Source organism: Alosa sapidissima, chromosome 16 (assembly GCF_018492685.1).
Source record: "Alosa sapidissima isolate fAloSap1 chromosome 16, fAloSap1.pri, whole genome shotgun sequence".
In the NCBI taxonomy this organism is placed as follows: Eukaryota; Metazoa; Chordata; class Actinopteri; order Clupeiformes; family Clupeidae; genus Alosa; species Alosa sapidissima.
The window spans coordinates 19,756,108-19,828,196 of NC_055972.1; the positions used below are offsets into that span (position 1 = coordinate 19,756,108).

A 72,089-nucleotide genomic window follows, 5' to 3' on the forward strand; every position below is an offset into this window, starting at 1 on the left:
ACATATTTTCCAGAGCAGACTGATGACAGGTGATTATTGCTCATCGGCGGCAGGCAAGACAAACAGAGTACTGAGGCTAATAGTTTACTGGAGGCGAACAGCAATGTTTCGGGACACACAAATCTCTCATTCTTTCTCTCTCTCTCTCTCTTTCAACGTCTCATTCTTACTCTCTCTCTCTTCTTTCAACTCACAAACACATTTAAACACACACACATACACACATCCGTGGGACAACAGAAGTTGTTTTTGAACTAATAAAAGGCTCTTGTGTGTATTACTGGAGGTTGCAGTCTCAGGTTAGATCTTCAACCATGTGTTCAGAGATGGAGTGATTTCTTCTTACCCTTGGGTTCATTTATTAAACCAAAACTGAATAAAAAAAAAAAAAAAAAAAAAAAAAGAAAAGAATCACTGCAACACCAGACTCAATCATTGCAGGCTCTTTCGAAGGCAGACATGTTTTCACAAACTCTCTGGCACACACACACACATACACGCAGACACACACACACACACACACACACAAGGAGTGGGTGAGGGAGTCGAGCCTGTCGTAGCACGCAGAGGGGCTGGGCTTTGTTTCAGCGCAGGAATGCAGAGTTGAGAAAGCGCTCCACCGCAAAAAAACCTCCCAGCCATTGCTCGCTGTAATCAGAGCCAGTCTGACAACCCCCACCCTGCTCTCTCTGAAACACACACACGTACATGCACACATACACACAGACGCAAACACACACACAATTAATGGATACACATGAACACACATATGCATACTCAATCAAATACATACATGTATGCACTCATTTATGGACCCCCCCCCCCCCCCCCCACCCCGCACACACACACACACACACACACACACATTTACATTTCTTCATAGATCTAGTATCAACACACACATGCACGCATGCTGGTATAGCACACGCAGATGTTTATACTTAACAATACACATACACAGTAAGACACATGTACAGTAACTTGTATATAAAGACACCTCATTATACACCCACAATAGTATGTTGTTCTACTAATGACAAGTCAACTGTATTTTCAGGTGTGTGTGTGTTTATGTGTGAGTATCTGTGTGGGTAGATCGGTGCATTTGTGTGTGTTTGTGTGTGTGTGTACGTGCGCATTCGTGCGTGGGCATCAGGTACACACACACACACACACACACACAGGAGTTCTGTGGGTTTAACCCGTGGCTTGTGCATGGTTGATCCACATGTCTGCTCTGTGCCCCTGTGTGCCAGCATGATTCAAACAGCTTTCCCATGTTCCCTCCCCTCTCCCTAATGTCCTGCACACCACCCCACCCCACCCCACACCACACCACACCACACCAACACACCCCACCCCACCCCACACCAACACACCACCCCACACCACACCACCCCACACCAACACACCACCCCACACCACACCACCCCACACCAACACACACCACACCACACCACCCCACCCCACACCACCCCACACCACACCAGATCAGCCAGTCTCACACACTCAGCAGGAACAAGGGATTCATGAAGGCTGCACAGACAGAAAGCAGAGTTTCTCATTCTTTTGCTCTCTCCTCTCTACTTGGTGTCCCTTTTTTGTTTTTCTTTGTTCTTCTTTCACTCCCCTCACTCCTTCTCAGTCTCTTTTTTCCACATGAAGGGAGGTCACTCTGGCAAAGACCCTCAGATGTAATAAGCAATTTCCTACATTTCCATACACGCTCTCTCGGTTGGGAAGGGTTCATCTGGCCATTCTTTCAAGGACGGTTCTGTGTTTTCTCTCGCTTTCACTCTTTCTCTTGGAGTCTCTTCCCTCTAATCCTGCATCACGGAGAGAAATAATATTATTAGTCTTGCGCCTCCATGTCACAAGATCTCCTTCATGCTATCCCTCTTCATCCCTCGTTCCCTTCCTATCTCCTTCCTCCCTTCAACTCTGCTCGAGGAGAGACCAGGAGAAAGTGTGTGTCTGAGTGTGTGTGTGTGTGTGTGTGTGTGCGTGCATGCGTGGGTGGGTGCATGTGTTGGTCGGTGGGTGGGTGAATGTTTCTTTAAACTGTCCACTTGGGAAGGTCTGACTGAGTGCAGATTTCTGCTTGTTTTCAATAAGGTCTTGGATCCCCTTGCCTGGAGATGTAACCTCAGCAGCATGCATTATATAAAACAAGTCTTTGAGCCCCGCGATCAGGCAAAAGGTGTTTTTAATAATTACATCTGTCAAATCACGCACATCTGCCGAATATTAAACAAGGGAAAAACATTGCTAAAATAGGAATGACTCACGCATGGAATGCCACACTGTTCCTTTGTAGGTAGGCTTCTATTTGCGGTTGTTTTTTTAGCTGGCCACAGTTGCGGAAATGAATATCAAATGTGGTTCGCTTCGCATAAATCAAAACCGGCCAGTGCGCCCATGTAACTTTACTCAGGCTGGGTTGTTTGGTGCAAGAGTGCGTGGGACTTGGTGTGTGTGTGTGTGTGTGTATGTGTGTGTGTCTTGAATAACTTTAGAACAATTCACATACTAACATCAGAGTCAGTTTTAACGCTCTATTCTCTGGAAGGAACTTTTCAGACAATAATTGCTAGTAAATGTTAGTAGTTAGTACTTTGAATGTGGGAGTATGTGAATGTGATGGAAATTATAGTGTGTTTGTGTGTGTTTGAACCATCACGCTAATTAAGCAATCTTAGATAAATAAATAAAGATTGGTCTGGACCTGAATGCTAACAAGCTATTTTTTAGATTTGGAGCTAGTATGGGAGTTTCTTATATGGATTTATACTCACACGTTGACATAGGGTAACCGTATGATGGGGGATTGTTAAAGTGGACAAGGAGCTTTATCATACCTTAAGCTTTATGCATATCGAACATGTTGTGGCCATTGAAATATGTGAGTTCTATGAGACTTGCTTTTGGCTCCAATCACAATCACACTATTTGTTTGTGCAACACTGCTACCTATCCGAGTGGCAGTGCTAGGTGAGAGGGTTCAACTGCTTCGCCTGCACCTGGATCCTGAGGAATGGGACTGGCATTAGCAGTGTACCAGTGGGGTCAAGGGGAAACCGTCGAGGCTGGACAAGCCATCAGCTAGAGCCGAGTCAGAACGTGACCTGGATGTGGGTCAGATCCTTTGGAAGCAGAGCCCAGTGTGGCCTAAGGCCAGAGTTTGGGTTAAAGGCTGACCCGGGGTCAGTCACAAGGGTTGGACTCTGAACTGCAGCTGCAAGGACGGGCCTGAGGAGTTATGGTGGAGAGTCAAGGGGCCTGGAGGCTTGGACCTGGGAGGGAGGGAGAGGCCTCACATCTGGAAGCCGAAGCCTGAAGCAGAGCAGAAGCCGCGGCCGCCTTAGATGAGAAGCAGACTCCACGGCAACCAGCACCATGGCAACCTGAAAGGAGAATGGGGAGGGTTGCAAGATGGCTCCCATGAGAAAACAAACTGTGCTCTTGAGGCATGGTTCTCATAAAGTGCACTAAACGTACTCTGGGCTGTCTCCAAATTGGACTGCCTAAGAAAGTTGATATACTGTTTGCTGAAATAGGCTTCTTTTTTAAGAAACAATCTAATAAAATGTAACTACAAAACTACACAATCTATCTCTCAGCTTTAAGAACCAATTCTTCAAATGTCCTGAAATGCTCCAGAATGAGGATTTACTGCACGGCAACATAAGACGAACCATCTAGCATACAGCAGCATTAACACACAGCTACAACAATTTCTCACCGAACACAGCAGTCACAGTCTGTCCAGGGTTGTCTTTGAGAAGAATGTGGAGGCAGAATAAAAGCAGAAAGGAGCTAGCCTGGATCAATCTGTATGGCTATATTTACATAGCTAATATGTGCAAGTGGGAACTCGTGTGCGAGGGAGCTTATGTGTATATATTCTAAGGCGGGCGTGTTTACATGTTCAAGAGTGTTCATGTGTAAATGTGTGAGTATGAGTGTGTGTGTGTGTGTGTGATGTTGGGGGGGATGGGCAGTTTGTTGCAGGTGTAAAGCCGAGTGTCCTCGGGAACACTGCTGAGGTCCGGCCTGTGTTTCGCTCGTTGGGATTAAGTTGGATCAGATGCTGTCCAAACGGACCTGCGGCGCCAAACCAACAACCCAGCCCATGCCTCTGCGGAGGGACAATGGCCATGGACACGTGTTGGTTTAACAGCTAGGGGAGATGAGTCGAGTGTGTGAGTGTGTGTGTGTGTGTGTGTGTGTGTGAGAGGGGGCTAGAGGCCCTCTCCTTCACAGGCTCTGGGACATGGGTTATCTGAGTTATGCATACCCTCAGGGATTGTGTACGAGTGTATGTGTGTGTGTGTAGATCTGGCTGAAAAGTGCACCGTTTGCTTTTGGCCCTGCGTGTTTGTTTTGACTGTCAGGCTGACTCATGATATGTGGTGAGGAGAGGAGAAGCGAGTGGCTTCACTCAGAGATGTCAGGAGCACATTCACGCTCCTCAGACAATGACCCAGGACAAGCAAAACAAGGGCCCTTCACTCTCTCTGGGATCAGCTTTAGTCTCTGAACTCCAGCAATCTGAAGGAAGTCTACATTTCAATGTGTCCATCTTCCAACATTTCATCATGAATAAGCAATAAGACTGTAGGAAATGGAAAGTTGGACACAGCCAGTTGTAATTCTACTCTGACTTTTGACTTTAGAGAGTCTTTTCATAGCTCCTATGACCTTTGCTAAATCCCCCATTTAACAAGCATGGAACACACACACACACACACAGGACCTCTCCATTTGCTTGTGAGTTGAGGCGGGCGTGCTTGGCAGATACACCGGCGACATCAGACAGTGTCTCCTACTTGCCCTCTGTGCCTAGCGGCATGGGTGTCGTTTGCCTGGCATACCTGGCAGCAGCGAGAGCGTCAGTTTTGGCAGCTCGTAAAAAACAGCCTTTAGTCACGCAGAGACGGCCCAATGTCCAGCAGCCAGCCGGCCAGCGAGCCAGCCGCGAGTGACACGGGACGCTTGGATTGTGTGTGTGTGTGTGAGTATGTGTGTGTCTGCGTATTTGTGTGTGCGAACAGTCTCCTTCCATTGCAGCCAGCACAGGCAGCCAGAACACCCCTTTACACACACACACACACACACTGAACCTCTCACACACCATACACATAGTCACATACACACGCACACACACACACACACACACACACACAAATCCAACCCCCCAGTATGGAAGGAGTGATGTCAGTCCCCTGGATCAGAGGTTGGCATGCTGACGCGGTGTGTGTGTGTGGGGTTGGTGGACGGGTGGAATGGGGGGGGGGGCAAGGAAGAGAAGGAGAGAGAAAGACAGATGGAGAGAGACAGAGAGGGCCATGTGGAGAGAAACAGATGAGAAAGATGGAAAGAGTGATGGATAGAGAGAGCAGTACAGAGAGATGAAGAGGTAGATACAGTATGAAAAGAAGCAAAGGAGGCAATGAGAATGAAACATGGACTGTGAAAGACAGAATGAGAGGAGAAAGAGAGAAAGAAAAGAGAGGTGTAGATAGAGTGACAGAGAGGTGGGACGGTTGAGCTGTGCTGGGCCAGCTTGGCAGGGCCAGGGTGAGAGTGAATGGACCATTCATTCAGCTCTCTTTTTCCCTGCTCCTCCGCGCCCTCCAGCCCACTGTAATTAATAATGCACATGGTGGATGGCCCACATTTGAACAGATGAACTCCGATGGAAAGACTCCACTGCAGGAGCGGAAGAGAGCGATGGCCAGCACTAACACACGAGCACCGCGCTTCTGATTGGACTAAAGGCCACCCTTTGTTCTGGGTTCGCTCGGGGCGTTCTGCTGGAGAGGGACAAAGCCCTCAGTCCAGCCACCGTAGCCATGGTCCGGCATGAGCAGAGGTCAAGACTCAGAATGGTCCCTAATCGAAGCTCTCGTGTGGCCCAGACCCGGCATGGTTCTGGGCCAGACCCCTAGAACTTCAGGGCACACGATGCTAAAATGCATTGCAGTGTGGTTCCTGTGGTTCTAATGTGGCTCTACTGGTCTGGTCGGCCTACAAGAACCCACAAGCTATGAGATTCAGTTCCCATGGAATTCAGACCCTAATAGCACACATGCCTTTTCTGAACAGGAAATCTTATTAGAACACAGGGTCTGTTATTTCTGTTACCATGTATTCATTTGGCATGGCACAGGCTGTGTAATTAAGAGAGAGAGATAATTATTCTTAATGAGCTGAGCAGCAGCCCACTTTGGGACAGCTCCAGCCATGATCACACACACACACACACACACACACACACACACAGACACACACACATACACACACACACACACACACACACACACACACACACACACACACAAGGGAATGAGAGAAAGATGAAGAGAAGTGCAGATGGAGAGTGAAACACCTGTCTATGATTTCATTTTTCATTAGAGAATGGTTGTGTGTTTGTGTGTGTGTGTATGCGCACATGTGCATGTGTGTGTGTGTGTGTGTGTGATGCGTGATGCTTTCCCAGTGCAGGACTCTGAAAAGGGAGCCTGTTCTCTGAACTCAGCCGAACTCCACCTCTGCCAGGATCAGCTGCCTCATCTCTTTGAACTGTAACCTCCTTCAGCACGCACACACACACACACACACTCACACATGCACAGGCACACACATGCACAGACAAACACACACACACACACACATGTGCACTGCACATGGACACACAATAATTTGTAAATGCACACCCCTATGTACACACACACATCTAAAGATATTTAGACACATAAACTGAAATAAAGGCACATCCTGTTCACACAAATACATATCCATACAAACAGACACACTCACACAGGGCACACAGCATTCCAGCCTTGATGTAGCAGCAGGGGAGCGATAGTCCTGGCGCCTACAGACCAGTCCACCTCAAAACCTTTCCACACCTTCACTCCTCACACTAGTCACCCCCACTGCCTCCACACACACACACACGCATGCACACACACACACACACGCACGCGCACTTCTTTGAATGCGGTACGTAGAACAGGGACTCTCAGAAGGGGTCCGGGGAAGCGAATGTCCGGTAGAGACACCCCCAACTCCAGCACACACACACATCCCTACACCCTCAAGTTCATACGAGGATCTTTTGAGGGCTTTTCATATCTAGCAGGGAGATATTTACACTTCATATTCATGGAAACCTAGTAAATATAATCCAAATAGAGAGAAGTGTAGGCGACAGACAGATGAGGGCAGAAAAGGGGGGATAGTGAAGACAGAAAGGAAGTTGGAGTATGGGGAGGTGTGGGGGGGGGCAGGAAGCAGTAAAAGAGAGAGTGATGAAGAGAAATGTTTGCTCTCCAAACTGCCCCAGCATCACTGGACTGCCCCAACATCACTAGAGTTACAACATTTGTATTCCACAGAAGTCTTCTTCTGCTACACATGAGTTCCAAGTTAGAGGGTCAGAGAAGCAGCTCAAGCAGAGTACAGACTTTCTCTGTGTGTGTGTGTGTGCTTGCATGTATATCTTTAATCTCTGATTGCAACTCTCAGAACTGTGTAGATCACTTGATCCATTCCTGTGTGAGTGTGTCTGTAATATGACATGTGTCTCTATGTGTGTTTTCTCTCCCAATGTAGACATGTATAGTGTGTGTGTGTGTGTGTGTGTGTGTGTGTGTGTGTGTGTGTGTGTGTGTGTGTGTGTGTGTGTGTGTGCGTATGTGTGTGTGTGCGTGCATGTGCAGGCACATCACTGTATCCATCCATGTATGTATGTGTGTGTGTGTGTGTGTGTGTGTGTGTGTGTGTGCGCGCATGGGCTTACACACAGGGCAGGCCCCCTCCTCCTGCCCAGACAGGCCGTTCGGTCAGGCCGTAAATCACAGCGGGGGCCCAGCAGTCTCATCTCTCGACCGTCTTCCCCTCTCATGTGCAGCATCGGGGAGGCCTGGCCGGCCCAGAGGATGTGGCTCAGGGTCCCCCAGCGAGGGGAGAGGGGCAGACGGCGGAGGATACTGTATCTCCTCCAAGGACGGCTAACTGGGCCACGGGTCTGGCCCAGCTTTGGCACAGGTCCACCGCAGCAGCCGCTGGGTCTGGGCTGACTGATAAAACGGCAGGATAAAGTTAGAGGCTTTCACTTCATTGGGGAAAAGGGTGAAATGAGTGGATAGTGGATGAAAGTAGGCATTTATGTGTGTGCGTGTGTGTGTGTGTGTGTGTGTGTGTGTGTGTGTGTGTGTGTGTTATCTGTCTGGTGTGTTTGCCTGCATTCTTGTGTGTAGAAATATGTGTTTCTGTATGAGTGTTTCTAGTGTGTGTGTGTGTTTGAGTGTGTGTGTGTGTGTGTGTGTACACTTCTATTTCTATTTAAAAAGTTCCTCCATGGGCCATGAAAGAGGAAAAGAGATACTGAGCTTGGGAGACATTAGCGTGTGATTTGTGACGGCCCTGTTACACGATTCCCCACAGATAACTATGGGACATTTTAATGTTTTTTTTTTTCTCTCCTCTGCAACTGCAAATCCCCTCCCCTCCCCAGTCCTCCTATGCAGGCGGTGAAAATCACGTGTGACGCCACGGGGAAAGCTTAAAGTGGAGCGGAGCTCATTTTTAAAGATTGACTCAAATCGTCAGGAGAGCGGAACAGTGTGCCTTGAGCCAGGGCTTGGCGGAGAACGTCGCCGTTGAGGTGCTGTTAAACAACTTTATGGAGACGCAAGGGGAGATGTTACCCCCGCCCCATTCCTCTCCTTCCCCACCTCCTCCTCCTCTTCATCCCTCATCTCAGCTCTCTCTTCCTCTTTCTTTCTCTTGGCTTCGCTGTCTTTACAGAATGTTCAGTTGTGAAGGAGTTCGTGGAGTGCTCCGGAACGCCCACGTTATCCGGCGCACACCCCCCCCACCCTCAGCTGTGGTCACGGCCAGCGGGGCCCGAGTGAAATGGCCTTCCCAGTCACCCCTCGACTCCTGGAGGCTGCTGAGGCCTGAGGCTGCTCGGTCCCATGCTCTGAGTTTCATGCGGCTGAGGTGCTCAGCGTTTCCCGTCCTGAAGGGGAGACATTGGCTGGAAGTGAGTTTTTCAGAAAAAGAGGCAGAATTGTACATTATGACTCCTGCTTCTGAATCACACACACACATTCACAAGAGTTTGAGTCTGGGACTGCATCCATTTCCATTGGAGAGGCATAAGAAAGATGACTGTAAAACACTTTGCGTGTGTGTGTGTGTATGTGTGTGTGCGTGTGTGCTTTGGAAAAGTAATTTCCAATGTGGTTGTCTTCAGAGCTTTCGAGTCATTATCAAGGCCTGACGAATATTATTGGAGGATACAAGCATAGAGGATAAAGCAGCACTAATTTGTTTCAAGAACAAACAGGATTTAATTGCTTTGTTTTTTTCATCCAGAGTCAGTTGGTCCTTTTTTTCCCTTGCAAAATAAAAGCACACTCTGACCTCTCACTCCTGATTGGCTGTCCTGTTGTCAAAGCAATGACATCACTTCCCCTTGGCAGACACACAGCCTTTCCATCATCATTCTGCCCAGAGCAGGACGGTCAAAAAAGAGAGAAAGAAAGAAAAAAGCAAAAGACACAAAGAGGGAAAGAGTTAGCGAGCAACGCGTGTTTGAAAAAAAAAAAAAAAAAAAACAAGACCGAAAGGAGAAAAAAAAACACAACTCGATAATTACATTAATTATCCCTTTGCACATAATGAGAACAGCCCCAGGGTTTCTAAAACACGTTGGCGTGCCAACAGGCTTGTCACTGCTCCTAAGCTCTGCCGTCGACTCACAGGCCTGCAATCAGCGTAAACCAGAGACACGTGGGAATAGTAGGCTTCTCGCACATCTCTGTCTGTTTAGTCAGTGCAGGGTCACAGTTTTAAACATGCCACTCAAGAATTCCGAATTGCTTAACTCCGTCTTGGCCTCTCAAAACACATGATTTGCGATTACAGGCCTCTGTACAAATGAGCAGTAATGGAGGCAGCCATGATGACACTGGGGATAATGATACCATTTGAGCTGATCAGGGTGATTCAGGAACCTTACGTAAGAGTGACATTCACTCTAATTTTACAGAGCTTTTTAGATGTTGTCATAGATGTTGTCATAGTCAGATAAATCACAGCAAACTATGGATGCAAGTAGAACCATCCAGCCCTAGTTTGGTAGAGATCCTAAAACCTGTGTTGCTCAATCCAGATCAGGGTCAGATTCCTACCATGATAAATGTCTGGCCCTGAGACTATCATACTGACCTGACGTGGTGCATAAGACTGTGAACTCAGAAGTCCAAAATATTTGACCTGGATGCTTCAGATACATCTGAAATGTCCTGTTATTCCCCTAGTCAGTTTGCCTCCTAACTAGTCCAAAAATATGGTCTGTTTCTCATCATGACAGCATGAGTACTTCTAATGTCTTTCAGTTTTCCTGGAAACGCCTGACATGTTTACAAGTTGACAGCATGTGCCACTGCACTGCCGAAAACCCCTCTCTCTACGGCCTAGCCTTCCCATCAGGACCTGTTTCCAGTTTACAGGCAAAGCCCCGGTGCACGCCATGCCAGACGGAGAGCGGAGACCTTGAGACGTCTCTTTCTTCAAACAGGAAATACACATGGGCATGGACTGGAGGACATGCAAAGGAAGGCTAGGAAAGACGGAGACAAAGAGGTAGCAAAATGGGAGGGACAGAACGAGAGAGAGAGAGAGGGAGGAAAATGAAAGAGAAAAGGGAGCACAGAGGGAGAGAAAGCCAGAGAGAAATAAGAGGAAGATAGAAAGACAGAGAACAGCAGAAAGAGAGAAAGAAAGAGTGCAGTAAAAGACTATGATTCATTCATTTTTCCACCGAGCGACAGTCCAGGGCCCCTGCAGCGCAGATGTGGTTGCGAAGATAAAAGCACAGAGCTGGACTGCAAAAGGGCACGCTCTGTTTAAATGGGTCCCCTCCGGCCAAGCGCTCCCCCACACACCCACCTCGCCCCGCCCTGCCTCACCTTGTCGTGAAAATGTCCTCTTTCACCGAATGTGGGTCAGTTAAGAGCCTGGCCATTTAACTCGCACTCAGACGTCATTCAAACCCCATTCAAATGCCACCTCATCAGCGAGACCTGCTCCCAGCACGCCCTCCATGAGCGCTGACATGATAAAACGCAGGTGTTAATTGCGCAAGGCATCCCAATTCCAGCCAAGAAAGCAGGTCAATGTCAAACGGTTCTTTTCCACATAAGCGTACGTGTATTGCAAGTGACATGGACCGTGGTCTAGTCAGGTGGTGATTTAACTAGGACTGGGTTATTGTTCAGCTGTGTGAGAGCTGTTGAGGAAGTGTTTAATCGTTATTTCATAAAATGATTCAAAGAGTATTAGCAATGCATAGCAATCCTGTTTGTCTTCGTATAACTGAAAGACAGCTACGGACCTTGTTGGAGCTAATGGACGTTATTCATCAAGGAACTGTTCAAGAGTACTTTTCCTGTCAGGCAGTTTGTTTTCTATCTCTCTCTCTCTCTCTTCCTTGTTGACAAGGGGGAAATGTGTGACATATTCTGTGGGGGCTGAAATCTGTTGCATCTTAAAAAAAAAAACATTCCTGAAAATGTTTGGACAGACAAGTGCGTTGTGGCAGTGGCTGTGTGTTTGGCCACGCTCCACCTCGTCTTGTCTGCGTTTGAAAGGCTGGCAATCGCTCCCACGCCACACCGCAAGTACAGACAGCACACAGGGATGATGGATTGCATCGGCTCTCCCATTCATACAGGGCATGTATGGGCAGCATCCAGATTTCACACCGACACACCATCAGGGAGTGTGTGTGTGCTTGTATTATGTATGCATGTGTGTGTGTGAGTGAGTGTGAGTGAGTCAGTGTGTGAGAGTGTGACCTTAAAGACAGCGGTTTTGCATGTAACTGCCCGAAGTGAACCTGAAGTTTTCAATGTCACTGTAATAATCATTGTAAAATAAACCTTCCAACACCTCCTTGCATTGCCACATAACAAAACACAACACTCCAGCATAACACTGTACCAACAAAACCTGTCACAGCCTGTGAAACATTCCAGAACTCTCTCCGTCTGGAACCTTCCATCCCCAACGCAAGCTCTGTTTCCACAGCTGACAGTGAAGGCAGGAGAGAGAGGTTGTGGCTCTGCTGTCCTCATTTTGCCCCCCACCCCCAACTCCCCTACCACCACACCTTCCCCTGGAGCGCAAAAGGGGGGGGGGGGGGGTGTAGTTACCCCCAGAGGAGGCATATCTTGGGAGGAGTCTTCGTGTGGGTCACTGGAAGGAGCGCTAACGCACCACAGCCCAGTACGAGACTAGCATGACCTCTCTTTCCTCTCGACTCACACTAGCTGGATCTTGCCTGGAGAGCTCCTGAGAGAGGGGTGAGAGGTTGTGTGTGTGCGTGTGTGAGAGGAGGTGGAGGGCTGTTCAAGGTTGGGGGAGGAGGAGGAGGAGGAGGAGGAAGAGGAGGAGGGGGGTTGTATAGGGGATTACAGGGAAGGGTTCCAATCCCCAAGTGCCACCAGGCCATGTTTTTCGAATCAGCTCTTGTGCGCTCTCCCCGTAACAGTCAATTATGTGAATTTCAGTCATTTAATTTGCAGTGATGTCAAAACCCCAGGTTTGCGTGTTTGGAAAGCCGAGCGAGGGGGAGGTGGGTGGGTGGGATTCAGGGTATGCTTAGGGAGATGGGGAGGGGGGGGGGGGGGAGGAGGGAGCGCTGGTGGGATGGTGTTTGCCGGCAGGCCTGAACTCCTTAACCCAGTTTCTCTCGCTTGCTCATTCACTCACTCGCACTTGCTTGCTTACGGCTTGTCTTCGCAGACTAATAATGGACTCATTCATGTCGCGGCACCGCTGAGGAGATGGGACATTCTTCTTCCACTCCACGTAAACACTATGAGAGGCAACCTCTCCACACAGACTACTGTGCCCACTTAAGAACTGACCAGGTTAATTTCAATGAAAATAGGGCCTAGGCAGAATGCAACAGGAGTGCTTCACATTCAGTAAAACAGAGTTAAACTCAAGAAAGAGGTAGAACAGACATTGTATGACTAGATACAATCTGTGCCTATTCATACACTGTTGCTTTAAAGGCGGTTTAAAACCACAAGCAGTCTCTGCCAATGACAGCTTTTTTCAAAACAACAAACTATAAAGCAGTAAAGCAGTACCGAAATCAGAATGCAGACTTATAATTGATGCATCTAGTATACAATCATGATATTGAATCTTGGGTTGGGAGATAATCTTAGAGAAAGTCTTTACACATATCCCTCAAATATAACACAGTGAACTATTATTTTTCTGTGTTGATAAAAACTGTGAGCGTGACTATTATGCTACAGAGAAGGCACTGCACTGCCTTGCCTTCATGAGCTCCTCTAACAAAGTTTGGTAAAGTACTCAGTCGTCCACTAAACTGGATATTCCAACCGTGCCTGTGCCAAGACTGGGTTCAGGCCGTAGCCAGTGTCCCCTGCATACAGATACTCTATCATTATTTGCAGTTCCCATAGCGGGGCACCCGTAGTGGCTACCCGTCGCACTCTCTCCCCTCTAATAGCAGCTGATTGAACTGGCTCCGCTCCTGGCCAGAACAAAACGCTGTGTATTGGCCTTGGCCATGACTTAGCTTATGCAAAGGCAGGATGCGAAGGCCCGGTCCAAAGTACTCATTAGGCCTGTCAAAGGATCAGTCCCAGGGAGAAGGCAATCTGACACGTTCAATGTCCTATGACGGAACACGGCCTGCCCCAACACATCCAAGGGGTGGGGGGGTGGTAGTGGGGGTATGGTGGAACGGTGTCATGGACTAGTGTTGTGTTCCCTGATTGGTGGAGAGGGGAGGTTGATCTGTCATTGGACTGGACGGGGGGGGGGGTGGTAGAGCTGAGGTCACTGGTTTTGATTGGCACAGCGCTGTAGAGGCTCGGTAGCCTGTGAAGGATGGAGAAGTCTGAGTGTGTGTGTGTGTGGTGTGTGTGTTGTATGTGTGTGTATGTGTGGTTGGGTATGGGGGTACTGACACACTGTGTGCCTTTACCACACGCATGAGAGGCCTGCAGGAATTTATCCCGAGTTCTAAAATAGAATCACCCTCCGTGGAACACACGGAAAAATCTGTGTGCTCGGAACATTCATGACACAGCCTTCGCACATGGGTAAGTATAAACATTCTACACACATGGCAGCTCCAGCCATACCCCAGCAAAATAAGCCAATGCCTTTTGCTTTTGATTTGCACTGGGATAATGAGTCCAAATGCGTCAAGACTTCTAAATAGTTCTGCTTGTACTAAAGCCAAAACAGATCAGTAAGGCCACACATTAAAATGTGCGTAGGCTAGAACCTGTATCAGATGGAGCTGGCCTGGTATATTGCCTCACTTCTCTGAGTAAACGTGAAGTCTGGATTCATTTTTGTGCACCTACACATGGTTTTCAGTCACAGTGCAATTTCCAATAAGCTCAGGATTGGTTGTTGTCTTGTTTTAGTTGAAGCAGTGCACATGTTGTTTACATTCACTGTAAACACAACAAAATGTTTTGTAACATAAAAACCAGTTGTGTTGGGTGATTCTCCGTCTTGAGAGAGCTGTTGGCTGCAAGCATGTGACTGTAGGCTGAGTCAGAGGCCTCAGACATGTGTGTGTGTGTGTGTGTGTGTGTGTGTGTGTGTGTGTATGGATGTGTAGCACAAGAGATAGAGAGAGCGTTGTTGTGTGAGTGTGTGTGTAAGCAAGTTTGCGTGTGTGTACTCTAGGAGCTGCTCAGCCCTGTGAAGGCTGAGGAGGGCGTTTAGAGTGTAACTGCATACAGTGTGAGGAGTGAGATCCCTCAGGCATCCCTCTCTCGCCCTTGTTTCTGAAGGACTGCCAGGGGCTGTGGCAAAACCAGCTAACGTTTATGTGCACAAAGTGCATGTGTGCCTGTGTGTTAAAAATGAGCAGCAACAATAACAAATGCATTGTGAGCTATTTTCAATTACAGTCATTCAATTTATTTTAATTACAATGAATTGCAGCCATATGGGCTGTTTAGTTATTACTGGGAGGATAAATACATTTAACTGAGAAGTGAAGTGATAAGCAGGCTGAGTCCTCCTTAGACAAATATGTCTTCCAGACTAGAAAGTCAAAAGGCTTGTTGACATAAGACAAGTGTCCTAGATTAACAAGATGAGGGCCAACTGGACTCATTAGCATTAACTCTGTGGAGATGATCAAATAATGACACTGCCTCAAGAGTTTTCATCAATCTGACATTATGTGTATTGTTCCACTCAATTTTCTCATTTTCATTTGGAGATGAAACGGCAATCTGACCATAATGGAGGACACAGAGACTCTTTGGTGAGATTTCAGTATGGAAAATTATCTCTATTCATCACTGTCTATTACTGATCACTTTTGAGTTACAAATCAAAATACAACATAGGCCTAGGCCAACACAGCTTGCCCTTAAGGCTGGGAACTAGCGTACACTAAAAATATCCAAAGACATACAATGTGAGAAGACAGAAAGCACATCCAAACTGCTTTCATTCAAAAATCAGTCAACCACTCACAGTCCACAGCACTGCTTGCCTCATTCAGAAAACGATCATCATAAAACGAATCAGGGACAATACTGCCACCGTAAGGCACAACATAGATAGACCATTCATAACATGACTAGAATGACTAACAGTAAGAAGATGGTCTTATAGTGACACCTATAGGCTACACAACCATCTTAAACTACGCCTGCTATTGAAAACTCCTTTTGTAGTCATTATAAGATGACAGTAAAAAATACAATTCTCCAGGATATGGGTCTAGAGATTGTTTTAACGTTCAGTATACTACCCTACATTCTAAACGTTAGGCTACACTAACTTTCAGTGTGCTGCTAACAGAATATGACCATGTAGGTCTATGCTCTTTATTATTTCATTAGATGGACTTGTCACATTTATATCTAATTTCTCAACGAGTATATTCATGACAATTCTACACTAGTGGTTTCAACTGCACATTATGTGGCACTATTTTCACGTCAGCATGTGATCCCCACTAAAATATACTGCTCCAGGTGAGGCTCGAACTCACAACCTCGGCATTGCTCTGCATTGTACTGCTGTATAAGTACCGCGCGCTAACCGATTGCGCCACTGGAGCTCTGTCCTCACCGGCCAGCAACACAGAATATAACTGCTAATTCAGTTGCTATAACTTGGCGTTTGTATCAAATATTAACGAACCTGATATTATTCATCGTTTATATTGAGATGGTTTTATGTTCTGCTTGAACAATGCACATAGCCTTTATAACAGAGCTTTTCGTCTGACTACTGCCTTAAGTTACCTCGTTGGCTATGTAACGTTAGCATAATGTTAGCCATTTGCTAAGAAGCTCCATTCTAGTTCTTAAACTAAGCATTTGCTTCGTTCAAAGATGAAAAGTTTAGATTTATCAAACGTCTCAGAACTATGAGTGTTTGATCAGCGAAATATAATGATGGCTATATGCCAATAAATCGTTTGGTTGGGCCAGCCCTATACCAAAGACAGTTGATAAAGCAATCTTTGCCTATACTACACTGGCAGGTTCTGCTAGTAGGCTACGGGGTTATGCTAACCTGCGTAAGGTCCATCCTTCCTCTGGAAAAGAAAAAATAGGCATACTTTATGTTGTGTTGATACTGTAAGCGAAGTAGCGTTTTGCCAACCCACTTCTGCACAACACATTAGGCTACGGACATGTTCAGCCAGTGTTCTTAACGTTACAAGTTGATGATCCACAGTACATCCAAATGATCTATTTGCAGACTTTGCAGCATTCAACGATTAACTTGCAAATGTGTATTTTTTAGGGAACCCATCTGACCCTTCAGGTGTTTAAGTGGCGTAATGTAGGGTATCTTGAATACACGTGGTTGACTGCCCTGCAGGGCTCAGTGCGTTTGCGGGGCTGTACCAAGCCTACTTGAGAAAAGAGATACGGTTTTGTTTGTGTAATACTGAAATCATGCTGAGATGTACGACTAGTTTGCCGTATGCATTTGCTAACCGTATCTCCAGAGCAAACACGCAGTTCACAATCACGAGCTTTCAAGTTCAATAGATCAGTCTAAAAGTTAACCCAACCTTCAGACCGCCCGCCCCCTTGATGTTACATATTATCTCGGTTCTGCATTTTGGACCTAACAGTCATAAACATGATAAGGGAATTTCGTCAGTCCTGGAGTCTGCAGCTCAGGCGAAGAGGGAGGACAGCGTCTGACTTACTGAAACTCATTACTTACCTTCTCATAGGGTTTGTAGAAATGGCTAACGAACCACTCTTCGTCAATGTGAGCAAGTGGATTTCGGAGAATGAAAATGCCTTCCTGCCGCCAGTGTGCAACAAACTCATGTAAGTGACTGTCAGCCAATTTATTTTTGTTGATTCTAGAATGGCTTTGATCCAAGAGAGTCCTGCACACATTTGGTATCCTATCAGACATAATTAATTAATTAAAAGTCAAATAATTTAAGTTTAAGTTGGTATATGACTTGTTAAGTAGGCCTAACAGTAAGTGCAGGCCTGTGATTGAAAGTCACCCCCTGAACTGACCTGTAATAGGCCTAGAATTCTGACTGACTGTACATCCAGCACATCTGTCTCCTGGTTCTGTAGGTTCCTTTGTCCAGACTTTGTCCAATGCATTTAGGCTACTGTATCTCTGTCATAGGCATTTTCGCCAGCTGAACATCATGTTTGTGGGCGGTCCCAACACTAGGAAGGATTATCACATTGAAGAAGGTGAAGAGGTGAGGTTACAGTCACAACAGCATTAAGTGTGTGTGTGTGTGTGTGTGTGTGTGTCAGGGGTGGAAATTACATATGGCCACTGGCAGATTTTTGGTTAAATTTACCAGCCTCTCAATATTAAATTATTACTTTGTGCCTGAAATCTACTAACCACTTTCATATTTGACCAGCATTTGGCTGGTGGCAGGTGTGTGTGTGTGTGTGTGTGTGTGTGTGTGTGTGTGTGTGTGTGTGTGTGTGTGTGTGTGTGTGTGCGTGCGTGCGTGCGTGCGTGCGTGCGTGTGTGTGTGGGGGGGGGGGGGGGGTGGGTGGTGGGTGAGAGAGAGGGTGTGCTGTAGAAACAGAATGAATGATCAATGTATAAAATACCTGGACTAGCACTCAACTGCCTCAAAACAAAAACGGGACAGTAAACTAAATTGTCACCAGCCAGTATTTCTCCTTTTCATATGTAGTAGGCCTGTAAGGCTGACAGACAGAGGACAGAGAGAGTAGCCTAATGTCAAGCTAGATTGTAACAATGGCCTGTCATGTGTTATAGCCTACTTACTGAATTACATCAGTATTGCCATAAAGAGTAAGCTTTCAAATGGTTCATAAATGGAATATGATTATTAATGGTATGGCAAGCCCAGGAAAATTTTTTATATAGCTAATTTCATACAGGTAAGTAGATTCTAAGTGCTTTACATAAACATAATGTGTGACACAGTATGCTATGAAAAGAATCCACAAATCACAAGAAACATACTCTTATTTGGCCAGTAGGGACAGTCTAGTTCCATAGTTTACTGCATTGAACCTCTGGCAGTTCTTGTACTTGACTGTGCTTGTCTGTTTCTTTCCGGTTCCTTCAGTGTTACTTCACTTAAGCAATCATACATCCTCTCAGATCAGCTCTACTGCTGTTTAAATGTTAATTTGGTGACTGGTCGTTCCCAGTTTCATCTTCTAAAACAAATCCAATGTTTACACATAACGTTTCAGCAGACAACAGTAATGCTTTTTAGATAGATAGCTTGATTGTGAAATCATTATTTCAAGGTTCACATTACACGTGCAAATGCAGCGCTATGAAACCCATTATTTTCAATGGCTTGCATGCGCAAGAACTGGTCTGCCGCTGCACCGAGCAAAGCGCAGCGCAAGCGGTTTTCTCATCAGAGTGACCTGTAGTTATGTGACAAGCTCTCCCTTCACAGTCAACAGTTGCATAGTGAAAGGCAATGCAAAAATATTTGTCATGCTAATAAAACTTACTTGAATTGAAAGCTTAGTGCTCAGTGAGCATTGATCTATGTTCTTCTTCCATGAATTATTATGAAATTACCGAGAGAGTAGTGTGCAACTCCTTCAAACATGGCAAGCATTTTTGATGCTGCTTTTGTTTTCAGCTCTTCTATCAGATCCATGGGGACATGTGTCTGAAAATAGTGGAGAATGGAAAGCACAAGGACATCCACATCCGTGAGGGAGAGGTGAGGACTACTGAGCATGTCAATCGCATTCTTATTGTGTGCAATTGAAGAAATCGGGAGGTCTTTTCCCGGGTTTTAACTTATCTGTGTGTGTGTGTGTGTGTGTGTGTTTGTGTGTGTGTGTGTGAGAGAGAGAGTGTGTGTGAGTGTGTGTGTGTGTGTGTGTGTGTGTGTGTGTGTGTGTGTGTAGATGTTTCTGCTCCCCGCTCGGATCCCGCACTCCCCACAGCGGCAGGCCAAAACAGTGGGTTTGGTGGTGGAGCGCAGGAGACTGCTAACTGAGAAAGATGCCCTCAGGTATCAACAAGCTTAGCCATACTTAGGCTGTGTATGTCCAACTGGAGATACTGTGCTGTCTGAAATAGAGCAATGCAGATGAGTAAGGATCAGGGCTGGCAATATGTTCTATGTCAAAAATGGCTCTTGGTTGTTCTCATAAGATGACAGATTCTTTTGTTTTATTATTATTATTCAGTCAGTTACTGCTAGCATAATCTTCCTCTGACATGCTTGTCAATAGCTTTATTCAAATTAATCTGCCACCATATGCTTAACCAGATTATGCTATGGTGGATCTGATACCAAAGAATGAGCATTAGTGAGCCGCAGTTTGCCTGTATGGTTGACATAATGTTGTAATACCAATGTGTGGTACTTGCAGGTACTATGTGGACAACAGCACTGAGATCCTGTGGGAACGCTGGTTCCACTGCAAGAACCTGGGAACCCAGCTGGTACCTGTCATTAAAGAGTAAGAACACAAACGCCTCAACTGGGCACTTTTTTGTCAACAAAACATTTCAGCACTAATTTTCCTGCACTATTGCCTTACTCAATAAAGATAAAGTGAGTCTGTAAGAGAGAGTAGGTACATTTACACAACAGCATTTTCACGCTGTAACATTTCAGTTTAGGGTTTTAGATTCTAAAATGACATTAAGGATACTGCTGTTTCAGGGTGTGTGACCTTCTGGTTTACTTCACTCTCAACCATGTCAAACACAGTGTCAGTATCATTAGTCAGATATGACAACATGTAAAGTCAGTATTCATAAAGCTTTAGAAAGCATATTCATAAATCCATATAAAGTATTCATAATGCTTAATAATGATTGATGTAGGTGTATAACTAATAGTATTTGAATGTCAGGTGTAACAGTGTTCTAGTATATGTCTATATGACACTTGAAGTATTCTACTGTGTATTAAAGAGAAGTAAAGAGAGTTCAGTTCAGTGTAATTTTATGGACTGTATCTGATCTGCAGATTTTTTGCTTCTGAGGAGCACCGCACTGGGAAGCCAAACCCAGGTGAGTCAGTCTCACACTTGACCCCTTGACTCCAGGTCTACCTCTCTCTATATCTCCTGTGGGTGGCCACGCTCAGATTTTCAATTTTCTCATGAATTTTCAATAAGTCTTTTTCTTCAACTCATTGAAGACTTTTATCCACCCCATTGACTTAGAAACGTGCAGTAGAAACCATAAGGGAACTTCATATTTCATTCATATTTCAATCCGTCTCGAGCCTTGTGTAGTTAAAGGCTGCACATGCTGCTTTGGTGGATAAGAGGAAAGGCATCTGGCCTTAGCATTGCTTCAAAAGCCTCCTCCAAAGGCTTCACTACAGAGACAGGACCTCCACCCTTACCCTTTTAACTCTGCTGCATAGGACTTCCCAAAGCCTTCCTTACCAGAAGTGCCTAACTTCACAACCCCTCCACCACCACCACCACCACCTCCCTGTGTGTGTGTGTGTGTCTGTGTGTGTGTTCTTGGTAAACTTTGTTATCAGCAGCCTGGCATCTGTACTCTTGTAATTAAACTCAGTCACTCAGCCATGACTAGGGCACAGGCAGCCCACATTAGTAAGGGGGACCTTACTAATCACCAATCAGAGGGTTTCATTAAAGAAGAGAAATCAGGGGTGCAGCATGGCCTGGGCTGCTCACATGCCACTGCTAAAGCTCTCTCATTCAGAGAGTACATGCACACTTTTCACCGTCCACATACATTTGAAGAGTTTGGTTCCAAAACGCTATATCTCCATTTTTAAAAACATTATAAAGTCATGTTATTTAATTGTGTATTTCAGGTAATATCAATCAAATTGCTGTTTTGATTGAGTAAAGATAAATCAAATAACAACACCCAAAACAAACTGTAAAAAATGATTTATAAAAAGTAATTAAAATGGTGGATATAGCGTTTTGGAACCAAACTTTTCATTTTGTAGTCAGAATAGGAACTGGCTCAACTTCTGCTAAACACAGGAACAGGAACGCTCTACTCTAAGAACAGATCCCTCCTTGAGTGTGACTGTAAAAAAAGTAGAAAACCACAACTAAACTCAAACTTCTGCTAACCCATTAACTCAGTGTTGTTTGCCTCTTTCTCTCTGTCTTTCTCTCTATTTCTCTTTCTCTCTCTCTCTCTCTCTATATATATCTGTGTGTGTGTGTGTGTGTGTCTACAGCGGACCCACCCAAGAAAGCCCCCTTCCCCCTGAACACTGTAAGCGTGATGGCACCATTCCGCTTCAAGGACCGTGTGGATGGTCTCGGTGCCGATATCGCCAGTGGCAAACCAGTGGACATGTTTGGGCCGGAGTTCGAGACAGAGGTGCTGTACCTCCCTGCCCTCTAGGGGGCACCAGTCAATAAAACAAGGCCTGTGGGCCACCCTACAGGAGTAGCCAATCAGGGAGGGGTCAGAGGTCAGTCAGGATCTGTTGGGTGACTAGACAGAGATCCCAGCTGAGATGGCATGTTAGAGTGCATGTTATCTACAGGAAATGTAGAGAATACATATACAGAATCCCAGTAGACTGAAGAACTGAATTTTGAAAAGGACCCATGGTTGATATATTTATTGATATATTTATTGATATATATATTTATTGATATATTATGCATCAGGAGAGAGCAACTCTGAAGGACTTGTTTGCGGTTTCAGATCCACCTTTCATGGTAAACATTCAGTAGATGAGGAAAGTATGTGTGCAATCTGGCTCCATGTACCTTGTGTTTGTGTTCCTTTTCTCTCCCCTTGACCTTTGCACCCAGCCAAAGTGTGTGTGTGTGTGTGTGTGTGTGTGTATGTGAGAGAGAGAGAGACGTGTGAGGAGTGGGCTCTCTCTCTCTCTCTCTCTCTCTCTCTCTCTCTGTCTCTCTCTGTCTCTCTCTCTCTGTGACTGTGTGTGTGTGTGTGTGTGTGTGTGTGTGTGTGTGTGTGTGTGTGGGCTGAGGGGAGGAACAGGTAAGAGGGGTAGTGATGTTGATTATGCATGTGATTGGCTAATCCTCCCCTACTGCAGTTCTGCTTCTAATAACTGTAGCGCAGGGGCACATGCACGGCAGAAGCCTGGACAGATTGTACAGTGTTCCAATACTGAACTGGCATTGGTCATCAGCCAGTTGTCATCTGTGGTTAGTGAAAAGAAACAGACTGTTACTGAAATCTGACAGGAATGTTATTGAGATGGGGTTGCTACAAAATACACTCCTGTGGAGTAATACCAACTACTCCACACAAAGTATTACTGATGTTTTTGCCTGCTCATGCAGCTGGGTCCAAACCTTGAATACGTTTGTAGAAGGAAGGATATTAAGAAAGAGGATGGTGCTGGTTGTGATGAAAGCGGCATTGCTAATAACAGTGATAATAGGCCTTTTCACACTGCCAAAATCGCCGCAATTTTATGTACCAGAATCGCGGAACGACTGTCCCTTTCACATAGACCAAGGCGGAACGGCGGGACAAAGTGTCTCGCCAAATTTACAACCAAGCCCCCTAGACATTTTGCCGAGTTTTTTCGTTCCGGCACCAGTGTGAATGGGTCGAAAAAGGCGGAAAGGGGAATCTGGGCGGGCATTTCGATGCTATGTCCAGCCCACCACAGGAGATTGCAAATAAATCTAACTGATCAAAAGCAGCAATAGCAGAGACAGCACATTATGTCGATCTTTAAATTCACAAAGTCTCCAGTCATTTAATGCCTGCTAGAGTTGACTGTAGCTCGGAATGCAATCGGTTGCCATAATAGGCTATCCTAAAATCCAGCGATAAAACAAAGCATGAACTCATAAGCGTCTGTCTGCCCTATATGTATATCCTCTGATTGTAATGCTTACAAATATCTAGCTGATATTTGTAACATTTATTTTATATTTGGCCTGTTATAAAATCATGGTAACCAAACAATTAGGATTTGCTTTGCCTACACTGCTGTTTGGTTGTCCCAAACTTTGAGACGATCCATACTCGCATTAACTGAATCTTATCAACCCGAACTGCGATGTTCCAAACAGAGTGACTGTAGGATGCAATGCCTAATAATCTCACTGCCTTTGGCATAACTGCTAACAGTGCGCCTATTGTTAAATACCTGAAAAATATTAACCTGCTGTTTTCTTTTCATGACGAGCACTAAGCTTGAATGATTTATGACTGAACTTCACTTGCATTTGTAGGGTACTACAAATGCAAGCTAACCAAAGTGCAGTCGGTTCTCCCACCATGGTTTTGGAAATCACACACCTGCTGCATCTGAAGGCCCACGCATAATAAGGCCTACGCCTATCACTCTACACGCCCCCTATTGCACGTCACATTTTAATTTGCTAGCTGATCCTGCCTCCTGGCTTCCCAAAATGCCGCGTCATGTGAACAGATCAGCAGGCCGGCAGATTTTCACCTCATTTTCAGACACATGTTGCGGCAAAAAGACGTTTCCTCTTCCCGCAAATTTAGCGTAATCTCTGTGTGAAAAGGCCTAATAATGGTGGTAATGGCAGTGACTGCATTAACATGCACTTCACTCTCCCTGTTATGTGTTTGGGCATGCAGGCATCATATCCTGATTTTAGAACCCCAGATAAGTCCTTATCTCCGTTTTGAGAAATATGGTTATGCTAGCTGGGGCACTCTGAAAGAAACCATTCCTCAATTGAAGGGTACAACAGAGTTAGCATGAAATTTGTACAATAATTTGTTTTCAATGTCCTGTACAAATATTTTGTACATTTATGTTCCTTGCTGTATGAAACATAGGATACATACATATTTGACACATTATGGATGTTATTATTTGAATAGTATGAGAACATATTGTTATTATCATTATTACATACACAAGTACGTATTACATATAAGTAATTTTGGCAGGACTGTATAAGTCAAAAGGGGAAGCAACAACAAGCCTTTGGGCTGCTGACACTGGATGGGCAATATTGCCAGCCAGGGTTCCAAGGTTCATAAAGGGGTGTGGGGGGGTGGGATTGTTTTGTAGGGCTTTTGATGGTGGTTATTACACTCTTGTAAAAGAACTGGGTAACAATATTAATTATAATCATTTTCTGAGGGTTTATTTAGCTGGGGTCAAATTGACCCCAAGGATAAAGAGTGTCGGTAAGATTTGAGGATGACACAAGGGTCAAGTCCACATAAACGCAGTCAGCGATGCTCCTGTTCCACATGGTGTTGTTGTTGTCCACAGGTGCTGTTGCTTGGGCCAGGGGAGACCAACACCACCAAGCATGAGACTGATCGCTGGATCTGGCAACTGGTGGGTTCCATGGTGCAGCAATGTTATGGGATTTATGCCGCAGCGGCTGATTTGAGTTAATGCATCTATATATATGTATATATATATATATATATATATATATATATATACACCGATATACTATATAGATAGATAGATAGATAGATACTGTATATATATATATATATATATATATATATATATATATATATATATTCAACACTGGCCTTCTTTTTTTCCTTACCTGCCAATATCTATCTATCTATCTATCTATCTAGTATATCGGTATAGATAGATAGATAGATAGATAGATAGATAGATGGATAGATATTGGCAGGTAAGAAAAACAGAGGGCCAGTGTTGAAACAGTTGAATAGTAACAAAGTCTGAAAGACAACAGCAAGTTACCTACATATACTTAAAGAAGGAATCTGTTAGTCCACCTGTGGCCCTTGAGTTCATTCATTCAGTCATTAGTCAGTCATTGCGGCTCTACAGTTACACTCTACACTACAAGTTCATTCATGTATTAGATAGTTACAAAAGTGCTGGCTACAGCTGGCCCCCTGTACTGAGGCTGAGGCTGGCCCCCTGTACTGAGGCTGAGGCTGGTCCCCTGTACTGAGGCTGAGGCTGGTCCCCTGTACTGAGGCTGGCCCACTGTACTGAGGCTGGTCCCCTGTACTGAGGCTGGCTCACTGTACTGAGGCTGGCCCCCTGTACTGAGTCTTGTCTATTGTGTGTTTCAGGAGGGTTCCTCAGAGGTCACTCTCAACGGTGAAAAGTTCAACCTCACCATGGGAGACAGTGTGCTGATACCTGAGAAGAACGAGTTAGTACACAACCTCTGTTTCTCTCTCTCTCTCTCTTTATTTTTCTCTCTTTCTCTCTGTCTGTGTGTGCTTATGCACCTATTAGTACAGTACACATGACTTTAGACTTTGCACATACTGTACATGTTTGTTTTGTGTGTGTGTGTACACATGACTTTAGACTTTGCACATACTCTACATGTTTGTCGTGTGTGTGTGTGTGTGTGTGTGTGTGTGTGTGTGTGTGTGTCATCTGCATCAAGAAATACATGACCTGAGGACATGAGTTACATTTATAAAAAGATGAAACAAAAAGTTAACGCACTCAAGCTTGAACTCTTTTAACTTTTTTGCCAAATTGTGGCAGAAAGTGAGTGGAGAACAAGAAAGAAAAAGATCACAGACTCAAATGATACTCAAAACTTCAAAATAAAAAATAATAAAACTAAAACTCAAAATAGTTATGATAAAGAAAAAGAGCACATAAAAAAAAAATAGACAAAATGACACATTGTGAGCGACTGACTCAAAGGAAACAATTTAACACTAGTTCTTCATTGAGGCCACCAGGATGAACCGTTTGGAGCTCATGTATCCAAAAGGCTTCTGTTTTAAGTAGGATATCCCCCCTGTCCCCAACCCTCCTATGCTGACATACTAATTCAATGCCCTGGAATTTCAATGTGCCGATATCATGCAACTGGGGAAGAATTGACAGAGATTAAGTTACGGAAATACCGCGAGATATACTGGATTGCAAGAATGGGCAAGTCTACCGATGGCTCTCCACCCCTAGGCACAGGTTTCAGCCTATGGCCAACTATGAAACAGAGCCCTCCTCCAGTGGCCTTTCCACTGACGAATCGGGAAACAAAGGCGAGGGAGGGGACACCGTTCACAAACAAGAGGCACAGACCGACACACAGAGGTGGAAAGAGGCGTAAGAAACAGCGGCTGGCCGCCGAAATCTTGTATGTATTAATTTATTTCTCGAAGAGATTACTTAATGGCGATGAAATAACAGTTTTGGAAAAAGGCCTTTCTTTTGTGCCATCCAAGAAGGTAGATCCCTTCACAACTAAAATTGAACATTTTACGTTTTTTCGATCAGTCAAATTGAGGGCATTTTTCACAAAGGACAGTAGTACCTCCCATGCTCTACTGAACCTGCCCCAAGTGTTTCGGTTCAAAAGAGACCCTTCAAATCGAAAAAAACTGTTCATGACCCCTGTTCTGAATTCCTCAGAACAGACATTTTGCTGATTGGTTGACCTGGAGGTGAGTAGTCGACTCACCTCCACTAAAAACGTAAACTTTTATCCTAATGTATCCCTTAATGAACATGCGGCTTTGCGCAGCCTTCAGGATCTCAATTTGTGGACTGGCACATTAAACCACTTGTTTGGACCTTACCGTCATATCTTAAGGACTCTACAGATTTCTTGAATAAACTACAGAATGTTGTTATATCTGGGAATGGCATGTTGTGTACAATAGACGTACCGGTAACTAGTCTTTATACTAACATTCAACACGAGTTGGGTTTGTGTGCCCTAGTAGTATATCTTAATTCTTTATACTAACATTCAACACGAGTTGGGTTTGTGTGCCCTAGTAGCGTATCTTAATTCTAGGGAGAACCATCAGCGTCTGACCAAACTTCTCTGAGAAATGGCACATAATCTTGACTATGACTTACTATATTTGAAGACACATATTACCATCAAATTAAGGGTACTGCTATGGACTCTCCTTTTGCTCCCAATTTTGCAAATTTGTTTATGGGGAAATTTGAAAATGAATATAATGCCAATGAGTTTAGTTACTGCCTTAAGTGTTGGTTTTGCTACATACATGAGGACAATGTATTTTTTGTCTTTAGTGGCACTGTTGAACTCCTACATCAGTTTCATGTATATCTCAACTCTTAAGCTCTGTCAAATTCTCTGTAGAATTTAGTAGAGACAGTATATCATTCCTGGATGTGAATGTCTGCAGGACTGCTGGAGAGACAACAGTGTATCGCAAGCCCACCGACAGAAATAGCTTTTTACGTTATAGTAGCTGCCATCCACCTTCTATGAAGAAAGGTCTTCCCTATAGCCAATTTCTGAGGGTTCAAATGATATGCAATACTGATGCGGAATTTGAAATCCACTTTTTCATGACAATTTTCTCTCTAAAGGCTATGATGAGGCTAACCTCGATTCTTGCCTACAAAAGGCGTGCAATACCGCACGCACTGCACTATTAGAGAAGAGGGTGGTCAGCCAAGACGAGCCGCGATTGACCATAGTCAATACATTCTCTCCATTGTCAGGTGACCTCAAGTTAATAAACACTGGCATATTTTGTTTACTGATCCATAAGTTGGTCATTCTTTTTCAAATTCCGCATCATTGTTTCTTTTCTCCACTCAGTTTTGTGCCAATTTGGCAATTAGCTGACGTCACATCTTACCAAGTAACACCTTGTCCTATCCTCGGTAAGACGCTGAAGACGGCATAGGCCGAAACGTGTCTGTCTTGTGACATGCATTCTGAAAAATTGTGTTGTTAAAGCTTGAGAGTGTGTTTACTTTTTTGTTTCAGCCAGTGCTTCCTTTGTTTTCACACCCAAAACCCACTTTTTTACGCTGAGTCGAGTGCACCTATTTCTTGCCTGTTACATTTATAAAAGGAAAGTGAACTATTGAGAAGGGAATTGTATTATTGTATTATATAATCTGTCTGTGTGTGTGTGTGTGTGTGTGTGTGTGTGTGTGTGTGTGTGTGTGTGTGTGTTTTACAGATATCACTGGAAGAGAAGTAAGGACTGCATTTCTTTGTTTGTTGCTCAAGACCATGACCGTAAAAAACCCTTCTAATCAGCCTCAGCCTTCTCCGGATGTCTCTGTGTGTGTAAGTGAGTTTCCAAGAGATAGACATAGAACAATATGGGATATTGCATTAGGTGTACAATTGCTAAACTTACTTATTCCTTATTGTTAAACTTTAATCTTTAATCGATCATCGCAGGGTTTTTCTTGCAAGATGGTACAACTTGTTTGCACAATTGGTTCAAAGCTGACTCAGGCAGACACATATCAGGGTTAACAGTCTAGTGACATTCTTATGTGAGATGTGGGCCTGATGCACTTTATGTTGCAAGCTCACTATCAATGCTATCATAGGCTTGTCAATTACTTCACACAGGACTCGATAACCACGAAATCTCAGGTTTATGTTTCAAATAATTTAACTGTTACCATACTGGCATACTACATTCTCTTAAAGCACAATGCTATAGTGAATAACTAAACTGCATTCCACAGTGTATATATTTTTTTGTAATTGATCAATAATGTGGGTAAATAATTATTATAGTGGCCCCAATCTCGGCATCCTATATAATAATGAGATAAAATGGCTTGTGTTATGCAGACGCTTTTATCAAAGTAACATGGTTGGACTGGTAACAGCGGGCTGGGAATTCAAATCCAGGGAGACCAGTTTGCAGGCGGCAACACAACCACTGTTCCATCACGCCACACATGAACCTTAACTTCTGTGCCTTCTGTTACATTATTCACATTAAAAATATCTCATTAGGTTTGGGTCTTTTTTTGTAATATTTAGCAAGAATGTATTTTTACTTTGTATCAACACATGTAATTTTTACTACTTAATTAGTGCAATGTAAAGTTAGCACAGGAACAGTGTATGTTGTCCTAAAATACGCTTCTTATTAACATTATGATAAAGTGTGCCTCTTTATCTCAGGGAGGAAGATGATTATATGTAGATGAGAAAGATCAGGCCTCCTCAGATTACATTACAAACTAGACAGAGTATAGACATTGTATATGACTTTCAACTCTGCTAGACTGTGTGTTCACTGACTGAAAAGAAATCAATGAGGAATGGTGGGTGATTCGGCTGTTAGTTCTGGAATTCCTGGAACTTCCATGTAAACATCTGTGTGTGTGCCTGTGTGTGTGTCTCTGTGTGTCTGTGTGAGAAAATACATACGGAAAAGATAGCCTAACAGGGAATGTAAATGATCGCGTGGGATCTCCTTGCTGTCAACACTTCATTGTTCAACCGATTCCTATCAGCCTCTGGAAGATCATTGATATAATCAACTTGATAGTCTTACTAAAAATGTGTAAACATGTGTCGTTGTGTTTGTATCAGTAGATTTCAGATACAATTTAAGACACAAACTTTATGTTTTGCTTCAGAATCTGCCAGACTTTACTCTCATCCTGAACATATTGATTGCGGAGTCTTTTACTGCCTATGGCGAAAATCTTAATGTGAATAAAAACTTTCTAGACGAACATTGGTACTTGTATCAACAAGGATTGTGGTTTATATATCACACGATCTTAGTCAGGGCCAATACACCAATAGAACACCAATAGAACACTGAATGCTAGTTTAAACACTTAACTTTTCAGGTAGCCGATAGGCTAATCATTAGCCTTTCAGACATAGACATTAGAATGTCATTATAATGCTGCTAACATTAATATAATGTTTTAGTGACCTTGTTGTTTCTATGAACATGAATTGTTGTTTATAGGAAACATCAACTTAGTCGAGGCATAAAAAGCCCTGTATCTCATTAAGTACTTCAACTTTTGAACTAGCTAGCTAGCTGATAGCACATGCAAGTTGGATGCTACCACCGGCTAGCAGCTAGACACTGCAATAAAATGGTTAGCAAACCGTCCATGCCCCCGTGACTATTTCATTGTTTCAAGGACGAAATCAAGAGTGTTCAAAGGGGTGAAAACCACTTTAAATCGGGTCACATTATTGACTGTTGTGTGTCCGAGGGTTAGCTTGTGGGTTTTGTAAGGGCCAGCATGAGGGACAAGACCTACAAAGTTGTGTGGTGAGTTTTGCAGGGAGGTTGGTAATGCTAGTTAACATTAGCTAGGCTACTGTAGCCTTCATACTGTACGAGTCATATCATCAATCATTAACCTAAAAATACTTCTTCGTACATTTAATGAACATTTTGCGTAATAATTCACAGCAAACTGAATATGGTGGTCCAAGAGCAGACCATGCACCGGTCCATGCAGGATGGCAGTCAGATATGAAGCACTGCACAATGTTGCTAACGTTAACCGCTTTCACACACACACGATATAAAATACACAATGATGATATAACATTCAATACCAAAACACGATTATTTGCACGATTACTCCTGAAATAAACTATTAACTGCACATTCACTATATACAAATCACTGTTTGGAGGAAAGGCTTCCCATGCTGTCGCCGGTTGGAAATGATTTCGCGCTGGTTCGTGCATTGCTTATATATTATTCAGTGAGGCGTGGTGGTTTATGGGATTAATCCTTCGCTCGGAAATGAAAATATGTACACAGTCTTGTACCTTTGACTTTTTTTGGACTTTCTCTTCGTTTTTTCACTCGAAATGATATGTTGTATGCTTATGAGTTACTCCGTAGCTGATTAGCCTAAGACATGCTCTAAAACTCTTTAGATACGGATTTTTCCTAAACCGAATTCAACTTTGCGCGGGTGAAAAACGAACTTTACGCCATGCGCAGGTGCCCAAAATACAGCCCATTGTGTAATAAAGTGGAATGACACAGGAAAAAAGTATTGAACGCGCCTACTGAAATTCCTTAAATACTTTGTGGAAAAGCCTCTATTTTTAACGACAGCTTCAAGACATTTCCTGTATGATGAAACTAATCAGTCATACTGTTCAGGTGTGATTTTTGGCCAATTTTTTAAAACAGATAGTCTTTTAAAATTGAAGATTCCAGGGGTCCCTCTTGTGAATCCTGATTTTTAGTTAACTTCCAGAACTGTTCAATTGGATTTATGTTAGGGCCTTGATTTACTTTCTCTGAAACCAATTGAGAGTTTCCTTTGCTGAATGCTTTGGATCATTGTCCTGCTGGAAGGTCTAGCCGTGTTTAAAATACTCCATTCATCAATCCTTCAATGAAGTCTGCCAGTACCATGAGATGAAATGGTGAAATGATGCCTCCACCTCCAAACCTCACTGTATTGTTAAGGTGATGTACAGTGCCATTTCTCCTCCAAGCATGGTGTGCAGTATGACATCCAAGAAGTTCAATTTTGCCTATACGCCTGACCAGATTACATTCTCTCAGTATTTCATAGGCTTGTCCAAACGAGCTTCGACATGTTTTTTCTTCAGTAATGGAGTCATGCGGGTGGCAGTGTAGTGCATTAACTATGATTTTCCCTGTAACAATATACCCTTGCTGCCTCCAAGTCTTTCTGGAGCTTTCTGTGAGTGGTCCTTGTCTACTCTTCTTACTGTCCTTCTGACTCCCTGGTCAGAGATCTTGCGAGGAGCTCCTGTGCATGGCCGATTGATGATGAAGTGATGTTTTTTTTCCACTTGCAGACAATGGCACCAATGCTGCTTACTGGATGATTGTGAAGTTTTGAAATGCATCTGTAACCAGGTCCATTGATATGTTTTGCAACAATAAGGTTGCAAAGGTCACCCATCATGAAATTGTTCTTGTATGACAGCTTGGTAACGAAAAACCTTTTAATAGCCCATCAATATATACAAACCAAGCTTATATTCATTTGCACAGGAGGGGTAATTATTCTCTAATTCCAACTTGTTCTTTGCCTTGGTGTACTGCTTTTTCTTATTGTTTTCAATGTTTTTTCCCTGTGTCTACTTATGGATTTTTAATGTAATGAAATTGATTTTTTAAATATGTGTGGATGACCTGAGTAAATACTAATATCTGGTCAAAATGTCATGTGAATAGCTTCACTGGAAGTATACTTGCTGGAAAAAAAAATGTTGAATATTGCATTCAATACTTATTTCCCCCACTATATCAGCCATGTAGATCCAACTAAATACTGTTGTAATAGGAAGATATTCCATGCCATCTGTTTTGATAACAGTTGTTCTGTTGCAAGAGCTGATGGCAACATACAGGGAAATACAGTGTTGCAAGAGTGCTAAAGTTCTCAGTACTTCCACTTTTGCCAACGGCTTCTGTCATGTGCTGGGTCATGTGATGTTGACCATGGGGGGTTTTGCCATGAGTGGTGATGGAATGCATGAACGCATACACACACATCTGACGTCAAAATGTACAATGATTCATACTGGCTAAAGGAAGTGTAAAGCCAAACAAATTGAAGAGTGTGTCATAGAGCATGAGGAAGGTAAGAGAATGAATGGAAGAATATCACAGAAGCACTTGCACTGTTACAGAGGTGCTGGGCTGGTGTGAAATCATCAATGTGACTCCTCAGTAACTCATCTTGCCTCATCACCCACACTCTTGGGCAGTAGAATGACATTATATTTTGGCTTTGTGTCATTCAGGGTCTTCCCCCCTGATCCCTGGTGGTTAGCCAGAGGTCTGACGTTAGCCAGGCTACCTGGTGGTGGTGACACAAGTATATTGTGATCATCCTAAATGCCAGAGCATGGTTGATTGATTGTTTGGGGGATGTCATAACTGACAGAGGATTTGGTAGCTCATCAGCAGGTCATACATTTGTGTGATTTATAGCATCTCAACTTATCTTCGAGATTTTTTTCTCCTAATTTCATGATTTTGTATGTTGAGGGAGTGGTGATTTGAAACATGCCGTACCATTGTCAGTACAGCACAAAGTGATTAACGTAATTCACAATCTAAATGTTACAAATGTAACAATTGCATTTGTTCATGGCAACCACTGGTGTCAATTAGCCTAGAAATCCAGACCTATATCCGAAAGATTAAGGGTCTGACTACAAGTAAATGAAAATGGCCCAACTCAAGGGACAAATTCAAATTGTGCTCTCGCGAGAACTCTGGATTTCCAGGGTAGGTGTCAATTGCTTTCATCATAGAACAAGTCCACTTGTTATGCTTAGACACAAACTCAGTCACGCACCCTCAAACTGGGGAGCTATGTAGGCGCCAGTGCAAATTGCCAGCTTGACCCCACTCCTTCTGGCATTAACATCATGGGTCTACTTTGGTGTGTTTGTGTGCACTTTCCGCTTTCAAACTGGAGGCCTAACTCTTGGAAATGACCAGAAATTAAAGAAATTGAACAACACATTTTGGCTAGAACAAGGCAATCTCAGCAAATTTTCAAGCCATAACAGCCTTAGTGTAAGGTTTACATTTTGAAATACAATATTAAAAGTCAGTTATACGATGTCCTGGTTATTTTTGTGCTTTGTCATTGCATTTTTACAAGTAAATGTAGCATCTTTGAAGGCAAGGATCTTTCCTAAAATCAGTCAAATAAATTATAAATAAATAATTGAACCCACTGTCTTATAGTGTTGACAACAAATAAAATAATAATTTTGTTTGTTATCAGCGTTTCAAATATGTACTCCCACACATTCCCACTCCTAAAGCAAACATTTAAATGATTATTTATTCAAACTGTGGGTTTCAGCCATAATCTTGCGCTCACACAAATGCCACACCCAATTTTCTAGATACACCCACGTGAGTGTGTGAGATGACGGTGTTTAGTGTGTGTATAGCAGAGGGTGGACTTTTCCTCTCAGATTCTCTTAACGGTCAGGGGCGCCGTGGGGGGGGGGGGGGGGGGTTGTTCTAAGGGACCAGCACTGAGAGGGGGCCCCCAGAGACATTTGGCTCTCAGTCTGAGGTGTAAGGCACGCTTGCGTCATGCCTCAAGACACATGTTTCAACAGCTGTACAGCTGCTTTACTCTTTTATGTCATATAACATCTGCACATAAGACAAACATCTTCACTAACACTAACAATTCAACCAACAATTAAACTTAAACTTTATTTATAAGAAAAATAAATAAATAATGATTAAAAAAAAAACACAGAGAAGTCATCCACTCAGTCAGTCATTAGCTCTGTCATTCATTAGTCCTTGAGTGGAGTTACTCTAACTGGGCGGGCACGGGGTGTTTATCTCAATGTGTTGTTATCAGGAGCATGAGGGGTTATTGCAGTTCTAATGCAGTCAGATGGGGATTGTTCATTAAGCAAGTAAAGCATGCATTTCTCTATTGGTTTCTGTAAATTACTCACACTCAAGCAATGGCTTATAGGGCAGAGAGAGAGAGAGAGAGAGTGAGTGAGCAAGGAGGAAGAGAGCAATGACAATAATATACATAAACTACAGAAGTACTGCAGTGTATTTGTGCTTTTCATGTGAGTTGCACTATGAAAGTGGCCACATACACTAAAAAAAGTCCAAGTATGCATGGATGAGTGAAGTCCTCCTGGTAGAATGCTAGTGATCCAACACAATGAAGTCTGTGTTGCTGTCCATCTATAAACCTTCAGATTTTTTGGTTGAGGCTTGAAAACAAGAGTCTTGGTTTGATGTGCTGACATTGCACTCAAAGGTAGTATGTGGCAAGTAATTAACATCTCCATGAAGTGCACTGTAGGCATGTACCTGAGGGATTTTTGCATAGATTAATGTTCCACTGAAGATGTTACAAGGTATGACTGCATATCTATTTCAGGGCTGCAAAATACACCACAGAGCCTGAAACTGCCAGAGGCTTTCAAGATGCAGTGTGTAGTTGTAGGGTTTGAGAGAGCTTCTACAAAGGAGACAACTAGGCCTGAGAGTAGAAAATATATATATACATTTCCCAGTAGCCCATGCATTATTTGTGTACTTTTTGTCAATATCAGATTGTTTTCTGTCTCAGAATGGGAATGAATTGGAATGGAATGAAAGAGAACCCACCAGTTCTTGTGATAGTTTAACAAGGTTCCCCTTACAGGAACGACATTGACTTTTTTCATTCAGAACACAGAACATCCAGCCACTTCAGGCAGCCACTCATAAGACATAACAAATAAGAAAGAATTGTCCTTCCTGAGTATTGACTCCATCTGTCTGAGGTCACTAGCACCATGCTGAGTCATCTCCCTCAGCTCTGCAGGCGTAACCTTAATGTGTAGTGGACCACGAGCGTCTCGGCCATCAGCGCTGCCAGGGCCCAGGGAATGGCATACTCCAGCGTGACCAGGCCCAGGAAGTTGTACTGGAACTGGGAGTAGTCCCACGGGCACGCGCCCAGCAGTCGGAGCACGAAGCCCCAGCTGAACTCCCACGCGTAGGTGAGGACGGTGTAGAGGGCCAGCCGAGCCACCAGGGGGCAACTCTTGCGCTTCAGCCGCAAGCTCAGCTCCTCCACGAAGAAGACGGCCAAGCCGTAGATGGGCAGTGCCCAGAGGCTGGTGTGCCCGGGCAGGCGGGGGTCGCGGGTGAGGCAGCAGTCCCAGGCGGCAGTGAAGGCCACCTCGCAGAGCAGGCCGTGGAGGGCGTAGATGTAGAGCCGCACCAGTGGAGACAGAGGTTGCTGTGGGGCTGCCTGGCGGCCGCCGGGTGACTCAGAAGCAGGTGCTTCTGTGTCTCCTCTGTCCCTTGCTGTAGTCAGAGTGTGCACACACACACACACACACACACAGACGAATAGAGTATGTATCTATTAACCACTTTTAGACGTACATTCTGTATGCACACATGTAGGAATGTGATCTTAAGCAGAATCATATATACAAAGACATATGTAGACACACAAGAACACACAGAAGCAGAATTGTTCATGTTCTTCATCGATAAGCGTTAATTAATGACTTGGCAAAAACCTGCAGTGAACCTCTCCCTGGTTATTGATCAAACAATATTGATTGTGACATGAAGGTTTCGGTGAGCTATATTTCAAGAGCAAGGTCTAAAATGCCCTATGACACATTTCCTTCACCTTTGGTTTTGAAAACTAGTTTGGTAACTTAATTCATTACTTATTTGCCCTGATGGAAACTTTTAGGTCTTCTGACTAAACAGGACTTCTTAGTGATAGAACAAAACAAACAAGCATAGTTTTTTGGTAAACCCAGTGATGCTACCGAGCTACAGGTGACGGGGTTTGAGGAGACTGATTAGTCCTCGAATGCCCTCACAACCAGACATGTTGCAATTTTAGAGGTGAAGAAGCATCCTAGTCCCACTCATTTTACAAGCTTTGTCTGCTTATCTTCTTTACTTCCACAATTTGGTTAGGTGTTTTGGTAGATTCAACACTACAGTGTGTGGTTAGCTTATCATAGCTGTCCACGGGACGTTTAAAATTACTATCAAAATTTGCACAGAACCTAAACACCTAAATCATCTAAATGCATGACCCAAGTGTACATGCAGACACAAACATGCATACACATATAATTATTTCTTATTAAGACCCATTGACACACATGTGATTACTGTAGACTGTGCTAGTACTGTATTACCACACTAAATCATATGTATAGGCCTACGACTCATTCAGTACTAGTACAACATCATTAGTACAACAACATTGGTGCAACTTCATTCAGTTCCATATAGTGACACATACATGAACGCATTTAAGATGATGTCACACACATTCAGACACACACACACACACATATACACATGTGTGAGTGAGTAAATGACACACGGTTTGAACAGTGAGACTCTTCTACTCACATGCCAGCCTGGCGCCCACTCTTTTCCATGATCGAGTTCCAGTCTCCATGTTCGCTCAGTGCTGCTCTGTTCTCAGGCTCAGTCTCATCTCAGAAGATCACTGTGTGTGTGTGTGTGTGTGTGTGTGTGCCGCCGTCACGCTCGCCGCCGCTGTTTCAGTATCTCCTCTCCTGCCCCGTCCTGCGCTTGTCCTGAGCTAAACATTAAACCGCGGGAGGAGGAGATGATGGCCGAGGATGATGAGCCGGCTCTGTGGCGCCCAGTGGCAAGAGTGACCGGTGTCAGTTGTGGAAAAGAAGCTATTCTGCCACCTGACCACAGGTGAATAGGTAGGCTACACCTGAGACGCAAGCAATTGGATGTGCATAAAAAGAACAACGATCAAAGGAGAGAAAGAAAGATGTCTTTTCTGTCTTTGAGTGTGGTGGCTTATCTGGTAGGGGCAGGGGGTGATGGGCGTGGTGTGTGTGTGTGCAGTGGGGGGGGGGGGATCACTGGGATGGGCACTTTGCTAAAGATAAGGGATGAAGAAGGGTGTGTGTCTCTGGTTGGCACTGGTGGAAAAACACATTCGCTACCAATGACCAGCAAGATATTTGATGTGTCTGGCCAATGCCACCACGCCCTGACCTCTGCCATATGCTTCTTCGAGTGTGGATAAATTGTGACTAACAGCAAGGAACTGTTTCTGACCCTCTGTTTCCATTCAGGTCCTACACTCTGCACATACAGAAATACAAACTTCTGTTCTTGAATGAGGTAAAAATTCAGGGTCATGTTGTCCAGTGACATGCAATGGCAAAGCACAGAGCACTGAGCTCCATTTTGAGCTGTGATGGTGGCTCTCGTGTTTTTGCATTGAGAGATAAGCCGTTGGGGTGACCACAGTGTTTGCTTTCCTCCATCATGTAATAAAAAAGGACAATGACCTCTCTGGTCAGACCAGAGTCCATTCCCAGCACACAGTCATATAGTACACGGACACATCACACATACTGTAAATAAACACAACATGCTCTCAGCCACTTCCACACATGTCAACACATATAGTACTCTCATAACACGAGGGGAAGTGTTCTACTTCATCTGTGTAGTGGGGTTCACACAAATGGCAGCTCTACACTATGAAACCCATTATTTTCAGTGGCTTGCTCGCACAATAACTGGTCTGCCGCTGTGCCGAGCAAAGTTCAGCACAAGTGGCATTTTGACGCTCTTCCGTGTGCCGCGGCGTGCTGTAAATCATAGGTCTTTTGCACTGAGCCCGGCGGCAAGCACAACTAAGGTCTTGTCACGCAGGCCACATGCATTGTGAAGTCCTTTAGAGAGAGAGAGAGATAAAAAAAGAGAGAGAGAGGGATGGGTGTGTGCATGTGTGTAAGAGAAAGAGAGAGAGAGTATGCATGAATGCAAGCTGATATCAGCAAGTTGCAGCAAGTGCATATGTAAACTGCATTCTGTAAAATGCTTTCTGCAATCTAAGCATTACTCCAAAACCAAGAGGGAAAATACTATATCTCTTTGAACTTTGTGTATCTCTCTGCCCGTGGTGGCAGTTCCAGTAAGAATGACACAAACACATATGTATGACAAGGGTAAGAGACAACTCAAAGAATATAGGCGCCTCACACTGTGCTCAGTGCAGACTGACACGTCTGCTTTCACACTTACAGGGGATGTAGCGTCACCTTTTTTTTAGATGCAACGACATGATAACCAATGTGGTTTCTGAAACAACACAAAAAAAACATACAACACTTAGCAATGTATTACATGTTTGTTCTATTGCTTCAGCACAATTTTGAAAACAGGGCCTGTTTTTGCATTAATTCAAATGGTGCAAGTTTGTGACATTTTGTTGCAGGAATTTACATTTTGAAAAGGATGGTTAGGTTTTGATTACAGAGTTTCACTCAAGGCTTGATGTAATGTTGCTGATGCAGGTGATTAAATCAATATATGTACAGTATACAACACAGTAAACAGTGTGTTACTATTGTGTGTGTGTGTGTGTGTGTGTGTGTGTATGTGTGTGTGTGTGTGTGTGTTTGTTTGTGTGTGTGTGTGTGTGTGTGTGTGTGTAGTGATTTCTGTTCATTGGATCCCCGTCTCCAATCACTCTCTTACTCCTGGCAAGAGTCTATCTGTCTCAGAGCTCAACGATTCTTCTTTATTTGCCGACCCTTGGAAGCCACTCACAAGCAGGCCACACACCCTCCACCAGCCATGCTGCTGAGATGGCATGAAACAGGCATACGAGGGGAGATATCCGTTTCGAAAACGCTGTGTAGCCTAGATATAATCACAGAAACTGAAAGACAGCATGGCATTGTTTCATACTTATTTCATACCTATTTCATTACTGTCACACGTTTTCTGAGACCGGGGTAAGTTGCTCAACAGGGGTAAGATGAGCCACCCCTTTTTTCTAGGGAACCGTATACAAATTGTATCATGTTGTATGATGTTTTAAGGAAGATGGATTCATTCCTTACAATCTGTGGAAAGATGCAGCACATGGCAAATGTGGTAAAAAATATATGTGTAAAAATCATGAATGTTACCTTACAGGCAACAACCATTTTCTAAATCTGTCTTGGCAAATTTTCTGTTGAATCTATTTGGCAAATTCTCAGTTAAATGTTGATGTTTGTTACTGTTTAAAGAAATTAAATGATTGGTTTAAGAAAATAAAAATGTTTTACCTGAAATCTTTGTTTTGGACCATCTTACCCCACATATGGGGTGAATTGTGCCAGAAAACCAACTTTTTTGCAGAGAGCATATCTCTTTACCCTAATAGGTTATCAAAGAATTGTTGGTTACACATTAGAATGATGAAGAATGTAAAAAATGACTAATCTTACCCCTATTCTCCCCTATGGTGTAGACACGGGATGCAGAGGGTTTTTAACGTGTTCACATTAATAAAAAATAGCAGTAGAGTAATGAAAAAAGTAATAAAAGTAGTGCCTTGTTGAAGTGATTAGTGGACAGAAAAACACATGCGCAGACAAAATTTACCCAACCTGCCTGGTAGCCATGGCCATGGTCAATAGACAGTATTGGTGATCTCTTACTAACCCAGACCCAGATGTTAACGTGAGCTTATAAGTCAGAAAAGCATGCTGATGACGTTGATACAGCGGAGCCCCTGGAGTTTTCCCTGAAGGCATTGATTCCAGACACTGATATATCAAGCTAAGACATGTTTGGGGTTGGAACCAAACTGATGGGAAATAACCACATTTCCAAATGACGTGCTGGACTTATGAATCATGTCAAACCATGAACCAGGCTAATCAGTTGGGTTCTTAGGACTATTGAAGGACTCATACAACACACTGTAAAAGTGTGTGAATTATAAAGACTCAACTTCACACTATTAATCTATGTGTTGTGTGAATGGCCACTCTCTGGTTGTTTGTGAATCTGCACGTACTGTAGGGCATCTACAGACTGGATTGTGTTTACATGTAACCATCCATGCACTGATATTCCCACACTTTCCTCCATCTGTGTCTCCACTCTCCACTTTTATAATATATACAAGGGCTCACACACACAAACATATGGGCTCACACACACAGACTAAAAGAGCTGTTCCTTCCCCCTGTGATGCAAGGCGAGCCTCAGAGGAGGTTTACCCTTAAAGTGCATCACTCGAGAGACAGAGAAGTGACAGTGGCAGAGAAGAGGGCAGTACAACAGGAACAACACACACTCACACACACTCTCACAGAAGGAAACGTATGGTACCATCACCAAGCTGTGTCTGGGGCCGACATGAAGATTGTGTTACTGGATACCTGAAAAGTGGTAAGTCAGTGGACAATTTTGTTTAAAAATGAATATTATTTATTCGTAAGTATAGAAGTACACTTTTGTACAGAACTGTATCAAACAGATAGAAGTACACTTTTGTATGTAACTGTATAATAACTTTGTCAACATACAATATCTGAATAAGATCTTAGCTACTATGACAACTCACATTGAATGCTTCATATAATTATATAATTATAATTGTTCATTATAATTTATTTAGAATGAAAACTCTTTTAAGTACACCCTCTGTGGTGGATATGACTTCATAAGTTGTCAGTACTCAGATGGTGCAAGAACCTAGAGGGAAAAAAAATAAGTTGTGTCAGCATATCGCTCCAACTTCCTAAATCTGATTGCGCAGTACAAACTTCCTGCATTTGTACCACACACTTTCTTTTGGGGAGATGTCCCCTGAGACAGCGACATATCAGGGTCAGTACAGCCCCAGTCTCACATAGCCTACTGGAAATCCTTACAAAAAACTCCACATGCCAACATGACTTTTGGTACAAATTGTGTGTAAACTGTTTGGGTGTTTTTCTTTGCAAAGATGCCTGGATGACATGATATCTTTCAGGTTTAGTCAATGAATCCATCAGAGAATGTCACAGTCTTTGACAAGCATGCCTAAGCATTCCATTGCAGTCTACAGCACAGTTATTCAAGATCAATAATACAATGACAATATGTGCTGACAGGCTGAATGGACTGATGTCTTGATACATTTGTCATGTCCACTTCCTATTTGAACTTTGAAACTCAACAAAATGTTGCCAGACTTATCCATTATGTCCAGGCAAATTAAAATGCTAATTTCTGGCAATGGATATTTTTTTATGTAACACTTGATGGTATCTACATAAGAGTGACATGACACATGAACCCTAACCTTAATCCAAACCTCTAACCCTAACTCTAACCCTAACTTGTCATGACATGACAAAAACCGAATGACACTTCTTAACAGAAGCGTTACGTCATAAACATTTATGACTTATTTATAATGTGTATGACACGTTCATGACTGTGTTATGTACTCTTATGTAGATACCGTCAATTAAACCGATTTTTATATCACAACTTTAAACTCTGAATGTGTACGTCTTTCATTGGTATTCCATTTTGCAGCTCAACACATCAGCCATACTATCTGTGTTTCTAGGCCTTGAAGAGAGAGTGAGAACGTGGGGGAGAGATAGGGCCACGATACTCCTGCTCTGAAGAGAAGTGGTGTCACAGGGAAGACTGCAGCTGTACGCCACTGTTACCTTCTTTTAATTCAAATACTACAGAGACTTTCACACAAGCGCACCGGAAGCAATCAACTTTGTAAGCATTTGGGTGTGGTGTGGTGTGCTTGTATGTGTGTGTGGTCATTATGGAGCTCAACACCTCCACCCCAACAGCCAAGTTCCACTGCAACCACTCCTCACAGACTCTGGTGACCTCTGTGCTGCCCCCGGTGATGATCATAGAGGTGGCAGTGGGCTTACCTTGCAACCTGGTGGCTCTATGGATCTTCTGGTTCCGCATGATGGGCTGGCGAGCCAACGTCATCTTCCTCTTCAACCTGGTGCTCGCCGACTTCCTGCTGCTGGTCAGCATGCCCTTCCGCATCAACTACCTGCTGTACGACGAGGATTGGGGGTTCGGTGGAGCCGGATGCCGCGCCAACCTCTTCATGTTGGCGGTCAACCGCTCGGCCAGCATCGGCTTCATGACGGCCGTGGCGGCAGATCGCTATTTCAAGGTGGTCCACCCGCACCACTGGATCAACCGGGCGAGCCCGCGGCAGGCCTGGGTGGTGGCGGCCCTGACCTGGATGCTGGTGGTGGCCCTACGGCTGCCCCTCCTGGCCACGAAGCTGGAGAAGGTGGGCGACGGCGGCCGCATGCTCTGCCGCAGCTTCGACTCCTACGCCAAGCCGCCGCCGAGCATCGTGCTGCACAACGCCGTCTTCACGCTGGAGTTCCTGCTGCCGCTGCTGCTCCTCATCGTCTTCTCGGCGCGCATCACCTGCATCCTCCACCAGCGCAACATGGACCGCGAGCGCAAGGTGCGCCGCGCCATCCGCACCGTGGTGGTCATCGTGGTGGTGTTCGTCGTCTGCTTCGGCCCCGGCGTGTTCACCGGCCTGCTGGCCGTCCTCTACAGCAAGGTCTGGCCCGAGGACTGCCACAGCTACCAGCTGGTCACCCAGCTCTTCAGCCTCTCCATCGGCTTCACCTACCTGAACAGCACCTTGGACCCCGTCATCTACTGCTTCTCCAGCTCCATGTTCAGGAACGCGCTCAAGGGCTCCATCAACCGGCTGGGCTTCGTCAATTTGCAGCTCAGCCGAAGAGGCAGCATGACCAGCGACAGCTAATTGAAGTGGGGTGTCGTCATATCATATTAACATTATCAAATGCTGATGAACACCATTGATGCAGCCTTGTGCTAGTTTATGCATGTCTTCAGCTCTGTCCATCTATTGACATTTACACATGCAGAATGAATACACTGACAGATGAAAAGGGTATTACAACCCACCTCGGTACTTATATGAAGAAGTACAAAGGAACAGAGGATTTAGGGAGCTGGAGGCTGCAGTAGTGGTAAGGACAGTTATAGAATGGAATCCCTTCAGAACATTGACCTTGAGCTTGTGACTGAAATCCATTTGAAGGCCGCTCAAAGTGTAGCAGAGACTAATGTGCTTACAGTGTATATATTGTGTGAACCTATACCTTTCAGAATGTCCCAGGACTATACAAAGATCTGGTTATGTTATAACTGTAACATTGATACATATTCATTTGGATTAGTAAATATCACATAAACAGGGTAGGAATTTCATGGCGGCCACGACGGCCATGGCCGTCGTAGCCCCTTGCGTTGGCCGTTAGGCCCCTTTGAAAATCAGAGGTTTACAGGCCACGGTGGCCTTGGTGCCCCCTTCTTTCAATATTCTGCTTTGCGTCCTACTAATAGCGATTTTTATTTAGCCTGTGGCCTGTCAAAATAATCTTAGCATTCACAGCGCAAATTAATTTAGTCATTTACGCAGTAGAGAAAGTGGCAGCGCAAGAAACAAAGTGCGTCCAAATTCACCCATTCTCAGTTGAACTACTCGCGAAGTAGCCTATTCATCACACAGACGCACAGACGTATCACATGAAAGAGCTTTTTCTCAGCTTTTAAACGATGTTAGCCGATAATTGCTGTGTTGAACGGTTCGCGAGAAAAGTAAATAATATAATTCAATTTAATCATACATTCTACTGAAGGTTTTGCGTCCCATGATCTCCATACCCATTCATCTCGGTGTAATACTTTACGAACCCTTCTTTTAACACATGACAACCCATATATCAGAATAAACAGGAGACCTTACCGAACACAAAGGTGTAAAGCAGTCCCCTGTACAGTTAGCCGTTCCAGAGTAATCCAGTTTTGAATTTGCAGTTAAGTTCGACATACATGGATGTCTCCAAATTTGGGCTTTAAGTTTTACAATGTGTTTAAATTGTTCCACATGATTTCATAACGGGCCAAATACAAAATAAATGTTACAAATATCGCCTATATATTGATAAATCAGAGGACAGCTGACTAAGAGTTTGTAAAAGTAGCCTTAATGATCACAAAATGCTAAGCATGCATCTAGGCTATTTGAGTTTCTTAAAGCTGAGCTGTGCTTAAATTGTTCAATACATGATTTCATAACAGGCCAAATATAAAATAAATGTTATATATATAGCCTAGATATCTGTAAATATTAGATAGTCAGATGATTTACAGTTCTATGTAATATGTCATGTTTTCATTTCATGTTTTTGTAATGTTTCATACAGTGATGCAGGTCTACTGCAGTGAATAGGCTAAATACAACTTTGATAATTTTTATAGCCTACTACTAATAGTTAACTTTGGCCTTGGTGCCCTGACATGTGGCCTTTGTGCCCACCACCAAATATGCCCAACTGAAGGCCAAGTGGCCTTGCCCCCAGAATGGTGAAATTCCAAGCCTGCACATAAAGCTTATCTAAGCATTGTGTGTTGCGTGTTGTGTGTTGTCCAGAGCTGAGCAGCGAGACATATTTTTAAATGGGTGATCTTGGTCCCAACAGAATTGAGAGGGACTTCACACAGCAGTGAAAGGATAAAGCTTGTTAATTTGCTGGGTAATGTTCCTATTGTTTTGTTTGTATTGAGTGTTGTATGAAATGTATTTAATTGTATGAGCTGCTTTTGTGTAAAACAGCTTTACCATTTTAATTTCAGAAAAATATAATATATTTAATGTCCAAAATGTCTTTTTAATAGCCTACTTTCTGCCTTGTAATCTGTCATTTTTATAATGGATGTATAACTATGGGGTTCAAGTCGCTAGTCCCCTCTGAATATGGCTGGTTGTGAGTTTCAGGTATGCATTCCTACAATGCTTTAGACAAGGCTGCATTGACTGCACTGCATTTATTTATGTGTTAGCCTGTAAGTCTTGTGAAGTAAAGTAGGCTAACATTATTTTTGGCTACATGATATTGATGCAACCACTTATCGTTAACATTAGGAATTTGCGGGTCCGGTCGGGTTTGGGTTGATGTTAAACGTATCAGGTTGGGCGGGGCGATTGGATCTCCAAAATGGGTCGGGTGGGCGCGGGATATAAAAAACCCTGACCCGCGCATCACTACAGCCCATCCAAATGAGTAGGCTAGAGCCGGCTTTGTTTCCCCTCTGTTACTCTCCCCATCCTATCCCGTAAAGACAGCAAATGGCCACTAGGTGGCATTGTAAAGTCAAAATGACCCTTGAATGTACAAATATCACTTGCAGAGAGCATGTTGTTGTCAGGGCTGGTCATCTACAAACACACTTTTTTTTAAGGGTGTGCTCGCGGGATAAACAAACTCATGACTTGGGATTTTGCCAGCCTCGCTAGATGTGTGTGTTTGTGTGTGTGTGTGTGTGTGTGTATGATCTATGCAGAGCAGTGTTTTAAATTCATTATTTTACATCATTATTATTATATAACACAATTCATACAATGTTTAGAGAATGACATATCCACATGTAACCAGCAGGGACAGTATATAGTTATCAGTGAAAGTGTTGAGGCGGTATTACCTGATGATGCAGGTAATACCGCCTCAACATGATGTCCTAAAACACATTAAGTCAACATAGGACACAGCTGGCTCAGCTGTGTCCTATGTTGACTTAATGTGTTTTAGGACACAGCGTCCCGTTAATCAAGATCAACTGGTGGAATAAAACTAGCCAAGGCATAATTCACCAATTAAAATCCTGCTTGGTATTCATGTGACATTTTGAATGTTAATTCAGAGACTTAATTGGCCTATATAGCATCTCTGCTGGAAAGATTTTAATTGTGTGTAACTTTGGATGAATTGGTCTTGGCTGGCCTCTCTCAGACTCTCATTTCGACATAAAGACATGTCTGTCAAAAGAATGATTTCCAGAATGCTTTGGGTCTAATTACAAACAAACTACACACACTACACATGTCTGGCCAAAGGCATTGGTGTCTATTTGTTTTACTCACATACAAATGCACACACATAAACTCTGCCCCCTCAGCCAATTTCTTTCATGTCCTTTCAATCTCCTTTCACAAACAAAACAGAAACATGGCTGATAAGCTACTTCTCAGTTATTGCTTAAGCAGGCAAAATTATTTACAAATAGATATTAGGAATATGACACAAAGACTGGCTAGTATTGCCACATAACTTAAGTGTTCAACGAGGAAGAACGAGAAGAATGTCAAAAAATATGCCATGCTATAATGACCTGCGTCTTGTCTTTGACTTTGTTGTGACAGTGTTCTGAGCCTGTGTTGTGGTAAGTGCTCTTTCACCACAGATTCTGCACATTACTGTCACATATTTCATGTTTCCTCAGCAGAACATGCTATTTCATCTTACAGTATGTAATCAATGCTCTCGGTCATCATGACAGACTTGCTCTCAAGGCACTGACACTCACCAAAGCTAACTGGAAAGTGCCCTAGAATCCTGATAGACTGAGACAGTACAGTCTTCGGGTTTGATAAAGTATAACTAGAGTGTGTGGTCTTGGGTCTCCTGGTGAGAGCTAAGGAAAGCCACTGTGTTGCCTTCTGACAGTTAAAGCTTCGGCATGTAGTGGGCTGCTGGTGCTGGGTCTAACTCTATAGGGACAGTGCCAATCAAGCTTCTCACAACCTTAGCAACCAATTCAAATTCTGCTTGGTATTCATATGACATTTAGGTGTTCAGGACTTAGTTGACTCTGCAGCATATGTGACTGAATGGTAATGGCTTGAAAGTGTAATGATGTATTATTATAATAAGGCTGAATTGCCTTATCCGTATAAAAATGCACAGTCCTACACATCCATGGATAGTTTGGATACAATCATCTCTCTCTCTCTCTCTCTCTCTCTCTCTCTGTCTCTCTCTCTCCATATACACATCCACACATTGCAATAGTCACTTCACTTACGTAGCACTGTTGAGGCAATTAGGCACACAGTGCTTTTTACACAGTCAACACAGATCAAGTCAATGTACTGCTTTTCAACAGAAAGTGCTGTGCTTTTGATCAAAGATGGTGTCATAGACGAGGGCTAGTGTAAAGTAAAAGAAGTCACTCATGTTGACTTGAAACATTTAATTAAATTGAAAAGATATTGATGTGTGTGTGTGTGTGTGTTTGTATGTGTGTGTGTGTGTGTGTGTGTGTGTGTGTGTGCATGTGCTGTGTGTGTGTGTGTGTGGGGGGGGGGGGGGTGTCAGATCTTCACTAAGCTGCTCAATACCAGAAGAACAAACAAGTGGGTTTCTGCTCTTGCTCCCCTGCGCAGCAACATTGCAAAGACCAAGGGATCTAATCACTTCATAATAGGCCAGAGTGTTGAGTGGGAGTCAGAGAATGGCTCTCTGTCAAAGCAGACATCCGCTGTGGGTTTCAGCCAGTCAGCTTCCCAGCGTAGGCATGGTCTATGGCCTCAACCTCATCCATTCAGTGTCAGACAGCATCGATTTGAAGCCAGGAGATGTAATTAGTGGAATATGTCCCCTAGTGAATTAGTCAAGTCTTCTATAGCTTTTGGAATCCATAGTGACACTAAAGCCTGTGATTTATTTGTGTGTGTGTTTGTGTGTGTGTATGAGTATTTCGCTACACTACTTGTTTTGGAACATCAACGAACACCACTAACCACTCGGTGAGTTGCACAGTTTTGAAAACGAACGTTAAAGGAATTATCCGGAGTAAAATGCACTTTAGATCAATTTACGGATGATTGGGAGTAGATACGTTGAGTTGACATCAAAATCATGTCATTCGGATGTGTTTTGAGAAAGTTCGATTTTACCGTTTTTAGTCAAAACTCGTAAGCGTGGAAGTGAGAAGGGCATATTATTTCGCCGCTACAAAACGCTATTTGTATACCTCTTCTACAGTTCCAAACAACATTACACTTACGTGGTAGTGAGTAGAGGGTCCCTAAAGCCAAACTGAAGTATCCCGAGGTCTTTATGTGGTCGGATAGAGAGTCCAGAATGAATTTCATCAAGCCAGTACCTTTCCGGAAATGTTGCCATCTTTGCAGCCATCTTTAGGGGAAGTCCATAGGAGTCCTCTTTTGTCCTCTGCCTTCGAGTGGGTACTGTGATCTTCGGTACGTTAAGACGATATTCTATTTTGGTTTAGTTACGGTTTTGTCTCGTTAGGGGCCCGTTTGTTCATTTGTTTGTTTGTTTGTGTGTTTGTTCTCATTCATCGGCGAAGCTCAACATGACTGACACGTCCTCTGTACACATCCAGATAAGGGAGTCTGAGCAATGTAGTAATTTCTCCTAAACGTGTAACGCTGGTTGCTAGACTAGGATTCCCTAATAGTGTGAGCACGCATACATCCATGTGTTTGTGTGAGCGTGTGTGTGTGTGTGTGTGTGTGTGTGTGTGTGTGTGTGTGTGTGTGTGTGTGTTTGTCTGTGACTGTGTGTGTGTGTGTGTGTGTGTGTGTGTGTGTGTGTGTATGTGTGTCTCATTTGCCCCAGCAGAGTTCATTAGTCTTGCACACTGGACATGAGGATTAATCAGAGATATGGCAACCAATTATCCACTCTCCCTTTCAGCCCGTCTTGTGTAAAAATAGGTCGGACTTATATCACAGATAAAGATAATCACATGCAGACACACCTTGCCTGCCACCAACGTTGCCTGCTTTTTTAATTCCAGCGCACATAGCTATTCCAGAAGATATATGCACACACACACACAAACACACACACACACACACACACACACATGATGGTATACGTGCAGGTTAAAGGAAAGAGTGGGTTGCCTGATGCAAGAGTGAGAAACCCAAGTCTGCGTCTCCTGCATGCCTTCAAAGGGTCAGGAAGTGAGCACTACAAATGGTCAGGAAGTGAGCACGCACTATATGAGACTGTGAGTGGTACTCTGAGGAGTGACAGCAGCACACCCAGGCTTGCTCCGGGCAGCAGCACTTACACACAAGCCAGTGGGATAGAAGGCACAGCACATTCCAACTGACAGCAGTTGAGTTCGAAAAGGGTTCTGATTCACACAGATAGTGAGTGGTGTGTGTGTGTATGTGGGTAGAGGAGTGAAATAGTGAAATAGTGAAATAGAGAAAGAGACTGATCAACGGAGGAAGCGGAGAAAGGATAAAACACAAGAGATGAGAGAAAAGAGAGAGAGAGGAATATAGATGACAGGGAGGAGGGATAAGAGAGAAAGATGGAGTGAGCTTCTGACGGTGGCAGTCATTGTGCTCAGATGAACAGATGCTGTTTCCTGTCCTTTCTCTCCTCTTAGCATTCCCTCTTTTTTTCTCTCACCTGCCCTACCAGCACTGTGCCAAATGATGCTCTAACAAGATGTGTGTTAGTGTGTGTGTGTGTGTGTGTGTGTGTGTGTAGCAGGCACTGAGTAATATCTAATAGAATATATTTGTTTTGTCTCTCTTCGTTTCACTATGACCCAAAAATCATGTTTTATCAATTAATTAATTCATTCATTCATCATCATGAATACCATTACAAACGGAATGTGTCTAAGAAAACAACCTTTTCTGTTTTGAATATAATTATAATATTAGAATAAGTCATAAAAACAGGAGTGTCAAATAGGCTGCATTTGAATTCTCTTGTTTGGGACTTTTTCACCATGCCATTTTTCTAACCAGCTGGAGATCAACGAGACCGTTCAGCGAGAGCCCCATTGTTCTTGATGATCTGTGGAGGTTGCTGCTGTGTGGATGAATATCCATGAGTCAGAGTGGGAACACTTCAGCTCTCTAGAGTCTCTCCAGCCTTCAATTGTTCCACATCATTACCTTTAAATCACATCAATGCTATATTAGACAAACACACATATAGGCACAAATGCTCTCACATACTGTATACAGATGTGCACACAAACCCTCACACACACACACACACACACACACACACACACACACACACACACACACACACACACACACACACACACACACACACACATAGGCACACATATTCTTTCACTGTGTCTGTCTGTTTGTTTGTCTGCCTGCCTGTCTCAATGCGCCCACACATGTGTGTGTATTTCTTTCCTAACATATTGAACAGCCAAAGTGCTGACCAGCTGCATCAGATCCCATCTACTGACCCAGATCTGAGTCAGTGTCGGAGTCGGAGACACATCCAACAGCAGCCAGCGGAGATAAGAAGAGCTACAGTATGTTTGTTTATATGTAATCACAGAGAAGATAAAGTTGAAATTACAAGAGAGGATGATCACTACTTCCAAAGCTCTCATTATGAAAGGAGGAGAAAGCGAGTGAGAGAGGGGGGGGGCAGACGGAGTGAGAGAGAGAAACCAAGGTGACTGAAATATGTGTGAAAGATGACACATTCCCCATGTCTCCAGGAGTGCTTGTTAATTCAATTTTCAAAAACACTTCTGTAGACACAACAGACTTCGGAAAGAGTGAGAGATGACACACAGAGAAAGAGAAGAACAGCTCATGAAAGACAAGCTGAGAGAGAGGGAGAGAGAGAAAATAGGTGTAATTTATCTCTGAGTGAAATCGCTCTTGTTCTGCAGGATTGCCCCTGAGGGACCTGATCATTTGTCATGTGTAATATTATTGCTAAACACCTTGCAGCCATCCATCTCTGCTAATGCCTCTCAGGCTGTGTGTGTTTGATCATGAGAAGAACACACACACACACACACACACACACACCTATTATAATGGCTAATCATTGAGTGCACTAAGTGGACAGAATTTAGTTGGTGGTCAATCACAAAGGCATCTGCTACGTGACTGAGTGAGTGCACCGTGTGCATTTGTCTCTCTTGTACACTTGTTACTATACCTGCTGTTCGGGAGGATTTCATGCCCACAAACATTGTGAAACATTCTAGTAATTTGCCCTCCCTACGTCTATGTTTTGGCTAGAACGGCAAATAAAGAATAAAAGCCCCTTTCTCTCTTCACACCAGAGGTGCCGTTTTCTCTCGACTCTGCTCTCTCAGCGGCACTTATGTCATTGTGGCGCCTACACTTAATCAGTCTCCTTTATCTGCTGCTGTGTGGTTTGGATTGCACCTCACTTTTAAGTTGCTTTAAAATGTTTACCTAACCAATAAATGTAAACATGCCCACAAGGAGGTGATGTGTGATGTGGCAGGCAGCAAGTGTGTGTTTTGTATAGCACACTTCACACACAAAGGATATTAAAAGCACTTTGCATGTCCATTTAGACAGTGCAACATGCGTCACAAACTACACAGAGAATTCCCTGGAAAGGAAATGGAGCATAGCAAATAGATTAAGCTACAGTAATGACATTCTCAGGCAAACAGTGGATACTAGTCTTCTGGAGAATGGAGATCATTCTAAGGAAATTGCACTCCATTTTATCTCCCTTTACATAAAACACATTCCCACATAAAAAAAAAAACATGTAAAAGAGTATCAAATGTCTCTCTGCTGGGTGCCAACACATACACACACAGACACACACAGACACAGACACACACACACATACACACACACAGACACACACACACACACACACACACACACACACACACACACACACACACTTCCTGACACGTCTCCGGGATGCGACAGCTCTGCCTCCTGCTGCCGCTGATAGCTGTGTGATGGTTTAATTTAGTTGCATGTATTTGTCTCTCACAGCTGAATTATGGAGCAGAATATCACAGATATGACATGTCTTCTCCTGAAAAAAAACCCAAGGTGATCAATAGGATGAATAAATCTAAATTATATAAATGATATCCAGCAGATCAAATAAATGAATATCAAATATAGAGCATCTGTCGCATGTGCAAAGTGCTAATGTGCGAGAGAAGAGGGGTGTATTTTGAAGCACACCTCCTAAGGCCTCTCTTAATGAACCTCAGCGCATATTTCATGGCCATGTATCTGTTGCTAAACACATCTGCTGCACAGATTATGGAATACAGAGTCATCTCATGAATAGCTGTTATGTAATTATATAGATTACACACATTGTTTTTCTTAAGAGCTTCACAAAAACAATAACCATAATGCTGCAGATCAGTCTTCCATATGCCCTCTGTTATTGAGGGGGAGAGGGGGGATCCTGTTCATATACTCAGTGCCCACCCCCCTGCACAGTCCATCTGTTTTTCCTCCCAAAGACAGCATTTCCTTTAAATTGCCTCTTTCTTGGGAAATGTATTCTTTTTCTTTTTAAATTTTGTCTTTGGACATTCCGATGTACTAAGTCCATAAGGAGGCCACTAAATCATCCTGGCCTCATAACCATCTTATTCTGTTCATCACTTCTCCAACTACACTGAGTGTCCTGAATGGTCATCTCCATCTCCTCTCATACCTACAAGGCTTATGAACTGCATCTGGAAGAATTATTTCACAATGGCACACGAACGGTGGTATACATATAATAAGAATATACCACTGTGGTGGCTATGTGAGCATAGTTTAATAATGCTCTGCGTAAGAAAGCAGTGTAATACATTTGACATAATAAATAAATAAATATATATATATATTTCTCAATTTACCATTTACCTGCTGTGAATATTATCATTTTGATTGTGGCAAATTGTTTATAGAATGTATCAATGGAAATGGAACCGCTATTGAAAGAAATATGCCACAGTAAGAATAGTGTGATATCTGAAGCATGTGATACAGTTAAGGTGCTGCGTCACGTTATGGAGCACAAAATGGGAAGACATAGAGTATGTAGAGCTGTATAGAGCTGTAGAGTGTGCAGAGGTGGGTCTGTCCGTGGTCCTGAAGGGTCCCCAACAGGTCATGCAAGGATGTCTTCCCAGAGAGAGAACTAGGCAACGCCACCATGCATTTCCTAATGATCTATCCCCTTCTGTCACCCTGTCAGGTTCCACTGCACAATGAGCTGCACACAGTAACACAATGAGAGAGGTAAGAGAGAGTGAGCTAGAGAGTAAATGTTTATTTCATTCAGACGGCATGTTCGCTGGAGAGTCCAAGCAAAGCCATGTGTGCTCCATGAAGGGAGTCTCAGTTAGCCATGAGGGGCAGAGTGCCAGCGCTAAAGTAATACATCATTTAGTGCCACCGCCAGGAGCTCTGGGGAGAGGGCTCCAGCGGACAGGTGGCGGGGCACTGGTAATTGGATGTGTCCCTCAGTAATACACGGCTCGGACTGCTTTAGATCACTAATGTCCCATGGGCCTCAATCAGAGGACCACTGGACCCCGCCGACATCTGTCCAAGTGACCAAGGAATCAATTTTCATAATCGTGTGTGTGTGTGTGAGAGAGAGAGTGTGTGTGTGTGTGTGTGTGTGCGTTCTGTATTTTTGTCAGGCCAAATATTTTTTTGTAGAAGCACAGATTTGCAAACAAGAAGCAACATCAAATCCCCGGTGTGAAATGCGTGTGTGTGCAAGTGTGTGTGTGTTTGTGTGTGTGCAAGTGTGTGTGTGTTTGTGTGTGTGTGCGTGTGTGTTTGTGTGTGTGTGCGTGTGTGCGTGTGTTTGCGTGTGTGTGTGTGTGTGTGTGTGTTTGTGTGTGTGCGTGTGTGTGTGTTTGTGTGTGTGTGTCTGTATGCTGTGTGAGAAAGACAAAAAGAAAGAGAAGAAGACAAGAGAACTGGTGTAAAGTGCTGATGAATGGGGTTGTCTACTCAGTCTGCAACTCAGTGCAACTGGACTCATTTAACTCCATTACCCAGAAGGCTGTTGGCAGATATACAGCTTGAGCATAGTGATAGTCAGCAAAATTCGACCTGTTTCCATGCCAATTCACAATGTTCCAAAAACTTTTCATGCCAACCTTGGCTTTTCGAGGGATTGGTTGAGAAACTCCAAAAAGCAAAAACAAAAAAAAATAACAAATATCAGCCACTTCAGAGGGAAAGCCATTATAGAAAAATGTTCAAAGTAATGCAGGGAGTAGACATCAAGCATCAGCAACTTTTCAGATGGACACTTTGCTGAAGTGGACTTTTTGAGACTGGCGCAATGCATTCGACTTATTCCCCTCCTGTTCTCTGAGATCGACTGTTCATGTGGAACACACACACACACACACACACACACACACACACACACACACACACACATGCACACACGCATAGACACACAAATACAGGTCTGAAATCAGATGGGGGTCCTGTACTCACACTCCCACAGACCTTCGAACGGCTCTACAGATAGCTGACTCATTCTGCAGTCACACGTCTCAAGCTCAAAGACAACACACTTTTTTCACACAGATAGAAAAAACACCCACTTATACATACATGCACAAACACACAGACAATATTAACTAAACACATACAAACACACACACACACACACTGACAGGCAGGTGTCAGACCTGCTGTGGCTAATCTCTCAAGCAGGAGCAGGCTGATAAAGTTGGCACCAGCACGCAGCAGTCACGCGGCCAGAGAGTGAATTATCAACCCACCTGCCTGGGCAGTGTGGTCATGGTGGTGGACGGGCAGCCTCCTCCAGAGATGCGGTCGAGCAGAGGGGACCTTCACTGGGCTTCTCTTCTCCACAGTACAGCCTACGCCCCCACATCCAAGACTCCACGTTTGCTTCAGGGGCACTAAAACAGTTTGACTCTAAATTAATCTGTCAAAAGAGCCTCCCTCAATGTGGAATATATGTGTGTGTGTGTGTCTGTGAGGGAGAGAGAAAGAGGGATAGAGAGAAAGGCAGGTCCCAGATGGCCTCCCCCTGACACGTCTCCACTGATGTCTCTCTCACGACTCCGTAGGGTTCCCCTCCTCACAGGCACACACTCACTTCACTCACTCCATCACACTCACATGCACTGGCCTACTCCCTTCAACACACACACACACACACACACACACATACACACACACACACACACACCACTGTAGATGACATGTCTAACACATAGCTCAATTGAGACTCTCCACCTCAGAAAAGACTAAGAGGGAGGGAGAGAGAGAAGGTAGGAAGGTAGGTTGTGTGTGTGTGTGTGTGTGTGTGTGTGAATTAAAGGGAGAGGTCACCTGTAAGCGGGCTATTTCTCAAGTTTAAAAATGGCTTCACCACAATGGCTTCCCTCCAGAGCAGAATATCCAGGTAACATTCTCAAAAGTCATTTTAGATAGATAGATAGATAGATAGATAGATACTTTATTGATCCCCAGGGGAAATTCAAGGACACATTTTAAATGTGTGTGGAGTTGTCAGTGGGACACCAGTGGGTGTGACCTGGCCTAACTGTATATCAGGACAACTGTAATTAACTGGGAGCTATGGTAGACTATATACTGTATGTGAGTGAGGAGGAAGCATAAAATAGAGTTATGATTTCACTTCACCATCAAAATCAATACAACAGTAAAGCAGGAGATGGGGCAAGAGATTATTTATGATTTCTGGGAGGAGATGCATTCATCACATCTTCCGTCAGAGAGAAAGAGAGGCAGGGGGAGGGGAGAGAATTATTAACAGCTTACGCTGAAGATTGATTTACTGATTGGAGAGAAAAATACTGAATAAAGGAAGAAACTGGAGTGGCCAAGGAGAGAGCGAGAGAGAGAGCTGCATCACCCCACAACACAGCCACATAGACAGGGACGGATTAAACAGATATGGCCCCCTGTGCACAATATCAAAAAAGCCCCACACCCCACCCCCCGCGAGGCAGGCAGGTGCACAATTTCACACAATGAAAATGTAGTACATTATGTCATATTATAACTCAGGCCCACACAGAAATGAATTCCAGCAGCTGTTTTTATTATTAGGCTGTAATCTCCCTTTGCTGTCCAAACAGTCTACAGCAGGGGTTCCCAACCTTTTTCATTAAATGGACCGGACAACAGTTGTCATATTTCTGATGGACCGGTAGCAGGGACGTTGATAGTATTTTGTGAGAGGTGGTGCTGATCATATTACGGGAGGTTCGGGGGAATTCTCCCCCGGGAAAATTTTGAAATTCTGGCTGTTAAATACACCCTTTTAACGCAGTTTGGAAGGGGCATACAAACTTTAACAGAGCAAGCAGGGCCCGTTTTCTGTCTGACTCAGGTGACGTGAACATTGGCTACCTGCATGATAAGGTTTTCACTTCACTGCTGATTGACACTACCTTGCATGGAGACATATTTCACGTTAACAGTGGAAATGTTAGTAAAACTATAGCGTTTGGTAAATGGAGATGCAGATCATCTCCCTAATTGATTTCTTTGCGCAACAGCCCACATTATGCGCTCTTTCCAGCGAGACGAGTGCAATAAATGTAGGCTTATCTGTCATCAGCATCGCCATAGGCTATTTGCTACGAAGCTACTGTTAGTCCTACAACAAGTCGCGATTTATTAGGCTATCCAATCGCTATGCTGTTTTCATAAACATGGCAGGAATCCACTTCATTCACCTACCCACGAATGGTTCAATTTGTCAGTTTCACTTTCGCAAACACGCATACACATTGAATGAGCACTCATAGCCTACCACTTCCACCTAATGTTATGCCTCTATATTTTACGAATAAGAAGTATTTATTGATCAGGAAAACATTTAATTTATTTTTCTTTCGGTCCGCGGTTCCATAACATCATTCAGTTGTGCCGCAAATTAACAGACAGAAGCACCGGGCATAATCTAGCCTAAATTCATGGCATTTTTTTTTTTTTTTTAAATCCGAGGGCCCTCATTGGCTCAGGGCCCCTGTGCACGTGCACACTTGGCACAAGCCATGATCCGTCCCTGCACATACAGTAGAGCAGCAGTGGTGTGATTGGAGCTCACATCGCCATCACCCAGACCATAAACTGCAATGCTTAGTTCACTTATCCAAAAGAGAAATGATACTCGAACATAACCACTCCAAAGTGAAATGCTGAAGGAAATGAGAAGAGACTTCCCACTCTTCACTGTTTTTATACATTTGGGTGATTTTGTAAATACTGTTAGGTCTTTTTATCATAGCTATATTACATTGTTTTAAGACTGGAGGTACATTGTTAATATTTTAAGACGAGTCACGTTCCATCACCAAAACATATCCCTTTTTGCAGTTTTTACAGTAAAGCAATTCCATACATGAAATGTATTTTAACCAATAAACATATTGCATGCAAACTTTCTGAATATATTTAAATTGACCGCCATATGCAAGCAACAATATCCTTCAGTGTGACGTACTGACTACCAATATACTGCATGTTGTGTTCATGTGGGAAGTCGAGTATCTAGAAGATCCCTATAGGGGGGAAAAACACCAAAGTCAATTGAAAACCAGTGCAGGCTCACAACCAGTTTCTGGTGAAATCATTAGGCTGCCTAAATATTCTCTAGTCTCTCTTTTAACTTGATAATGCAATCAGCTTGTCCACTCATCGCAGGAACCCGCTGTTGTGTTGACTGTCTGGTGTCTGGTGTTCACTTATCCAAAAGAGAAATGATACTCGAACATAACCACTCCAAAGTGAAATGCTGAAGGAAATGAGAAGAGACTTCCCACTCTTCACTGTTTTTATACATTTGGGTGATTTTGTAAATACTGTTAGGTCTTTTTATCATAGCTATATTACATTGTTTTAAGACTGGAGGTACATTGTTAATATTTTAAGATGAGTCACGTTCCATCACCAAAACATATCCCTTTTTGCAGTTTTTACAGTAAAGCAATTCCATACATGAAATGTATTTTAACCAATAAACATATTGCATGCAAACTTTCTGAATATATTTAAATTGACCGCCATATGCAAGCAACAATATCCTTCAGTGTGACGTACTGACTACCAATATACTGCATGTTGTGTTCATGTGGGAAGTCGAGTATCTAGAAGATCCCTATAGGGGGGAAAAACACCAAAGTCAATTGAAAACCAGTGCAGGCTCACAACCAGTTTCTGGTGAAATCATTAGGCTGCCTAAATATTCTCTAGTCTCTCTTTTAACTTGATAATGCAATCAGCTTGTCCACTCATCGCAGGAACCAGCTGTTGTGTTGACTGTCTGGTGTCTGGTGTTTGATGCCTGGCACCGAGGTTGGCATTGCCCATCAGTTAGACAGACACTGCCTTTCTCACAGGGCTTCATTAGGGCTTAAGTTTAGAACCTGTCAGCCATGTTTGTCTTCAGTGTCAAGATACAAGGCATGCATACATATGCATACACAATACTTCCTGTATCCAAGACACAGTAGCTGATGGCCTGGGTCAGGCTTGGACCAGCAGGAGTATCTGTTCTGGGGTCAGTTATCCATCAGAATGAGGCTGAGGAGAAACTGAAAGGAGAGATTTGCTTTTCTTTGCTAGTCTGGATAATGTGATGCTGTAGCTCATTTTAAGCATCACAGCTGATAAACTGAGGACCATTCAGCCTGCCCCATATGTCTATGGAGATTCCAATTAAATCCAGTGCAATGCAATTTTAATCACTTCAATTTGATTACTTTTTTGCACATGTGTTATGCAATACTGGTTGGCTCAAGCCATATTGTTACTGTGGGAAAATAACACTGCTTGTTTTATTGTGGATGAAACTTAGAGCTGAAAACCATTTTCACCATCACCTGCGTATCTGTCAGCTAGCTAGTCTTCCTGGGGTCAGTCTGTGCGTTTAACTGTGTAAAATTGTCATCAAAATCAAATCAAATTGAATGATAGACTTTTGGCATGCATGCCCAACTGTGAAATTGCAGAAGCAAATGCAATTACAGCTAACCATGAAAAATGAGACACAAGAGTACGTTCAGAGTTTGTAGGATCAGTAGTGGTCAACCAATCATTAATGCAGCTTCACTTGGACCCCTAAACAACTTTGGTCTCTATGCACTTTTTACCAATTGACTTCTGCTTCAGCCCAAGAGGCCTTTGATTGTTCAACTGGCCCGACTCTCTTTCACCTCCGTCTGACTCTTGACCAGAGCTCAGCCGCTAGCTGTCTGATTTTGCCTCATCAAAAACAGACAAATGGGAAACATGCAGTTGCTCAGAGAAACAGCTTTGCATGTTGTTAGTCAGAGTGAGCTTTGGGTCAGATTATAATTGTGATCCAACTTTTTGGTGATGAGCTGTCTTTGGTCTGTGTTCTCTCTGTCTGTAACAATCAAAAGCTTGTTTTCTACTCCATTAGGATACACCATCTGTCTGGGAACTCATCTCCAACAAAGCTAGCCATTCCTTTATTCATTCTTGCTCTGTGTCTCTCTCTTCCTCTCTTTCATCAACATTTTCTTGACTTACCATTTCAGTCTCCCCATGCTAGTCTCGATCTCTCCGTGTCCCTAGAGCAGACATATTTTTCTCTCTCTTCCTTTCCCTCTCTTTCTCTCTCCCTTGTCCTCTGTCTCTCACTGACACACACACACACGTTTTCTCTCTCACATTTAGATGAAAAAAATGCATAGACGAGAGCGCCAGACAACATAAAGACATCTGTTTTGGGCTAATCTTTTGTTCTCTCTCTCTCTCTCTCTCTCTCTCTCTCTCTCTCACACACACACACACACAGACACACACACACTCACACACAGACACTCACAAACACACACACACACACACACACACACCAGACCTGAGAGATTCTGAGTTTATAAATGGGTTTTGTCAACACAAGATGTACTGAGGGCACACACACACACACAAACTTCATTTCCCATGAGGTCCGGGGGCAGATGGTCCAGACTTTCTTTCTGAACCCCAACATGCTCAACTTCCCAGACCAGATGTTGTTATAAGGTCCCATGGCTGGCAGAATAAAAAGAACTTTGAACATCCAACCTCTGCAGGATCCTAACTCCCCTCCCAAGGTCCCAAAGATCATCCCCAAAATTACAGTTCCAACTTGGATTACGTGCTTCTGTGCTTTTCATCTCTCATGGCACCTGAACATAAATCCCAGATGCCATTCCAGAACACCTCATTCAAAAATGCGCTGTATTTAAAATCAAATTTATTTTATTAATTTCATCCTGCGGCACTTTATGAACTTGTGCAGTTTAATACTTCTCTACTCAGCTGTTCCATCTCTTTGACATTTCCAGTGCATAATGACTGCTTTTATTTGGCCGAGGAAAGTAGAGCAGGCCAGAGATTTGACGGAATGGGTCATTGAGAAAATGGTCTCCAATGACAGCAATGCCATGAAAGTCACTGAGCACTTCGGAATGACCTTCACTTAGTGGAGATTGCATGGCTGTATGATGCTATGCTCCTATAAATCTGTGTGTGTATATTTCTCCAGTCACCCGTGGATGCACTGGATGCATATGTGTGTGTGTGTGTGTGTGTGTGAGAGAGAGAGAGAGAGAGTGTGTGTGTGTGTGAGATAGAGAGAGAGAGTGTGTGTGTGTGAGAGATGCTTGTTTGCACACTGTGAGTCTGTCACCCCAACAGCATGCATTTTGTGTGCAGCTACGATGGGAATGTGCCATACATGATAGAACACACACACATGGGTCTCTCAGTGGGAAATTGTTTGTGTGTGTGTGTGTCTTTATGTGTATGTGTACATGACATATTTTCAACATATAAGATCTTTATGACATTCATAAATGAGACAAAGACTCTTTTCGTCTTGAAATGAAGTGAATGAAGTCAAAATGAAGTGCACAGCTGCTACAGGTTCATGTTTGGACTCAGGACCCACCCAGGACTTTAGGACTCAAGAAAACCCAGAGAAAGAGAAAATTCACAAGAATAATGAATAATGAAAAGTAAGTATGTCTTTGGTAGCACAGCCCAGTTTGAGGTGTGATGTCACTGTTGTTAGAGGCATGGCAGAGTGGGGCAAATTGCTATTCTAAATTCTTGGAATAAATAGGAATAAATAGGAGCACATTCTCAACACACCCAGCATATCCCTCAAGTGTCCTCTACACACCATCATGGGAATCAGAAGTAATTACCCTGCCAATGCAATTCAAGGCCTCCGCTGGCATCCGAAAAATGACACTCGTGGGTCTGAATTAAAGGGAGAGAAAGAGAGGAAAGAGAAAGAAAGTGGGGACCAAATAAAACTGGTCATGCAGGGACCTTGACATGAAGGACCTTGTGTCCTCACGCCTCTAGAATCCCATTAAAATATGTGATGAAGTGAGACAGTGGGGCCAGTAGACTGAGAGAGGAGAGACAATGCCCTGGGGAATCAATGGGGAGAGAGGGATAGAGAGAGAGAGAGAGAATCCAAGTGGTACTCATCACCGAAGCAGACACACACCCCCATTCAGACTCAGTGAGCGAGTCAAATTATCATGCCCCAGTTAAACCGCAGGGTTGCTCTTTTTACCTCTTTTTACACAGACCAGGGGAGGGCAGGGAGAGAGCTCAGTCTAAGGAGAGCTGCAGTAGTGTAATGGTTGTTTAGAAATGCACTGCTTCCAGTCTGTATTCAAGGTTGCCTGATTAGAAGGACTGTTCAGATGCAGTGTTGCCAAAGCTAGTGGCTATTATAAATCAATTAGAGAGCCCCTACCCCCTTTTTTAGAGGGGATGCATCCCCTCTATTGAAATCCGGAGAGTTCTTATTACAGTGCATGAAAATGCACTGTACTGTTATTCCAAGGCTTTTTCTTCTTCTTCTTCTAACGCATTTAATGCAGCTTCAACCGTTTAACGTAGAAACTTCATTCAAACTGCGTTGCGTAGGTCTTACTTAGGACATGTGGGCTTTGTATTTTTCATCTTTGTAACTTTTATACTTTTTAAACTATTAATTAAAAACTACTCAAAATTTCCCCATAGACTTAACATTGGGCTGATGACATCACAATAGAGCCGTTAAGCAATTAGAATCCTATGCCAGGTGGTCAGGCCACCTGGATCAACTGCCAGTCTCAGGCTACGTTTATACGGTGACGATGAAAAGAGAAGACGCAGAAGTGGCGTCTCGTCTTCATTTTTTTATTCGCGTTTAGACGAGCATTCTCAGGGGGAAATCTTTGTTTATATAAAGACGCAAGAGTATGTGATATTCAATTGGATATGCATTCCAGACCGCTGGGTGGTGGTGTGATAGAACCCCGGTACGTCACGCGCAGACATTCTAATTTGACAGTTTAGCCAGAGAGGTAATCAAGGATCTTTGGTTTAGCCGTTTAGACGGAGACGCAACCCGGGTCGTCTTCAAAACTCTACACTCTGGAAGGAGTCTTCAGATTTTTGCGTCTTCAAGCCCCGATGGCGGGGTCGCAGTGTAAACGAAAGGCACTTATGATAAAAGATTTTGTCGTCTTCCTTCGCAATCGTTCTCGTATAAACGGCCCCTCAGGCTTTAAGCATACAAACTGGCTCTATTAACATCATCAACACAACACATCCTGTTCAACTGCTTCCTCTGCCAAAAACTGTTTCAAAATAAGTCCTCACTACAATATTTCACTGTTAAACAATTTAACCCTTTAAACTACTGAACTTTTTAACTGTTCAGCCATTGTAACTGTTACTTGTCATCAACTATGACTCCTACCCACTGTAGCTAGTTAGCATGTTTAGCATAGTTAGCATTTTAAGCAAAACTGCTAAAAATGATTAGCTAAGTAGCATGGTTAGCATAGTTAGCATGTTAGTTCAAGCTATATTAAACCTCATCTACCTAGCAACAAATATAGTTTGTTTTTACTCTGTATGATATTTTACATCATATTTTTGCATTTTCATGCACTGTATTTCCTTCAGGAAATGCTTTTCTAGTTATTATTATTTTTCTTTTTACCTTTTTGTGCGCGCTATTCAGCCCAAACCGCTTAACATACAAATTTCAAATATTCAAATTTGGTTACTCCAAAAGCACTTTTGCACGTATCACAATTACCCTACCAACCAGCTAACAGCAAGCTCAACAGACCCACCAACGCCCTAACCAGCAGACTGCATCCCCTCGTGTAATTCCTCGGAATTGCATTTCTAGTTTACTAATGCTCTCACTCTCTCTCTCTCTCACTCAAACTCACACAAACACACTCTTTGTAAAATATTATATCATATTTTAATGCTACCAATATTTACCGCATACCCAGGTTTCATTAGTGTGATACCACGACCATTAAAGCTGATCAATCGGCCTGCTGTTTATTCCCTGTATTTCCTGGATTATTCCAAAGGTCACATCATGGCTCAGTTAATTATACCCTCTGTCTGTCTATACTGATGCTGGCCAAACTAATGTTTATTGATGGGCTGCACAAAATGCAACCGATGCCAAAGGGTACCAGTGTGATCAAGCAGGGTGGCTGGCACTTTGGAGAGGCTTCGCGGTTGGCATGGCATGCAAAACTGTGCCAGCTCTCCTGGGCTGCCTGGACCAATTCCATGCTCTGGCTAAGCCGGCACCCTTTCTAGTGCCCACCGCCTTCTGAGGCTAATGTGGGTAATGAGTCTCTCTGGCTGCTGTATAGCTTTGAGTCCTACAAATCAAATAGCTATCATTAGACTCAACCAGTCTCTCTCTCTCTCTCTCACACAAACACACTCTTTATACCTTTGTATCTCTTTCTGTCTCTGCTTCTTCTCTCTATCCCCCTTTCCCTGAGTCTCCCTTTCTATTCCTCTCTCTGCCTTTATCCCTTTCTTCCTCTGTCTCAAATAATCGGTCTGATAATCAAAGCTGCATCATGTGTTGAAATTGACTGGAGAAAATAACACCTTCAACAAGCAACTGGCTTCAGTGCTTCAGGAGCCTATTGCATCCCATCACTCCACACCAGAGAGGGAGTCTGTGCTCCGCTGTTGCCAATGCCAAATGTAGAGACCAAGATCCATCCATTCCTTACAGACTTGTTTAGAATCTGTATGCTGGAAAGATCTGAGAGACTTACAATGTAGCTGTAAAGTACGAACCATCATTGTTGTACATCGGTGTTGCTTGTTAGGAAGTGAGTGTGTCACATGTTTGTGTGAGAGTGTGTGTAGAACGTATGTCTGAACCAGTGATGCCAGTAACGCGTTACTTAGTAACGCATTAGTCTATTTTGACCACTTTTTTCGGTAACGAGTAATCTAACGCGCTACTATTTACAAACCAGTAATCAGATTAAAGTTACTTATCTAAATCACTGTGCGTTACTATTTTTGTCATTTTCCTTAGTAAAAATGAGGACAACTCACGTGTAAAACCACGCAGCGACACAAACGTAAACAACAACGTTTTATCTATACAGTCATTATTTTGAGTTTGTGTCAGCTAAACATGACAACATTAAGGTATACATTGTACATTCTGTGCTGGCGACAAAGTGCTGTCTAGCTAGACATCCCAAGTCCAGACATCCCAACCTGCAAAAAGCCATTTCAGGGAGGTACCCCCTGAAGGTACCCCCTTTTTAAAAAAAAAAAAAAATAATAATTTTTAAAAAGTAAATAAGCAAATAAATATAAAAAAATACTTTAGCCTTCTTAGATACTGAAATAGTGATGAATAGCTTATGTTTGTTAATTAATTGTCTCTACTCAGCACACCAAATAAGGAAGGCCTATAGTTAGAAATGTGTAGATTTTAGTAGTTTGGTCTTTATGTAGCTTTGGCAAATAGCCATCTAGTTCTGAATAATATGCACATGAAATGACACTTGTTAAACTCACCTCAACATGTCTTTTGCAAAGTAAAGTAACTAAGTTAATCAGTAAAGTAACTAAGTTACTTTTTAAAGGAGTAATCAGTAATCAGATTACTTCAAGGTAATTGTGGCAATACTGGTCTGAACAAGAGTGGTTGCGGTGTGTATGGGTGTGTAGGTGTGTATGTGTTTGTGTGTGTGTGTGTGTGTCTGTGTGTGTGTGTGTGAGCACAAGCCTGTGCGCAGCCTGGCTGATGATGTGAACTTCCTGCAGGGTGTGAGAGTGCACTTAGGAAGGAGCATCTGATTGCACACTGATAACCTACCCTTCTCGGTTGATAGCAGTGAGCAGCATCTAGACTAGAAAGACCACACACACACACACACACACACACAAGCACCCACATACATAATATATATACACAAAACCATCAATGACTGCTTACAAGAAAGACCCAGGCATGAAAGGAGGGTTGGGAAAAAGAGAAAGAAGGCTGGAAAATTATATTTTTCTACGTCTTTATCTCTCTCACACACACATAGATTAAGGTGACTCACAAGTCACTTCTAGAAATTCTGCAGTAATTCCATAAAGAATATTCCCCTTTATGTTGCTCATTGAACCAAACAGAGGTGGCATAATGCTACCCCAGTGTGTGCTAACAGATAGGCTAAATGAGGAAAATTGCTGTCTTCAATTAGTTGAATCTGTCAACAACATTGTGGTCAACATCAGCTAACTTGCTAACAGCTAGGGACTATAGGCTAAACAATCATTTCTGTCCAAGTAAACTTCATAAGTTTGAACTAAGTTATATTAGCTGGCTAGTCATTAATTCAAAGAATCTTATCTTCACTTATCTTCAAATTACCTGCGCTAATATAAATAGCAACCTGTAAGAAGAGACAGCTGAAATGAAATCAGTTTTCACACATCATTTCAATGACAACTGACAGCTCAAAAAAAACGTAACCGCTAGAGAAAAATAAATAATAAGAATCTCCTCCTCTATACCTCATACATAGACGTGTGTGGTGGGATAAAGAGGTGATAAATGGGGCTACAGTCACAGAAGTCATGAACACCTGTTCGACTGTCACTGATTAGACTGAGGACAAGAGGGAGAGAGCTGCTGATGGCCGACACAAACATGTCAGTGAACAGCTTTGTTTGCCTGTGGATAAAGACAGAAGGCTATCGAATCCTCATCAGATTGATATAACCCCACCCAAGGGCGTAGGTTTGGTCTGACAATAATGTATGATACACGTCTGACTTTTTGTATGACGCATTACCTACTGATGCATATGCAGTAAAACAATTAGTATAGCACCATTCCAATTGTACATGTCTATGGCAAGCCGATTAAGCATTTATTCAGATATCTTGATATCAGGCATAATTGTCATGTACATGGAAGCCATTTCTGTCCACTAGTTAACTAGTAAGCCATTTCTGTGTGAACTAGTTAACTAGTGACAGCCAAAATGCTCACTAGTTAACTAGTAAGGTCCAAATTCTCTCTAGTTAACTAGTTCATATGTTTCATATCTTACTAGTTAACTAGTAATGCTCAGCATGTTCACTACTTAACTTATGGGCAGCCGTGGCCCACTGGTTAGCACTCTGGACTTGTAACCGGAGGGTTGCCGGTTCGAGCCCTGACCAGTGGGCCGCGGCTGAAGTGCCCTTGAGCAAGGCACCTAACCCCTCACTGCTCCCCGAGCGCCGCCGTTGAAGCAGGCAGCTCACTGCGCCGGGATTAGTGTGTGCTTCACCTCACTGTGTGCTGTTTGTGTTTCACTAATTCACCGATTGGGTTAAATGCAGAGACCAAATTTCCCTCATGGGATCAAAAAAGTATATATACTTATAACTAGTGGACACTGAAATGTATATGACTTCTATATTTTACTAGTCAACTAGTAAGGTACAAAAATGTTTACTAGCTGACTACTGAATGTCAAATTCCCACTTGTTAACTTCTATGTAATTTGGCCAGCCGCTTGAGCATTTATTCTGATATCTTGATATCAGGCCAACATGCAAGCCATTTTTGTCAACTAGTTAACTAGTGAGCCATGTTTGTGCACACTAGTTAACTAGTGACAGCATAAATGCCCACTAGTTAACTAGTTACACATAAAAAGAGAAACAAGCTGACCGTTTTTGTCCACTAGTTAACTAGTGGAACAATTGAAGTCTCACTAGTTTGCATGTGTGGCAGTGAAGCAGCTCACTAGTTAACTAGTGCCTGAAACGGCTATTATGCAAATTCTAATGAGAGGGTGGGTAGAAGACTCCTATTGGGTATTATGTAAGAATCCCACCCAGTCTAAATGTAAATTTACTGTTCATAGCCTCGCAATCAGGTCCTGATGGGTGCCCCTAGTGGCTAAAGTGACACACTGCTCTGCAACGGTACTTCTGTATAGATAGTAAAGCAGAGCCTGCAGTAGCTATGCAGTATCTCATATTCTGTCAAAATGTTTTTTAATAATAACAGGGAAACCCCATGCTTTAACAAGTGAGCTCTTAGTGATCCACACCAAAGATTCATCGGATCAATTTTAATATTATTCTTTGTTTATTGTTGCTAGGCAACCACAGATATAAATGTATCCATTCAGTCGTGCTTTTCTGATTAATAACTGAAAAACAAGATTGTACACATTAACTGCACATGGTTTCAAAAGTAATTAAAAGCTCAAAGATCAAGAAAAAAACTTCATGCACTTCTAAGGAATTGAACCCTGGTGTCCCACATGATCTCCTGCTGCTTAACCACTTGAGCTAGTCTTGCCACATCAGCAATGCCAGAGCCCGTCTACAGAGAGCCTTGCCACTCCGTATTAAGTCCCATTGTACCGAATTTTGGATGCAGTTCCACCAGAGTTCCACTGGGGGCGATCGCCATGAGTGCAGAATGAATGGGAGTCAATGGAGCTAGACGGCTAAAATTGTCTCTTTCACCTGATTGTCGTTGACAAATCTTAGATTTGATTGTAGTTTGTATAACTTCAACATGGGTTATAGGTCAAAAGTTGAATGAACGAGTACTTACTGTATGTCCTTTTGATTTCTTACAGGTTGGGTCGTTGTTGCACATAACACGCTAGCATTGTGCTAATGAATGACGTCATTGACACATTTGAAAGGCTTTTAAGAACAGTTAAGTGACTTTAAAAAATATAATACTCAACCAAGTGTATTTTCTTTGCCTCCCCTTTCGAATACAATACTCAAATTACTTGGAAAAAAATTATATCCCGAGAAAAGTGGATTTTGAGGGGTACAGCTCCATAGACCTCCATGCATTCTGCACTCGTGGACGAGCGCCCTCATGTGGAACCACAGAAGGAACTGCAACCAGTTCAGAAACCGGAAGTTTTCCGAGAGTGGCAGTTCTCCCATTATTAGACATTCTCTGGCAATGCTATCATCAATGTTCATGTTACTGAAACGTTTTGTTGCTAGGCAACCATATACAAATGCCTCCAGTTTTATCGCAATTTTCAGACTAATAACTGAAAAACTAAAGATTGTAGACATTAACTGAACGAAGATTACAGCAATACACCACAACTTTGTTACTAGACATGTTATCAAAACATATTTTTATGCTCACACGATCTTAGTATATAAAAGTTTGCTCTTAGAACAGCCTGGACGAAGTCAGCCATGTTTTCTAGGTTTCTGAGTCCTAAATGGACCAATCAAAATCCTTGTTCCGCCTTCTTCATTTGCATGCAAGTGCGACATTGCGCACTAGTTAACTAGTGAAGGCCAATTTGTCACTAGTTAACTAGTAAGAGTACCTTTTGCATTACTAGTGAAGTAGATAGCTCCAAAAACAGCCACTAGTGTGTGTTTTGTGCACACTAGTTAACTAGTGAGCTGCTTCACTGCCACACATGCAAACTAGTGAGACTTAAATTGTTCCACTAGTTAACTAGTGAACAAAAATGGTCAGCTTGTTTGTGTTTTTAGGTGTAACTAGTTAACTAGTGAACAAAATATGCATGCCACTAGTTAACTAGTAAGGCCCACAACACCCTCACTAGTAAACTAGTGGGTATTTTGGCCTTTACATGTTAACAAGTGACCATTTTGGCATCTCACTAGTTAACTAGTGGGGCTGAAATGGCCTTCACTAGTATAGTGGGTGTTTTGGAGCACACTAGTAAACTAGTGACACTGTTTGCACCTCATTAGTTAACTAGTCGAATGGAAATTGCCATCACTAGTTCACCAGTGTGTGTTTTGGTGCACACTAGTAAACTGACACTTTTTAGACCTCACTAGTTAACTAGTGGGCAATTGTGTCTTCACTAGTTAACTAGTGAGCAGTTCTGCCTTCACTAGTTTACATGTGTCACACTGAAGCCACTAGTTTACTAGCTAGAGTACATTTGGCCAGCATGTTAACTTGTGTGCCACATGCAAATGTTGTGGGTGGGATTTCGTGAAATTCTGCACTGTGATTGGTTGTCATGTTCTATTTGGACATAGGGAGCCAATAGAAAGCCTCAATTTCCAGAATTCTCCGCCTCCTAATTTGAATTCTGCCCCACTAGTTGACTAGTGTGAATTTTGTCTTGAACTAGTTTACTAGTATACATTTATGATATCACTAGTTAACTAGTTTGGACAAATGATGCATCAACTAGTTAACTTGTGAGCCTACTGCCATCACCTAGCTAGCTAGTAAGCCATTTATGGTTCACTAGTGACATTGACCTACTGCAACTAGTTAACCTACCTTCTACTAGTAGGCCTAAAAATGTGCACATTTTTGGCTGTCACTAGCTAACTAGTGAGACCCAAAAGCCTTCAATTAGCTGACTGGTATGCATTTTGGCCTTTACTAGTTAACTAGTAGACATTTCTGGCTCTCACTAGTTAACTAGTGAAGCTAAAATGTGTTCACTAGTTAACTAGTGAGCCTTTTGGCTCCCACTAGTTAACTGGTGTGCATATGTTGGCCCTCGCTAGTTAACTAGTTCACACAAACATGGCTCACTAGTTAACTAGTTGACAAAAATGGCTTACATGTACATGACAATTATGCCTGATATCAAGATATCAGAATAAATGCTCAATCGGCTTGCCATAGACTGAGTACCAAACAATATTTATTATATATGGTAGTAAAGGTAAAACTGAAAATCAGCTGAATACAGAGGAATACAGAAAATAATCTTTGATGCTTCGATACACCATGCTAAGCCCTTCTAGTGAAAGTGAAGAACAGAGTAATCTTACACATGGCTATAATTCTGTACAATTACATTATTATGACCGCCGCGCTGCACCCACCCAACCACCCCCCACCCAAACACTCTCTCTCTTTCTCTCTCTCCCGGACTGCAACTCTCTCTGTATGCATTTAAGGTGTCATAAAGTGTTCATCTATCACTGTTCATCTATCATCTATCGCCTCCATCCACAATCTGGTCTCAAACTGTTTTCTGTTCTTTTTCCAGTTGTAAGCTCATAAATAGTCACATGGTGTTTCATGTCCATCCTTAGGACAGGGTGCTTTCCAGAGAGGGATCACTGTTCAGGTGCCTCTGTTGGCAGATAAAAACTTTAAGGTTTAAATTTCCCTCACAGGATCAAAAGAGTATATATTACTTAGGTCTTTATGCAGATGTCAGCGGTGATGATGAATACCTAAAATGTAAATTATAGACCTCACTCTTCCCCCCTCCTTCCACACTCACCAGGCCTATCGGCGGAGCTGCCATAGAGACACAGCTCATTAGCATTTGATGACAGGCGGACAGAAAGCCCAGTGGACAATCGCACAGCACTGATAATTATGGCCCACTGGCCCCCAGGGGTCTCTAGTGAGTTTAATTAGAGGACGGGATGGTGATACTGCACTGCTATAATCCCACGCTGTTGTGCTATGCTGTGTATCTATTGAGTGAGACAGACATGTGCATGATTATGAAAGATACACGTGTGGAGATGCACACGTCACACTTACACCAGCACACACACACACACACACAAACACACACACACACACACACACACACTAGTACCATGCCATGTACAGGAGCTAGAGTTTAATATTTAAGTAACATTGATTAGTTTGTCTTTCCCAAGGGCCTTGGGAATCATGAATTTTTCACCAAATCAATAGACTTGAAATGCATTAGTATGGATAATATTTCACATTAGAGGTCTGCGCAGGACTGATTTTTCAGCCCCGCACCTGCCCGCTCCCGCAATATTCTGTCCCGCTCCCGCATTAATGTGTCATTTTTAGTCCCGATCCCGCCCGCATCTGTAACATGATGTCCCGCTCCAGCCCGCTAAAGCCCGCATGCAGGAGGGATAGCCTATTCAGATTTTCTTTCTGTCTCTCGAAAGGAGCACACACACCTGAGAAAGACTCCAGATGTCAGTTTCTTGGTTCTGAATGTAAGCTAACAACTGAAGTAGGCCTAGTCTGGTGCCCTCTTCCTCTGTCATGCTTTCGATTTCGAGTTTTGACAATGAGCAGCAGGAACAAATTGAACCCACGTAAACGACAATATAGGCTATAGGCCTGCTATCCGTCAGTTATGCTTAAACCCTGTTTTTTAATGCTGCCTAACAGAACATCCAGCTGAACTATAGTTATGAACACTACTTTCCATATGAACACTAATAATTTCCATATTTAATTTTACGCTCATATTTAATTTGCGGGAGTGCAGTGAATCATCGGTTTGTCCCGCACCCGCGAACGCACCTCTCTCATCCCGCCCGCTCCCCCAAAGAGCTTTCAAAAGTTGTCCCGCGCCGTACAGGTCTGCACTCCCGCGGTAGACCCGCGGGACCCGACGCAAAAGAGTGCGGCGCGGGACAACTTTTGAAAGCTCTTTGCAGGAGTGGGAGCGAGACTTCTGTTCACTGACAGAGGAAGAGGGCACCAGAATAGGCCTACTTTAGTTGTTAGCCTACATTCAGAACCAAGAAACTGACATCTGGAGTCTTTCTCAGGTGTGTGTGCTCCTTTCGTGAGACAGAAAGAAAAAACTGAATATGC

At 43.2% G+C, this 72,089-nt stretch overlaps 3 protein-coding genes, 2 long non-coding RNA genes and 1 other non-coding gene across 8 annotated transcripts; 2 read left to right on the top strand and 4 right to left on the bottom strand.

Annotated features, from left to right (window-relative positions):
- Positions 1–2,189: 2,189 nt before the first annotated feature.
- Positions 2,190–10,709, bottom strand: LOC121684785. The gene is made up of 3 exons (XR_006023196.1): positions 9,439–10,709; positions 7,808–9,031; positions 2,190–3,404 (listed from the first exon to the last, which is right to left on the bottom strand). It is a non-coding gene; the product is annotated as an uncharacterized LOC121684785 (long non-coding RNA).
- Positions 10,710–16,071: 5,362 nt separating this feature from the next.
- Positions 16,072–16,165, bottom strand: trnai-uau. Its single transcript has 2 exons — positions 16,128–16,165; positions 16,072–16,107 (listed from the first exon to the last, which is right to left on the bottom strand). It is a non-coding gene; the product is annotated as a tRNA-Ile (tRNA).
- Positions 16,166–17,158: 993 nt separating this feature from the next.
- Positions 17,159–29,790, top strand: haao (3-hydroxyanthranilate 3,4-dioxygenase). Of its 2 annotated transcripts, none has more exons than XR_006023195.1 (11): positions 17,159–17,402; positions 17,722–17,800; positions 19,196–19,279; positions 19,470–19,576; positions 19,941–20,030; positions 20,546–20,589; positions 21,755–21,900; positions 24,776–24,844; positions 25,573–25,655; positions 28,426–29,125; positions 29,226–29,790. XR_006023195.1 is itself a non-coding variant. In XM_042064856.1 (11 exons), exons 1-10 carry the CDS (start codon positions 17,206–17,208, stop codon positions 28,499–28,501), a joined length of 975 nt encoding a protein of 324 aa, XP_041920790.1. In that variant the 5' UTR covers positions 17,160–17,205; the 3' UTR covers positions 28,502–28,535; positions 29,058–29,224. The 2 variants fall into 2 exon arrangements, 1 of the variants encoding a protein (XP_041920790.1); XM_042064856.1 differs by lacking the exon at positions 29,226–29,790 and having other exon boundaries at positions 17,160–17,402; positions 28,426–28,535; positions 29,058–29,224.
- On the bottom strand, positions 18,656–41,307 carry LOC121684786. The gene is made up of 3 exons (XR_006023197.1): positions 41,228–41,307; positions 24,473–24,479; positions 18,656–18,668 (listed from the first exon to the last, which is right to left on the bottom strand). It is a non-coding gene; the product is annotated as an uncharacterized LOC121684786 (long non-coding RNA).
- LOC121684784 (transmembrane protein 229B-like) lies at positions 34,421–37,665 on the bottom strand. Its single transcript, XM_042064857.1, has 2 exons — positions 37,138–37,665; positions 34,421–36,054 (listed from the first exon to the last, which is right to left on the bottom strand). The coding sequence occupies exons 1-2, from the start codon at positions 37,184–37,186 to the stop codon at positions 35,555–35,557; spliced, it is 549 nt and encodes a 182-aa protein (XP_041920791.1). The 5' UTR covers positions 37,187–37,665; the 3' UTR covers positions 34,421–35,554.
- Positions 39,883–43,782, top strand: hcar1-3 (hydroxycarboxylic acid receptor 1-3). 2 transcript variants are annotated; one of them, XM_042064855.1, is made up of 2 exons: positions 39,883–40,956; positions 42,094–43,782. In XM_042064855.1, the coding sequence occupies exon 2, from the start codon at positions 42,344–42,346 to the stop codon at positions 43,331–43,333; it is 990 nt and encodes a 329-aa protein (XP_041920789.1). In that variant the 5' UTR covers positions 39,883–40,956; positions 42,094–42,343; the 3' UTR covers positions 43,334–43,782. The 2 variants fall into 2 exon arrangements, with proteins under 2 accessions (XP_041920789.1, XP_041920788.1); XM_042064854.1 differs by having other exon boundaries at positions 42,128–43,782.
- Positions 43,783–72,089: the final 28,307 nt, after the last annotated feature.

What these genes read in the sequence shown, in the direction of transcription:
- haao (XM_042064856.1), top strand. Translation starts at nt 17,206, where the DNA reads ATGATAAGGGAATTTCGTCAGTCCTGGAGTCTGCAGCTCAGGCGAAGA. An exon ending in CTGGTACCTGTCATTAAAGA is followed by an intron (nt 20,031 to 20,545) that starts GTAAGAACACAA and finishes TCTGATCTGCAG; the next exon opens with ATTTTTTGCTTCTGAGGAGC. An exon ending in ATCGCTGGATCTGGCAACTG is followed by an intron (nt 24,845 to 25,572) that starts GTGGGTTCCATG and finishes TGTGTGTTTCAG; the next exon opens with GAGGGTTCCTCAGAGGTCAC.
- LOC121684784 (XM_042064857.1), bottom strand. Translation starts at nt 37,186, where the DNA reads ATGGAGACTGGAACTCGATCATGGAAAAGAGTGGGCGCCAGGCTGGCA. An exon ending in AGTGGGCGCCAGGCTGGCAT is followed by an intron (nt 36,055 to 37,137) that starts GTGAGTAGAAGA and finishes CTCTGACTACAG; the next exon opens with CAAGGGACAGAGGAGACACA.
- hcar1-3 (XM_042064855.1), top strand. Translation starts at nt 42,344, where the DNA reads ATGGAGCTCAACACCTCCACCCCAACAGCCAAGTTCCACTGCAACCAC.